Here is a 72,089-nt window from a genome sequence, read left to right as displayed (position 1 = left end):
TTAGTGAAGTGAAAAAAGAATATGATTTGAAAGACTTGATTGTTTTCAATAACGATGCATTGTATATTGCAAACTCATGGGCTTATAGAGAGAAAAATAGGGTTCTCGACTAAGGCGACTTTGAGAGAAATAACGTGACTAATATTTCTCTTGATAAAGTAGAGTCAGAACATATGTCACCTGTGATATAAATAGTTTGCAGCTTAAAGATCCTATTCTGGGTGATGGAAATTATTTTGGGCCATTTTTTGACAATATTCCCATTGATTTGTTTAAGTGGCTTTCTAATTTTTCTCTATAGTCATCAACATCATCAAATGGTACAGGATCGATCTGAGATGAGAATGCTGTAAAACTTGGTGATATTTTTTATAACAAACAACACTTGAAAGATGTTATGAATCAATTTACCCTAGAAAAAGGATTTCAATATAGGGTAAAGAACTCAGACATAGGGCGATGGAAAATTATGTGTGATGATGAAAAATGTCATTGGTATATATCTGCAACCAAAGTAAAAGTCAGTGAAGTCTTTTAAATCATTAAACTAAATCCAACCCACATATGTTCAGTTGATCAAATAATGCCACATCATCAACAAGTTGGGGCTTGAGCTTTAGTTCAATTAATAAGGTCAAAGTTTGTGTTGATTTATCAAATTTATCAACCTAAAGAAATAATTTTCAACATCATCGACCAATATAAAATTGATATTTCATATTCACAAGTTTGATGGACAAGAAATTGGGCTTTAAATTCACTGAGGGGCTCACCAGAAAACTCATTTATGCTCTTACTAAATTATTGCTTTAATTTATAGCATACTAATCTGAGAACCATGATCGCTATTGAAACAGATGATGATCATCGATTTAAGTATTTTTTTATGGCATTGGGATGTTTCATCCGTGCATTTAGACAATATCTTCGACTTGTTTTTTGTATTGACACCAATTTTTTTAAAAGTCAATATCTAGATCACTTATTCCTTACGGTGGGCCTTAATGGTAATAATTAGATATATCCCACTGGTTTCAGTGTCGATAAAAAAGAAGATCATGACACGTGGTATTGGTTTCTTAAGAAGGTTAAATAATGCATCCATGATATCCCCGAGTTGGTGATAATCTCGGATCAATATCATGCTATATACTCTGCAATGGCTAAAGTTTTTCGACATGTCTATCATGGGTGTTGTTGTTATCACCTTTTGTGTAACATATGAGCAAAGTACAAACGCGACTCAAAGATAGTGTGTTTAAATATATATATAATTTTTATTCTGTTTAACATTTCCTAAATTTTGATCATAAAGTTATCATATTATTTATTACCTTGCATGTTATAGGAGCATATTGGAAAACTGCAAAATCATATACAGAAGCAGATTTTGAGGCTATGATTCGATCTGTTAATGCGATGAATCTTCAAGCTAGGTTTTATCTATGTGAGGTCAGATTTCAACGATAAAGCAAGACACATTTTTCAGGGCATCGATACAACACAATGACAACTAATATTGTAGAGTCATTTAATGCCCTTATCAGACATGTACAAAGTCTGCCTATCACGATGTTCACTGAGTTCATTCGAGGCACATTATAACAATGGTTTTACGAGAGGAGAAACCATGCAAGTATATACTCAGTTATTAATAATTATCTATTTGAGCATGTCTTTCTTCCTTTTTGTTGGTTATTAACAAATATGTTGTTGCTTTTTCCAAATTACAGATGAATGCCCCAACTACATTACCTTATGGATAAAGGAGAAGATCAGTCGTCATGTGTCAAAGTTTGTACGCTTGGAACTTTGGCCAGTTACACCTTTTCGGTTTCAAGTTGTTGGTTTTAGTGGATACATGGGCATTATAAACTTCAATAAAATGTTTTGTATGTGTAGAAAGTTTCAGCGTTCACGTATTCCATGCAAACATGTTGTTATTATTGCAAGACACATAAGGCTCACAAATGTCAATGCATGAGTTCATCTATTCTTCCATACTGAGTACTATCGTGCAATATACGCAAAACTTGTCAACCCTCTCGAAAACCAATCAAAATGGTTATATACACCAAAAGAAAGAGTTATCTTGCCCCCTATTCTCGATCATCGTCGATCGGGTCCCCTTTCAACAAGAATTGATGTCCTTCACAAGGAAAAAATGTTACACCTAAGATTTGTAGTCATTGTAAGCAACCAAGGTATGCCCAAACCCAATGTAAAAGCCCAACACCGGTTCCAAGCTCTATCCCATAAGGTTCATTCGGAAAAGGTAAAAGATCGAGATCTTAACAAGTTTTAGTTTAGTTTTATTAATTATGTGATTTATGACTGTTGTTTAAATGATATGTAAACAATGTATTTTGATTAATGTTTCAGATGAGTAATTGTGATTATATGTGATGTAATAAATTTATTGTGAATATTTTCTTCATTTCATATTTGTTAGAATGAACATTATTATTGTAATTATTAGAATTAACTTTTTTTAATTTGATTAATGTATGTTTTACTCGTGTATGAAACTTAACTTATACAAATCAATAAATTATGTCATTGAACCTGAATTATATTCGAAAGATGACTTGTAGCATCATACATTAACTTACAAAATTCATGTAATTTATTAATTCAATATTATTCATAAACTAATAATACGATTAAGTCCATACAATTAATTAAAACTATCGTTCCAAACTGATATCTTGATTTATTAATTCTTTTGAAAATTCAAATGGAGTAATGCTATATCAATAATTTTTATATGTAATAATGATATTAATGTTGAAAATATTAATCTTGATTTAATGATAGATAATGTATATCATACACATAAGCATATATAATAAATATATACATAACAACTTGATGTGTGTATGAAATACACACAAATAGGGTTATAATAGTATAGTTTCAAAGTGAATTTTGGTCCATTTTGTCAAATTCTTTAAGTTTTATTTAATCTTGATGGCTTGATCTTATTTTGTTCTTTGAATTATATTTGTAGATGATTTGAAGTCATTCAAGCCCTTTTTAGAGTGAAAATGGAAGCTTAAAGAAGCAAATGAGAAGGGTTTACATCAAGAGGCAGAGAGTAATTATGGGCAGTCTTATGGTCATAATTGGTGCCCATAATTATTGGGCGTAAATAAAAAAAAAAACAGAAAATAGGGTTAAGTGACAGGTATAAAAAGAAAATTTCGTCTTCTTAAAAGAGGGAACCAAATATACAGCAGCTCAAAAGATTTTTAGAGAGAGAAAGCTTCAAGAAACAAGTAGAAGAAGGAAGATCCAAGCTTAAGGATAGAAGACCCAAGAGAATCAAGATTTGAAGACCTTAAAGTTTTTCTTATCTCTCTTATTATCTTCTTTTATTGATTCAAAATGTCTCTCTCTCCAATTTTATCTTGTAGTTTGAACTTTATAACCATGAACAACTAATTTCCTTTGCTAGGGTTTATGATGAATCTATAAATTCTCAAGGATTATGTAATGGGTTTTGATTTTAATTAATGATGATGAATGTTCGATTTAGCAATTGTGATTTTAACTTCTTACTTGGTGTTAGGGCCCAATACCATGCTTGTTTGTAGATTGGAGTGTGTTATTGAGAAATACATACCCATTTAGTTCATGCCTTTGCTAAACCTAGGGTTTTATTTAGAGATAAATATAAACTTTTTATGGGTAAATTGATTGTCATAGAAATTAATGAGTTTTGATTAACAACATACCACGAAAGTAGGTAAGCTTTTAATCTTAACACGCCTAATTAACCTTGAGAGAGGAATTGGGTAAAATAGGATAATCAACCATCAATAATTCATCTTATCATTGATTTTAATTGGATTCGTTACTGATTTTTGAGTAATTGATAGTGAAATCATAAACCCTAGGCTTCTCTATAATTGGTATTTCACTTTTAATTTGTTAGGTAATTATTTTCCTTTGATAATTTCGATTTAGTTAGTTGTTTTATTTTATTATTTTTAATTCAATCCCAATCCATAGCATTTTTGTTTCTTTAGCTAATTTAAACTATAAAACAAGCTTGTATTCAACAACCAATCTCTGTAGGACCGACATCTTTCTATATTACTTGATTGACTCGTATACTTGCAAGCCATTGGCAACAAGTTTTTGGCGCCGTTGCCGGGGATTGGTGCTTTGTTGATATTAGTATAATTTGTAGTTTGGCTAGACTAGAGTTTTATTTTATTTTATTTTATTCTTGTTCTATTTGATTTCTAGTTGTCTTTGTTCTTTCTTTGTAGGTACTCTATTGGTTTATGACCAGATCTCAAAATCCAAAATTATTGGATTTTGACCCAGAAATCGAAAGAACCTTTAGAAGACATAGAAAAGAAAGACAAGTAAGACAAAAAGTTGCCATGGAAGATAACATCAACAATCAGCGAGCTCTTCGTGATTATGTTGTACCTACTGCACATGATGGTTATTCTAGTATAGTGAGGCTCGCTGTGGGTGCTAACAATTTTGAGATTAAACCTTCTATTGTTTAGATGGTGCAATAAAACCACTTTGGAGGGTTAGAAAATGAAGATCCACATGTTCACCTGTCACGTTTCTCTCAGATATGTGACACCTTCAAAATGAATGGGGTTTCTGAAGATGCAATCAAATTAAGGCTATTTCCATTTTCTTTGAAGGATAGGGCAACATCTTGGTTGGATTCTAGGGCACCTGGTGCATTCACTACTTGGCAAGCACTTTCCGAAGCTTTCCTTGCAAAATATTTTCCACTTGGTAAAACGGTCAAATTAAGAAATGAGATTGCCACTTTTAGCCAAAGGGATGATGAGTCTTTATATAAAGCTTGGGAAAGGTTCAAAGATCTACAGAGACAATGTCCCCATCATGGTTTGCCTAACTGGCTAGTTGTTCAAACTTTCTATAATGGTCTTTCTCACTCGTTGAAAAGTATTTTGGATGCAGCTACTAATTGGTCATTAATGGGTAAAACATCCGACATGGCTTTGCACTTGATTGAAGAAATGGCTTCCAACAGTTGTCGATGGCCTAATGATAGAACTAGTCAAAGAAGACATTTGGGAGTACATGAAGTGGATGGAATTACTATGGTGAATGCTAAGTTGGATGCATTGACAAAGAAATTAGAGAGATTAGATATGAAGGTTGTAAGAACTTCTAGTTGTGAGAATTGTGGAGGAGATCATGCGAGCTTTGAATGCCAAATCGGTACCCACTATGCACATGAGCCTACAAATGAGCAAGTGAATTTTCTCAATTACAACCAAAGGGGACAGGGTAATCCTTACTCAAATACATATAACCCAAGTTGGAGGAACCACCCAAACTTTGCATGGTCAAACCAAGCCAATACTTCTAACCCAAACTAGAATTTTAAGCAGTCACCTCCAGGATTCCAAGCTAGAAACACTAACCCCCAACCTTTACACCATCCTCAGCCTCCTCAAGAGCAAAAATCAAATCTAGAATTGATGATGGAGAATTTCATTCTTGCCCAAAAATAAAAAGGTGATGCTCAAGATGAAACGATTAGGCAACTTACTACTAAGGTGGATCAATTGGCCACACATAATAAGATGCTTGAAGTACAATTGGGCCAACAAGCAAGTACTTCCAATTCTAGGGAAATGGGAAAGCTACCTAGCCAACCTCAAAATCCAAGGGAGCATTGTAAGGCAATTGTCACCAGGGTTGGTAAACAATTAGCTGAACCTATAGGCAAGGTTGAAAATGAGCTTGATGAGCAAAAGGATGTTGAAAAGTCTAGTGAAGAAGATACATTGAAGAAAAAGGTTGAGGTAAATATCCAAGAAGCCTTTGAAAAGCAAGTTCCATCCAAAACATATTCAACACCTTTGCCTTTCCCTCAAAGGTTCCAAAAGGCAAAGCTTAATAAACAATTTGGAAAGTTTTTGGATGTTTTCAAGCAGATACATCTCAATGTTCCTTTTATGGAAGCTATAACTCAAATGTCGGCGTATGCCAAGTTTCTCAAAGATATCCTCTCAAATAAAAGGAAACTTGAAGAATTTGAAACGGTGGCTCTCTCAGAGGAATGCAGTGCTATTTTACAAAATAAGCTGCCACCAAAGCTTAAGGATCCAGGGATTTTTTCTATTCCTTGTGTAGTTGGGAAAGAATCTTTTGAAAAAGCTTTATGTGATCTTGGTGCAAGTATAAGTCTAATGCCTTCATCTATTTGCAGGAGATTGGAGCTTGGAGAATTAAAACGTACAACAGTGACCTTGCAATTGGCAGATAAATCCATGAAGTATCCTACAGGGATAATGGAAAACGTATCAATTAAAGTTGAAAAAATTTATATCCCTGTAGACTTTGTGGTTTTGGAAATGGAAGAGGATATTCAAGTTCCTCTTATTCTGGGAAGACCATTCTTAGCCACAGCAGGAGCAATCATTGACGTTAAAAATGGAAAACTCACTTTTGAGATTAGAGACGAGATAGTAGAGTTCAATGTCTTTCGAATGTCAAAGCAGCCTAATATTGTGAATTCTTGTTGTAGGGTTGACATTATTGATGATTGCGTGAAAGAAGTTTTTATCAAGAAATACCCTGAGGATCCACTCGAGTCGTGCATTATTCATAGAGCTTCAGTCAAAGATGAAAATATAGAAATTGCTGTCTGTGCTCAGCTTATGGAAGCAAATCCTAAGGTTGCTCCCATTTTGAATTTCAAGTATGAAGAACTCGAGACAGGTAACCATTCTCTTCTTTCTCTTAAAGCGGAAGATGCACCTAAGGTAGATCTTAAACCACTTCCTGCTAATATGAGGTATGCTTTTCTTGGCCCTAATTCTACTTATCCTGTGATTATAAATGTTGAATTAAATGATGAACAAGAAGATAAGTTGCTTAGGGAACTTAGAGCATATAGAAAAATCATTGGTTATAACATTCATGATATCAAGGGAATAAGCCCTACCATTTGCATGCATCGCATCCATATGCTTGATGATTTCAAACCTACCATTGAACATCAAAGAAAATTGAATCCTATCATGAAAGAGGTAGTGAGAAATGAAGTCATTAAATTGTTGGATGCAAGGATTATCTATCCCATTTCTGATAGCTTATGGGTAAGTCCAGTACATGTGGTACCAAAGAAAGGGGGTATGACTGTTGTCAAGAATGAGAATAATGATTTAATACCAACTAGGACAGTCACAGGGTGGAGGATGTGTATTGATTATAGAAAGCTTAATAGTGCCACCCGTAAGGATCACTTTCCCCTTCCTTTCATTGATCAAGTTTTGGAGAGACTAGCAAACTATTCTTATTTTTGCTATCTAGATGGGTATTTGGGATTCTTTCAAATCCCCATTCACCCAGAAGACCAGGAAAAGACCACTTTCACATGCCCTTATGGCACATTTGCCTATAGGCGTATGTCTTTTGGTCTTTGCAATGCACCTACTACCTTTCAAAGATGTATGATGTTTATATTTTCTGATTTTGTTGAGCGAATTATGGAAGTGTTTATGCATGTTTTTTCTGTGTATGGAACATCCTTTGATGATTGTTTGCTTAACTTATCTAAGGTTTTCCAGAGGTGCGAAGAGGTCAATTTAGTGCTTAATTGGGAAAAATGCCATTTTATGGTGAAAGAAGGGATAGTTCTTGGGCGTAGAGTTTCACAAAAGGGGATTGAGGTAGATAAAGCAAAAGTAGAAGTAATTGAGAAGATGCCCCCGCCATCATTAGTAAAAGGACTTCGGAGTTTTCTTGGCCATGCTGGATTTTATAGGCGTTTCATTAAGGATTTTTTAAAAATTGCTAAACCTTTGTCAAATTTACTTGCTAAAGATGTTTCTTTCAACTTTGACCAACATTGTCTTGATTCTTTTTACAGGTTAAAGGATGCATTGATTTTAGCTCCCATTATGCAACCACTAGATTGGAGTTTACCTTTTGAAGTAATGTGTGATGCTAGTGACTTTGCTGTAGGGGCAGTTTTGGGGCAAAGGAAAGATAAAAAGGTTTATGCAATTTACTACGCTAGTCACACTTTGAATGAAGCACAAGTCAATTATGCCACCACTGAGAAAGAACTTTTTGCAGTTGTGTTTACTTTTGATAAGTTCAAGTCTTATTTAGTGGGGTCTAAGGTCATAGTCTACACAGATCATTCAGCCATTAAATATCTCCTAAATAAGAAGGATGCAAAATCGAGGTTGATTAGGTGGATATTGCTTCTTCAAGAGTTTGACTTAGAGATAAAGGATAAAAAGGGGACAGAAAATGTTGTTGCTAATCATTTGTCCCGTTTGAAGCAAGATAAGTGTGAAGGTTTTGACAAAAGTCTACCTATTGATGACTTTTTTCCAAATGAACAACTGTTAGAGATATCTCATTGGGTAGTACCATGGTATGCAGATTATGTGAATTATCTTATGTATGGTGTATTACCTCCGGAGATGAATAACCAACAAAAGAAAAAGTTCTTGTAGGAGGTGAAAAACTATTATTGGGAAGAGCCACTGCTTTACAAAAGATGTTTTGATAGGATTGTGCAACGATGCTTACCACAAGATGAGATAGAAAGTGTTCTAACCCATTGTCATTCTCTTGAATGTGGAGGTCATTTTAACGCCACCAAAACAGCAGCTAAGGTGCTCCAAAGTGGGTTCTATTGGCCAACCCTTTTTCAAGATGCGAGGAAATTTGTTTTAACATGTGATAGGTGCCAAAGAACTAGAAACATTTCAAGGAGGAATGAAATGCCTTTAAACAGTATACTTGAGATTGAAATTTTTGATGTGTGGGGCATTGACTTTATGGGGCCATTTCCTACGTCTTATAGGAATAAATATATCTTAGTTGTTGTAGATTATGTTTCTAAATGGGTTGAGGCACTAGCAAGTCCATCCAATGATGCTAAGGTTGTGGTGAGGTTCTTAAAGAAATATATCTTCGCAAGATTTGAGACTCCAAGAGCTATTATTAGTGATGGTGGTTCTCACTTTTGTAATCACCTATTTGGGAAATTATTAAAGAAATACGGAGTTACTCATAAGGTTGTAACTCCATACCACCCTCAAACTAGTGGGCAAGTTGAGATTTCTAATAAGGCAATCAAGAGCATACTTGAGAAAACCGTAAGTGCTTCAAGGAAATATTGGAGTTTGAGATTGGATGATACACTTTGGGCATACCGCACAACCTTTAAAGCTCCCATTGGTACATCCCCTTTCCGCCTTGTCTATGGTAAGTCTTGTCATCTTCCTGTGGAGCTAGAGCATCGAGCTTATTGGGCTACTAAGTTTCTAAACTTTGATTTAAAGAAAGCCGGTGAAAAACGTCTCCTCCAACTAGATGAGTTAGAAGAGTTTAGATTGGATGCTTATGAGAATGCCAAAATATACAAGGAAAGAACCAAAAGGTGGCATGATAAGCATATTCTAAAGAAAGACTTCAAAGAAAGTGATCAAGTGTTGCTTTTCAACTCAAGACTGAAGCTTTTCCCAGGAAAACTTAAGTCAAGGTGGTTCGGTCCTTTTAAAATCTTAAAGGTATTTCCTCATGGAGCCGTTGAGGTGTGGAGTGAAAATTCTGGAACATTTAAGGTCAATGGGCAGAGGCTGAAGCCGTATTTTGTTAGTGACCAAGTAAAAGTGGAGGCGTCTCAACCACTGTCCAATCCCCCAACTTAAGTCTCACAATCGGTCAAGCTAAGGACCATAAATTAGCGCTCTTGGGAGGCAACCCAAGTTTTTCTTCTCTTAAAGAATTTTCTTTTAGTTTATTGATAAATAATTTTCCCCACATTTAGTTTAAAATTGTTCTTTTTGTTTATTTCAGGTTGATTTTGGAATGTCTAGCAATTAAAGTACAAGTATGGACATGAAGAGTATTTTCAAGTTAAAAGGGGGGTACAATTAAATTTTGCTCAATTTGATGTTTTCATTGGTTGTGACTTGTTTGATTAATTGTGTTCTTACCATTGATTGCATTAATTGGATTTTGTTATTTCTTTGTGGTGTTGAATTGGTTGATGAATAGTGTGAAATTTGAATTTCCTCATAAATTCTATTTTGAGCTGAAGAGAGCAGTGTTTATAGGCAGCAAATATGGGCATAAGAGTACCCATAATTGGCCTCTGGAAAAAAGAATGAGGAAGAGTGTTTATAGGTAGCAAATATGGGCATAAGAGTGCCCATAATTGGCCTCTGGAAAAAATGAGGAAAAGTGTGTTTGATTGTTCATCTTTCATTTTTTTTACTTATTTATATTTTATTTTATTTTATTTTAGTTTTATTTTGCCTTTTACTTTATTTTATTATTATTATTATTTTCCTTCTATATATATATATATATATATATATATATATATATTTATTTTATTTTATTTTATTTTATTTTTTATTTCTGTATATATACATATATTTAAAACCCTAGTTTTTATTTTACTTCTCCCATTTCAACGTCGCACCTTTCTTCTCCGTTCTCCAGACCACAACCCTTTTCTGCTATCATTTTCTCTTCCAAATTTCAGCCACAAATTGACGCGTCAGCCCCTCCATTATTTATGAAGCAAAAATCGTCAGCCTTTCAGCTTCTTCCAATTTCGTTTCTCCTCTGTACAGCTGCTCAAGTGACGCGTCGGCCCTACCACACTGCAGAAACGGAATTCGCTCCAGCCCCTGAAAAAAAAAAAAAACGTAATTCATTTCTTCCTTGGCAGCCCCATTTTCTTTTCTATCTTCAATTCGTCAGCCCCACTAATTCCATACTGAAACGCGTCAGCCCCAATTTCTTTTCCATACTGCAGTTTCTTCTCAACGCGTCAGCCCTATCTTTCACTCTGCTGTTCTTCGCTCCAGCTTCAACAAAACTCGCACGTTTCTTCCTTGTCAGCCCTACCACTTTACCCATCTCAAGCACAAGCTGACGCGTCAGCCTGCTTTGCACAACACTGCACTTCCTCTTTGTTCCAGCTTCACAACGCCACTTATTTCTTCCCTGTACAGCCCCACAACTTCACACATTTCAACCACGTGCCAGCATCCGATTTTTGCTAAAATACAACTAGTCAGCCTTCTAATTTTCTTCTCCGCTTCAAGCACGACAGCCTCACATTTCCTCCCTTGCAGAATCGCGTCACTTGTTTCCTCAAATTTTCAATTTTACCTCTACAACCCAGTCACGCTAAGGCCACACATCAAATTCCAGTTTTTCACAATTGATTTTTCTTGATGTGGATCAAATTCCAGAATGGATGCATGTGAGCAATTTATGTTGATTTAATGTGATGCTTTCCTAATTTAATGATGATTTGGTGTTTAATTTGTTGGGTTGCATGTGGTTTATTAATGTGGAGATTTGCTGAAAATTTTGATATACAAGTTGTTATAATTGCAATGTCAAGCTTATTGGGAAAGTGTTGCTGATTTATTCATCATTTGATTTTTTTTTTTGGCTGATGGAGATTGTTGCATATGTGGATCCATAATTGTCCATAATGTTGTTACCTTTCTCTTTTCATTAGTTGGATGTGATTCTTTGGGACCTTTTTTACTAGATAGTGCAATTTTGTTCATAATTTACTCATTCTAATTTCAGGGACAATGTTTGCATTTTCATCCAATTTCATCACGAGCTTATACTGAGCCAGGGAGTTTTCATCTTTTTCTTCTTCTCTTATCCATGCTTAGTTATGTTTTCTTTATTATATTTTGAATAAACATTGAGGACAATGTTTGTCTTAAGTGTAGGGGGAAATCTTTAATGTTAATTTTGCAATTTTATTTTCAATTCTTAGATTAGGTTTATTTTATTTTGTTATGCAGTCTTTATTTTCAGTTTTAAATTAAGCCCATATTTGTTTATCCCTCTTTTGATTTTGGACTAAATTTTGCAAATTCACTTTTAGTACTTTAAAAGACACATTTGTGAAAATACTTTCAGGTGATATGAATGATTAGAGCACCTTTGACAATCGAACCCACTTTTTGTTCGTAAAAGACAAAGAGTGTTGAGACATTCATGATTGGTGATAGAGTTATGATTGTTGCATTTGTCATTCAGAGTTTGTTGTGCATGTGGTCGTCTTTTTCGAAATTGTTTTGCTTACTTAGAGAGGGCTTATCCATGCATAGACATATTTTCTAGTGTCTCACGAGTCCTAGAACTTGTCACTCAATCTTTCGAGGCGAAATAAAAGTTGCTTGCATTGATAAGGGATATGATATAGACATTTCTTTGATTCTTTGTATACCCCAAATTGCCTTATTCTCTTAGCTAACCTTTATAAATGTTTAATCTCTTGTTAGCCCTTTGAGCCATTTTCTTTTGTGTTTTATTTACAACCTTTTGCATTTTCTTTGTTTTAACCCTTAATCACCCACCTAGCTAATAAATATATTAAACCTACCATTTACATGAGTTATATTATTGATGAGATGAGTGGATTTGCATGTGTTTTTTTTTAGATCAATTGAAAAGGAAGAATGAAGAAAAATGAGAAAGTCATGGCATTATCATTCTATATGCCCCATGTATAAAGAAATGAGTTTAGGGGATTTTGAGAGAATTATATATATTCATACATGTAGCAAAAAAAAAACAAAAAAAAAAAAAAGAGAAAAAAATATGAAAAAAAAAAGGAAAAGAAAATAGAAAAAAAAAATCTCTTTACATATTATTAGTGCAATTTATATTCACATTTCTTCTCTATTCTTTATTTTGTAATCATGTAGATCTTTACTTCCTCATTAATAGTATACTCATGTTCATTTGTCAACTCATTTATCCTTTTATTCTTGAACCCATACCCCTAGCCACGTTACAACCTAAATAAAGACCTATTGATCCTTTTGAATTGCATTGCACCTTCATTAATGGAGATAGGTTGTTTGATTTTGCCTATGGGACTTAGTTGACTTTATTTAGAGATCATGAAGATTGCTAAGTACGTATATGCCTATCTGAAGTGCAACAGTTTTGGTGAGACTGATCACTACATACATTTTCAGTTTGATTTTTGTGACTCTTGTTTTCTTTGGACCCGAGATAGAGTGTCTCTTGCACTTAGGGCTTTTGAAGAGCAAGTTTTGGCTTTCGATTGCATTAAGGTCACTTTAAGAATTCAATTACCTAAACCTTATTGATCCTTTCAATTTTCCTTTTTGTTCTTTTTTGCTTAAGGACAAGCAAGTTCTTAAATTTGGGGGAGTTTGATGTGTGTATGAAATACACACAAATAGGGTTATAATAGTATAGTTTCAAAGTGAATTTTGGTCCATTTTGTCAAATTCTTTAAGTTTTATTTAATCTTGATGGCTTGATCTTATTTTGTTCTTTGAATTATATTTGTAGATGATTTGGAGTCATTTAAGCCCTTTTAAGAGTGAAAATGGAAACTTAAAGAAGCAAATAAGAAGGGTTTACATCAAGAGGCAGAAAGTAATTATGGGCAGTCTTATGGTCATAATTGGTGCCCATAATTACTGGGCGTGAATAAAAAAAAAAAGAAAAGAAAACAGAAAATAGGGTTAAGTGACAGGTATAAAAAGAAAATTTCGTCTTCTCAAAAGGGGGAACCAAATATACAACAACTCAAAAGATTTTTAGAGAGAGAAAGCTTCAAGAAACAAGTAGAAGAGGGAAGATCCAAGCTTAAGGATAGAAGACCCAAGAGAATCAAGATTTGAAGACCTTAAAGTTTTTCTGATCTCTCTTAGTATCTTCTTTCATTGATTCAAAATGTCTCTCTCTCCAACTTTATCTTGTAGTTTGAACTTTATAACCATGAATAGCTAATTTCCTTTGCTAGGGTTTATGATGAATCTATAAATTCTCAAGGATTATGTAATGGGTTTTGATTTTAATTAATGATGATGAATGTTCGATTTAGCAATTGTGATTTTAACTTCTTGCTTGGTGTTAGGGCCCATTACCATGCTTGTTTGTAGATTGGAGTGTGATATTGAGAAATACATACCCATTTAGTTCATGCCTTTGCTAAACCTAGGGTTTTATTTAGAGATAAATATAAACTTTTTGTGGGTAAATTGATTGTCATAGAAATTAATGAGTTTTGATTAATAACATACCACGAAAGTAGGTAAGCTTTTAATCTTAACACGCCTAATTAACCTTGAGAGAGGAATTGGGTAAAATAGAATAATCAACTATCAACAATTCATCTTATCATTGATTTTAATTGGATTCGTTACTGATTTTTGAGTAATTGATAGTGAAATCATAAACCCTAGGTTTCTCTATAATTGGTATTTCACTTTTAATTTGTTAGGTAATTATTTTCCTTTGATAATTTCGATTTAGTTAATTGCTTTATTTTATTATTTTTAATTCAATCCCAATCCATAGCATTTTTGTTTCTTTAGCTAATTTAAACTATAAAACAAGCTAGTATTCAACAACCAATCTCTGTGGGACTGACATCTTTCTATATTACTTGATTGACTCGTATACTTGCGAGCCATTGGCAACACAACTCCCATATCGGTAAAATAAACAATTATCAAACTAAATATATATCTGTGATTTATTCGATACAGTGAAAATACAACTATGAGGGTAAACGCTGGCGCATAGAGATAGACGACTCTTGGGGAAAATCCACGCTCCATGACAATGTCAAACACTCTATAAAATGTAGCATATAAACGTCACAGTCACTAGAACCCTTGCCTTGCTAGGGGATACCCTCCACTCGATGTAACATCAGGGGATCGCCTCATGGTATATGCCCAAAAGCTGTCCAAAAATTTGTCACCTCTAATAATGCCAATATGAATGTCATGTGTAACATCCTTCCCTAGAAGTACTACCCACTAAAGGAGAAATATTACGAATTAATATCCGGAGCATCTATTTTTTTTCTTTTAAAATAATTTAACATGAACGCATCCCTAAAAGTGTTTAGAAATTATTCTAAGAAAACTAAAAATCTAGAAGCGAACAAAAGATGTATATACTCATATAAAAACTCATTTGAAAGCATCTGAATATGTGGAGTAATCATATACAACTGTACCATCATTTCAAAAAGGTCAAAAGTCGACAAGAACATGCCACTGTATGCATGTAATATAAACTAGAGATAACCTGCTCTAGTTGGATCTACCTACGCTGACCTGACCCTACCTCGCAGCTACCTCGATCACTTGTACCTGTAATCATAAAAGAAAAAGAAGTGAGAGATAAAAACACTCAGTAAGGGAAAAAAATTAAGTAAGCTATATATCGTTGAAAAAAAGATTCAAAGAGATTTCTAAAAAGCTATAATAGCACTCATAATTCATTAGATAAGGCAGTCAAAACGTAGGATGAAATCAGTGGCAAAAACTGTCTTCACTGTTTATTTGGTAAAACAGTCCTTTTGGTTTATACAATATTTAACAGTCCAAATGACCTCTAATTCATACAAACTATATATCATTGGAAAGAGTATTCAAGGAGCTTTTCAACAAACTATAATAGCACTCATGATTCATCAGATAAAACAGTCAAAACGTGGGATGAAATCAGTGGCAAAAACTGTCTTCACTGTTTATTTGATAAAACAGTTTTTTTGTTCAAGCAATTTAACAGTCCAAACAGTCTCTAATTTATACAAGCTATATATAACTGAAAAGATGATTCAAAGAGCTTTCCAAAAAGCTATAATAGCACCCATGATTCATCAGATAAGACAGCCAAAACATGGGACGAAGTCAGTTCCAACTCTCTGCCATCAACAAAATCACACACATAGACACCCCAAATGGCAAAATAACATTTCTCAACTTCAAAATCATCATTTATAGCATAGATCCAAGGAACCAAAGCCTAAAACATGCAACATATCAAAGATGATACCCCTTACCTTGTTTCAAGCCAATCTTTGCAAGTTGGCTTCCTCTTCCTTGTCTTGCTTCCTTTATCACCAAAATCACCTTAAATCAATACAAAAACACACTAACATATTCATATAACATGTATCAAATATATATAAGCATAGGTAAAGGGAAAGGGAGAAGATCTTTTGGTTACCAAAAACTTCTAAAGTGCTTCTTTTTTTTTCTCTTCTTATTTTATCTTCCAAAATCCTTTCAATTCCTTCCTTTGGCTTCACAAAACAAAAGAAAACAACATGAAGGAGGTTGGCTGCTAGAGTTTTATGGGAGAAGATGATAGAAAACACTTGAAGCTTCCTTTTATTGTTTTTGTTTTTTCTCTTTTTTATTTACATTTTTATCTCTTTTTCTTTTTCTTTTTGTATTTATATATCTATATAGTTATTTATAAAAACACATATATACATGTCAAAATATATATATACTTAAAATGAAAAATATCTCAAAATAGGGTCAAAAGATATAATTGCCCCGGAAACATACCTGAGGGTATTACATCATGTACAGTCGTATCCGTCATACAAGACATTCTAAACTCCCTAAGTACGATGCCTCAGAGTCATATACCGTAATTGATCAATCACAAAAACTTATAACTCCGACTACCCAATGTGCGCAATCAAAGTTTATAGGAATGAAAACCTATAAACATTTCAAAATTAGAATGGATACATGTGTAGTATATAAATTAATTCAAAGTAAATTATAATAGAAATACTATTGTACTATACCATATCGAATTTCCCCCATGGTTTGTAAAACAAATCGGGGTATAATTTGCCTCAACCATCTTTGTGAACAACTCAAAAAATTGATACTCTTCTATCAGAGTAGTAAGCCAACTATCGAATGTCATCTTGATATGTCCTACAAAGAAGGTATGGGCTGTTGTCCAATGCTGTGAAATGATCGTTCAATGATCATCCTGGTATCGACGTAATATGGCCAAGAAAGAATCGACATGCTGAAATAGATATAAAAATTTGAATTGTGTTAGTTATTGACGAATGTATAAAACTTTTAACCAAATTATATAGTAAGCGTAACTTACATCGTTGGTCAGCCACTTGTGCAGCTCCATGACAATCCTTAGAAACTGTCTTTGGATTTTACGCCAATGAAATAAACTTCATGCTTGTAGGGTGTTGTAGCTTCGGTGTACCACACGAGGAAAGATTCTTCGTGCTCTGTAGTAGAGGATGAAATGGTACGAAATTATCATTTTGCCCTCGGTTTGATTAGATTTGTATATAAGGTATGGATAAGTAGACCCTTTCGGATGACCTGATCATGTGCAGTACGAACCAACTGAAAAAAACATACAACTATTAATTCATTATTTAATCTCAAGTAACAATTACGAATTAATCAATTAATGTTACCTTATTGATATATGTCGGAGGAGGTTTGACGAGAGAATCCTCTATCATAGTAAAGTCAAATGTCCATACCCCCTCGATGGACTACAAAAGTAATTTTATATTGTCAGTGGTCAATATATATAAATATATACTAATTATAATGGATATACCTCATCTTGGTTTCCATCAAAAACATCTTCCCGTAAGTCCTCCCTTTGTGAACTAATATTCATGGACTTTTTATTGGGGCTAGGGATATTAGCAAGTAACCACAACTGCTCATCCTAAAAAGGAGATAAAACATTTTAAATAAACATAATAATTTGAAAGATAAATTGATCAATGACATTTCATCAAAAAATATACTACCTCTATGGTTAGGGAAGGTGTACAGGGATAACTCTCGATCAAAAACGCCTCACGGCCAATACTTTATACAAATGAAAAGAACAAATTGCTTAATGATATTTCATATAAAATATAATAACTGCAATTATTTTCATACCTCAAGTGTGAGATTTGAAGCAACCAAAACACCCTCATGAGCAGGACCCTATACGAATATATAAAAGGAATTAATCAATGACAATTAATTAAAAAATATAGTAACAATGATAAATGACATACCTCATATTGGAGAGGTGATGTAATAGAAGAGCCAACCGAGACCCCCTCATAGCAATTACCCTGGGGGAATAGTAATAATAGCTTGATTAGTGACATTTTATATGAAATATAATAAAAATATAATAACAACATTTAACATTAAATATCTCTAAGAAATTAAATACGAACCTCATGTGGGTGACGAGATGGAATCGACTTATCAAAGGGGAGGTCATCTTAACACCATTGTGCATACCCAACACGAAGTTAATAAAAATGTTAGAGTAACAATGAAATACAACTTTTATAATGAATAAATGAGATATGACTTTATAACCGAATCGACTGGAGTTGAGCATGTACGTATGACGATTTCCTTTAAACGAATCAGATGATCCTCTAATGAGTTATCTGAGAAGACATGTCATCGTGTAATCGAGTCATCTGTGAAGGCAACTTGTCATGAAAATAGGTAATCTCACGTAAAATCATAGTGCCCTAGTGCGCCAATATAATAACTACTGTGGATAGAGTGGGTGATGCAAACAGGAGACACTCTTGTGTGATAGGATGGGTAGCATGGTCCTGAACTCTAAGAAAGTCTACGACCTCAGTGGCTGGGGTCTGAACAATCATGGGAAATGAAAATTGTTACGTAATAGGCTCTTCAAGTGTCCTATGGCTACTGATTAGTATATCTACTGATAACATGACCGGAGAAACTTTATTTCCTGTCGAGAGGGCATTAAAGACAATGAAGAGCAATACAAATCTAGCGTACCTGTGTATAGAAGAACGTCTGCATACCATGGTCTAGACTTCTCAATTGGAAACAGACGGAGCGAGAATGTGACATCATCTTATATTTATTAAGATATATAATTCAACATATTTGCAATATTCAAGGTATCAATTAACTCATTAATTAACGATTATATACTTGATCACTAGTGAAAATAGTGTCTATATGACTCAAAGTAAGAATATCACGCGTACACCACCAAAAAATTTGTAGAGACGCATGGATATCTACCATATCCACCTAATCATACAGGTACCCATTGCCTCATATATCCAATACTGCAATGACCCCATTAATGGTTAAGTTAAATTAATTTGTATTTTTGCCCATTAATATATATAATCAAGAAACATAAACTTACTTGGAAAGCAAAAGGAAATTTGTAAATGTCATGTTTACGCATTTCGAGCATTCGATCGAAATAGACTTTGTCACTTGCCTAGGACATCGACTCGTACGTCATTTGCCACACTAGAATGCCCTAAGGATAAGAATTAAATCCGTCCAGATGATTAACCAACTAAAGGTATTCGATAGATACCTTTTTTCGTCGATCATTCTCCAGCAACACCATATAGAGGCAATACAACAAAACTATCTTGACAGTGTCCATATCATCATCCTTCCATGGTCTAGCCAAAAAAACACGCTTGATATTATGATATTGCACTTTTTGACAACCTTGCAAATAGGTATCTCTTATCCTATGTCTAGATGTGTGAGGAAAATACGATGAAAGTGCAGTGAGCTGGCTGAATGATAGCCCTATCATCAAGAAAAACTCAAATAGGCTGAATCTCACATCAACCTCATTAACCCTAAACCATAACTTATCTTTGACTGAAGGTTGATGTAGTTGTCATAGGGGAAATGCATGCACCAACACTCCAAAGAACTTGATATCTGGTAGATGAAAGAGATACCCAAAACATGTCCTCTTGAACAGTCGAAGTTGCTTTGGGGTCAGTGTTAACCTAATCTTAGATAAGGCAGTGCATTGGATACAACATATCACTTTTGCTTGAAAGTTTCCTGACTCATTGGAGATTCGTAACTTGCCTTTGACATGTTTTCTTTTATGAGAAGTATCTTGCGAAAAATTTTGAGAGCTTGTATTATCAGAAGTATCTTGCAAAAAATTTTGAAAGCTTGTAAGAATTTCATCAAAAACAGATATATAAATTGATATAGAAATGACAAATAAAAAAACAAAACTAAAATGCGAAAACTCCATGTTGGAATAACATAGAAAGAAAAAAACTGGAAAAACGAAAAAACAGAATTGAAATTTAAAATCTATATGTTAAAATACCTTAGACTAGTAAAAACTAAAAAAATTGTTTGAAAATCTAAAAAATACAAATTGATATATCTTAAAATAGCAAAAATCGATAAAAACAGAGTTGAAATTCAAATTTTATACGTTGAAATACTCTAGAATATTAATAATAAAAAAATTACTTGAAAATTTGAAAAATACGAGTCGATATATCCTAAAATGGCAAAAATAAAAAAAGGGAACATAAATTCAAATTTTATATGTTGAAATACCCTAGAGTATCAATAATAAAAAAATTGTTTAGAAATATGAAAAGTATGAGTCGATACTTTTAAGAAATGACAAAAATCCAAAAAAACGGAACTGAAATTTGAATTTTATACATTGAAATACCCTAGAATGTCAATAATAAAAAAATCGTTCAAAAATCTAAAAAGTACGAGTGGATACTTTTTAGAAATGACAAAAATCTAAAAAACGAAATTAAAATTTGAATTTTATACATTGAAATACCCTAGAACGTCAATAATCGAAAAATCACTTAGAAATCTGAAAAATATAAGTTGATATATCCTAAAATAGTAAAAATAAAAAAAGAGAACAAAAATTCAAATTCTATATGTTGAAATACCGTAGAATGCTAACCATCAAAAAATCGCTCTAAAATTTGAAAAAAATATATCTGAATTTCAGAAACTACATAGTAAAACATGCCTAGAAAAGCACAAAAAATGAAAAAAGAGATGACAAATTTGAAAACTACATATCGAAAAACCTTAAAACAGGAAAAATGAATATGAAATTCGAAAATTACACGTCGAAAAACCCCAAGTGTGAAAAATATCAATTTACCTCCTTACAAAATTTATGTTCTCAAACAAGTCCAATATTTTTTCTTTGCCCCTTATCAATTTTCTGATCTCTTACAGGCCATACAATTTAAAAAAAGTTAATTTCCCCCTAACCCATAATTTTCACGAATCAACCCATGGTTTTCTGTAAAATTTCACACAGACCCTCGTGAATTTTCCCTTTATCTCCCTGGCCCTAATATTTTTAAAATTCTAAATTTCCCCCTATCCCATGGGCGGTCGTTCTTGCCCATGGGAGATTTCATTCTGTCCGTGGGATCCACTGTTCCCACAGACCCCATTGTTGACATTTCTAACCCATTTTTTGATTAAAAAAATCGCCATTTTAGTCTCAAATCTCAATACAAATCTTATAACACAAAACCCCTCAAGAATTTCAATCAAGAATCAAAACATTTTATGCATTGTTCAAAATCGGAACCCTAAAAATTTAAACCTCAAAATCTTCTTCAAATCTCAATAATCTTAACAATAAATTAATTTAAACAAGAGTAGGGATGATGTACTATTCTTCTTTGCCATTTTCGGTCATTGGAAAACACAAAAAGTCAACAAAAATTCTTCGCCTGTGAAAGACCCGTGGGAGATGCATTTTTCTTTGATTTCAACAGTGAATTAGTGGGAAATGTAAGGGGAATTATGTAAAATTTCATATTTTATATATAGGGGCAGTTTCATCATTTCACAAAAATAGGGTATTTTTGCTTAATCCTAATAGTTTTAGATAATTTCGCTTAACCTCTCTTAGTTTTAGGCATTTAATTTAATTTCCATATATATATATATATATATATATATATATATATATATATATATATATATACATACACACACACCGACGTACACGTATCTCTAATTCTTTATAAAAATATATTATCTTTTAATATTTTTATAAATATTCGTATTAGTTTAAAATATTTTTATATTAATCTTAATACTATTTGATTTAATTTTGAGTTATATTAAATTGTTCTAAAATAAATTTTATAAAAAAAAAACTCAATCTAAACCCTCTTTTTGTTTTTAACATCATATTATATCATTAACAAATTGTGTTAAAAATTGTGAGCTCTACTTTTATGTTTAAGATATGTAATGCAAGTGTCATTAAGCCTCCAATAAATTAGTCGCAGCCCTTCATGTTGTTGAATATATGCTACTAATTAACCGGAAATATATGATCAGACTCACATCAATAAATACAATGGAATCATTGGCAGTATATAGAAATTAAAATATATATATATAGAGAGAGAGAGAGAGGGATGTGTAAATATTATAATTTAAACTATAAAGATTATTATAGTATTTTAAAATATATGAAGTGAACAAGATCATTTTCAAAAAAGGTTACTATGGGTAAAGTTTTAAAAAAGTTTTATAGATTAATTTATAAGTTTTTAAACTTTATAAAGATTAAATTATCATATTTAATATATTTGGGCTTGATCGGTAAAGAAATTATTTTTTTAAATTAATTGATAATAAAATTATTATTTTGTTCTTTTATAATTAACTTTTCTTTTTAAATAAAGTTTGATTTTAGATGAGAAAATATTATATATACCAATTAGAGATGTAAGTGTTTTTAAGCCAAACCTTTCATGGGAAAATGTAATTTAATCATATAAAAATGAAAAATTGAATAAACATTGATGATCACAATATATCAAATAGATTCATATAAACTGAAAGATTTTCAAGGCAGTAGAGAGTTTAGCATATGGATTTTTGGTATATTTTAAAGGTACAGACACTATATACTTAATGCATATACAAAATATCGATATCAGGTTTGTAATCAACACCTGCTCTTCTCCTACCAAACACATGCACTTTGCCTACTAGCGGTTCAAAAACTATAAATGTTTCAATTTTTTAAATACTTTTTGGTGCATCTTGAAGTCCTCACCAAAAAAGAAAAAAGAGAGAGAGAGAGAAACTAAGCACGTGAAACCCTACGTAATTGTTTGATTAGTTAATAGCCCGATGTATAACCTCCCATGTTGTAAGAATTGGATTGTAATTTAGCCATCCCAATGTGTCCTTGCATCCCATCCCTTGCATAATGTTGCCACATTAGCTGTTCTTCCACCAGAAGCTTTTGCTTCTTTTCTAGATCTGACATTTGTACGTATGGTGGTGGTGCCACCGCATTTGACGCTGCAAATGGGTCTTCATTATTTATTGTACTTTGCGTTGTTGATGGAGGTGCGGGCAATGCCAACGTTGCTGGCCTTCCTATTGACCCAAGTGCAACACTACTTGAACTTCCTGTTGCTGGATTAGCAGCCATTGCGGCCGCAGCTGTACTTTGTTGGTACAATCCATCCAATAATAACATATCGAAGCCACCCCCAAGTGAGGCCTGTTGTTGCGAAAACATGCTTGCTGATTGAACCAAAGCTGTTTCCCAATCTGCTGTATCCTCTTTGAAGGCATTCCATCCTGGAGTTGGTGCAGGACCAACGGGTGCATTTCCATCAAATAACGCTAAAGCCAATTTATCACCGTGTTCTTCTGTTGTTACGGAATCGTCTGCTAAGTTCAACAGGTCAGCTTCTAATTGTGGTGTTTTTATCTCTTCTTTCACAGTCTCTTGTTCTTTTTCTTTTGGTTTTTCTGATTCATCTGGGAACTCACAGAAGAAACCCTCTGGTGGTGGTAGAGCTTTCATAGTATCCAGGCTTTCTTTTTCTTCTGTTGTTGTTTCGGCTTCCCTTTCATCTTCTTCTTCTGGTTCCTGTTTCTTCAATTCTGGACTTACTGGCTTTTTGTTTTGTGCCAATGCAGACTTGTCACGTATAAACTCATCCATTAGTTCAAGCTTTTTGGGTGTTATTTTCTCAACTTCAGGATACTCAGAAGTGCGTGCAATTCCAACACTTTTGCACCAGCTGTATAACATATCAAGCTCATCATACTGTTTTGAGATACGACAAAAGATCTCATGCACCTTAACGGAATCATTAACGTCTAGCTCCATGAAACGGTCTATCAGGATACCCAATATTTCTGTCATGTCGTAATATAACTGAAAACTTTCTTTCACCACGGGGTACAGAGCAACAATTACCACCCTGTTGCTCTTTGCTGAACCTGGATCACACCAAATAATAATAATAATAATAAGTGTTCTCCAAATAATAATAAACCAATAGAAATAATATACAAAGTATATAATACCTGTTGGGCGGCAAGCTAAAAAGCGTTCTAAGACTTGTTGCATATGATGAACCCTTGAAAATAGATTTTCAGTTTTCATGTCACGAACTGGTGTTGACTTTGCATAGGATGACCCAACTTCTTCTTCATCTTCATCAATTCCAAACTTGCTACGCTTCCCACGTCGACCTTGCATCCTGAACTCTAGTCGTTCATCGAGATACAAGGCATAAGTGCGAACAAATGCTGAGAAATCCCATGAATTAGAATGTGAGGTGTCTCTGAAATCTGACATGTTGAGAAGTCGAGTCCCACGCCTAGTTGAGAAGAAAATCTCTTGCTCATATGCAGGATCACCGTCAGCAAGTAGGCGTTGGATCAACATAAGTGTCTTTAATGCAACTGTCCAATTTTTCGTCTTGTTTAAGCGTTTGGAGATTAAGCTCACACATGCACTAATGTAAGCACGAGAATATGAAGTTAAGCTAAGTATTTCTCTTATGTATTTTTCCTCAGCCGGGCACTCTTCATGTCTTGTTGCCTTCACAATCGCCACTTCAAGGTCCGAAAGTGAGTTACTGTTGCCCACTTTCGCTAGCCCAATGCTTGTCCTGTCCTTCACTGCCCCAATGGCTTGCTTTAACTTGCTTGGAGCCATGTATTTATACACCACAGAATCTTATTTTAAGAAACCTGTTATATATATGAATACACACACACACATATATATTTCAATAGAAACTTATAGGGTTCTTTACATTTAATCCCATTTTAATATTACAAATGAGAATTACATAGATAATCTCCTTTCAAGAACATTATATTGAAATCAAGATTCACATAGACATGTAATTGAAGGGAAAGTAGGCGGTACCTGCTTAAGAGACGACCTAAGATGCAGCCTAATCTTCAAATGGATAGAAATAATAGAAAGCAAATTACATTTAACTTATGTAATTGACAGAAGAAGATAATTAAATTAATTTAATTTCCCCTAATGCAGGTGAAGAGAGGAAAGGAAAAGAAATCTCTTTTTTTTCTCTTCCCACTTGTTTCGTATCCCTTCCTCTCTTTTCTCTCTCGTTTTTTCTCTACCTCTAAAGCAACATCAAAGTACTACAAAATCCTCTCAATCTAACCATGCATCGGCCGCTATTGTTGCATTAAAATCAGGAAATTTAATGGATGCTAACCTGCCATGTACCCAAATAATTTGATAGGACCCTGGGAGAAATGTCTATATTTCTCTTTTTCTTGTTTTTAATTTGTTATTTAGGGTGGAAGTTAGTCACAGCTTAATTTGTAGAGTTTACCATACTTTGACCTTTTCAAAGGTAATAATAACGATGTTGTTAAGCCTGGAGGGTTAATGCGGATAGTGGTGCGATCGATTGAGCAAATATTCAAAGATCAGATTTTTAGTGTTTTTTGTTGAAAGAATGAAATTAGATTGCAAAGAAAACAAGACAATGTCATCTGAATAATAAGATAAGATAAGAGCCAAACAAAGAATCCAAAACGTATAGGCTATGCCATTGTTCCACCACTAATTTTGGTTAAGAGTTGGATAAAGAATTAATAAACATAGATCATGGGTGACGATGATGGTCATGTTTTTAAGGTATTAGTATATATTAATAACTAGAAAACTATGTTTTGAACATGATCATTAAATTATAGTCAATAACTTATCGTAAGATTATACTAGTGTATGAAGTAATTTTTTGATCTGAGAAATCACAGTCAAATTCGATACGGATATGTGTGATTCATCTTGTGTATATATATGGGGTTAACCACATCTCGTAAAACAAACCATACTAGTCATGTGTTATTTTTATATAAAGAAGAATTATGGTCAAGATAGGATCCTTTAACTTGGAAAGTATTGGATTTTGAATATCTACTGATTTTATCCATATCTAAGTTCTGAAGCAAATATTGATAAATATTGAAAATTAAATCTTTGACCAGAGTATAATGTAACTCATACGAAGGATGTTTATTATGACATGTTTTGAATATTTAACTCGATGATTCATAAAGAATTGAAATTAGGACTTTGACAATCCATGAGTCCAAAATTGATATGGATTAGACAACAGGAAGATATTACCTACATGAAACGTACGATTGGAGATTTTAGATTCGATAGAGTATTTCTTCATCACAGTTTAGGGGCTATGGCAGTATTTCTTCATCATGGTTTAAGGGCTATGACAGTATTTCTTCATCATAGTTTAGCGGTTATGACATATTGCTAGATGTTTATTATAGTCGTTGAGTTTTCAGATATACTTTCAGATTATCCGAAAAAGAACTTACAACTACGTCACGGTGAACCTAAAGGGTTACACCAATAAACCAAGCTTATGGGAAGAAGAATTAATTATCCAAGGTTGGTTAGCACCTTCCAAACTATAATAAAAATCATATAAAATATTATATGGATGTAAAAATAACATTTTAAAAGCTAAGGTGTTAATAAGTTGGAATTAATGTGGTTAAAATATATTAGATATATATGTGTATGACAAATTTTTTAACTAACATTTTTGTAGGCCAAAAGTAGAATTTTAGAAAACTAAAACCACCCACCATTATAAAATAATGAAGTTAGTTTATTCAAAGTGAGTTAATCCATTTAAACTAAAATTCTCTCACTAAAATTATAAAGCTCTCTCCCCTCTCTCTACCTCACAATAAGGGTGGTCTTTTGGTTTAGTGGCGGACTTTTTTTGGAGGTCTTGCAAATGGGAGACTCATTCCATTATCCTATATCCATATAGGAGGCAAAGAAGTAGGTAAAATTTTTATCTTTTCTCTCTTTTGCAAATACACGCTTTGATTCTTTCTCTCTTGACATGTATGTTTATTTTGCATCTATTCTTTTCAACCAATTTTTCAAAAGATCAAGAATCTCTACTGTCTTTCAACTTCATCAGCTCATCATCCCCTTCATTAAATTGGTGTTCTTCCATTTAGTACGACTTTTGTGAAGGTATTAAGTAAGATGCCAATGGCCTTGTTACTCACCTTTGGCCACCCTCTTCATTACATCATTAAATCATCTTGGAATTCTTGATTTGAGTTATAACTATCTTTTTGGTAAATTTGCATCATCTCTGTCATCCATTTCCATCGAGTTTCTTAACTATGCAACCATGGTTGTGGTGGGACAAACCAATTTTTGTACTTGGAGTTAGCTAATAATTTGATAAATTTCAGTATCAGCATTCAGCCAACATTTCTTTTTCCTCAAGGTCATATTCTTTCCTCTATATTTGGACTGATTCATTGTGCTTCGTCAGGCTCTTACATTTTACCTCCATTTGCTTAAATGGCTAGGCTCCTTCTGGACTTCTAGGGAGCTAATCCAAATCGCAAATTTCACGGGCAAGTAGTAATGACCTACCAAGCCTATTATACGTACAAAGTACCTGTCATATTTCTTGTTTGTTTGAGAATTCTTAAATAAATAGCATAAGGAGGCGTTTACTCAAGAACATGGATATAGAAAGATTTTTAAATAAGGAATGGAGTTCATAACAAAATTAATTCCTATAATGTAAAATTAACAAATCTCCAACTTCATAAAGAATGTAAGAAAAAATTTAAGGACAATCTGATTCATCCTTTTTAAGTAATTGCTGGAACTAATATGCAAACATCTTCGGATACCTCTTAGTAGGTGTTTGGTTCAACGTAACAAAAGATTATTTTGGTAATTCATATTTTATTATTACCACTTTCATCTTAGATATTAAAATATTACTAAAGTAATTTTTATTTTGTTATAATTTTATCCATACTTATTAATTATTAAGACAAACATGTTTGAATTTTCAATTAATATAATAAATAACATGAAAAATATTATAAAATAATTATTCTTAATAATCTTTAGAACATTTAAGTAAAACTATATGTTAGCATTCTTTTATTTCATCCAAGCAAATACAATAATTATTTATCAATAATACTATATATACAACTTTTATACATAAATAACAATATATCACTATATGATTTAGTGTTATTTTATCTTTAATTTTTAATTATTTAATCACAAGATGATACGTCATTGTTTGTGCATTACTCATTATTTATATCTACCAATCCAAACGCACTCATAAGCGCATTGTAGTCCACATAAACAATGCCAGATAAAGAAGTGTATCCCAACAACCATTTAAAATTAGGCCAAAAGACTTATTCCCACCCAAGGTTTAGTCTATTATTAAACTCTCATCCATTAAATTTCAAAAATTTAAATACCCACTTGTCATCCAACTTTTGTTAAAATTGTTGTTAGTTACAAGGATAAAAACGTTATTTAACTAATAATATTAAAAAAACTAAAATTTGATCTTATTTCCCCACTTACATTTTAAAAACTAACCATTTGCCTTCAACCTCATATTTTTCAGTTTTGAAAAGTGATTTTTTTATCTCAACCCTAGGGTTTTTTTCTTCCTTCTCCAGTGAACATCTTTATCTTTGGCCACTTCATCTTCCCACCCTAAACCTTCATCGGCTCTCTCTCTATTAGAACCCCAAGACGATGATGATTCGTCTTCGTCTCTTTGTTGACGGAGAGAGGCGAAGACTATTCGAGGTTGAATGAGATTCAACAAAGAGTGTTGGGTCAATTCAACTAACGATATTCAAGGCATGATCGATTCAATGAATGAGATTCAATCAATTTGATCGATTCTATTGGGCTATCTGTTTTGGGAGTGACAAAGAGCACCAGAGAAAAAAATCATCGGTCTGGGGCAGAGAAGACAACTAAAGCAAAGAAGGTCATTGAAAAACCCTAAACCTTTTTTAGTTAACTCTAATAGTAGAAAAATGTAACTTTTTAAAATTTAGGGTGGGGGATATTATGAGTTTTTAAACCTAAGGTGAAAAAAATGAGATAAAATTTTATTATTTTTTTAATATTATTAGTTAGATTATAGTTATACTCTTAAATTTAATAAATTTTGTTAACTTTAACCGCTGACGAATAAATATTAAAAGTTTTGAAACTTAACAAATAAAAGTTTAATGGTAAGCCAAATCTTGGGTAGAAATAAGTCTTTTGGCTTTTAAAATTATTTAACAACGACCAAGCAAAGTAGCCTTCGCCATCAGCTATATCATCAATAGCCTTCTTCATCGATGATAACTAGTCTTTCTAGTAATTAATCCATATGTTCTCATGTACTGCTTATGGGAATGTCGTCTTGCTTGGTTGGTCCATACCATTTTCTGAGAGAATCGTTGGATTTCCATAATGCTCTTTTACATTCGTCAAACGCTTCTCCATACTCCAAGGTACTATTTAGTATTTACAACCACCCAAAATATGCCTACAAAAGTACAACGTTTGTGAATTTATTTTCAAATAGGATGCATTAAAAACTAGCTTAATCAATCAAGAAGACTAGAAACCATTTTGGATGCCCCCTTCCCTTTCCCACCTTTTACCTCACATTCCCATTCATATTTGTCTTCATCTTCAATTAAACCGGCCACCATGAGCTCCATTTTTCAAATTTTTCAGAAGAACCACGCACTTCCATTCTCACAACTTGACTCCACCACCAACCAAAAGTCATATCTCCAACGTTGGTCATCTTCTCTCTCCCTAAAGATTTAGTCCTCTCCTTGCAAATAATTTCATGGGTGTCAAAGATCGAATCAATTTCCTATTAAAACACAGCAAAATTTCTAAAATTTGTAGGATTTTCATGTAATTTAATATAATTTTAGTTGGAAATTTCTACTTTGCTACAATTATTTTTTTTCAATTGGTAAAACTAATATTTTGAGTGTTTATCTAAATCACTATAATATTATCTTATAAAATTTTTTACTCAAAAAAGGTCAAAAGATTTATTACCACCTAAGTTTTGATTAAATCCTAAATTGGTATCTAGTGGGTAATTAAAATCCAAACTCTCACTAATAAACTATTAAAATTAATAGAATTAGTTAATTTCAAAGATAAATTTGTCATTTAATCAGTAATATTAAAATAAATGAAATTTTACTTCACTTCCCCGACCTTACTTCAAAAAATTAACAATTCTCCTCATTCAAAGTTTTGAAAACTACCTAATTCCCCTAGAGCTTTCTGAAAAAACTTTAGACAGACATTGGTTTCATCTACCTGACCTGTTCACCGGTCGACAACGCTATTGTTCCATCTGGCTATTGCCTATCTTTCTCTTTGGTTTCGCATCAATTTTTTAGAGGCTTGGTGGACGCCCCAGGTGGTTTGGAAGCAGGGGCTATGGTAGGCATGGTGGCTACCATGGCTGACCGGCTTGGAAGTGGTGGCTGGGATAGGCATTGAGGCTGCCATGGGCAAGCTTCACAAGCAAATCACCAAACACTTGGTGGGCAGAGTTCACAAGCAATGCAAAAAACATTAGGTGTGCATTCAAAGCCAAAATCAATCACCACTATGTCCAAAATTGTTGAAAATATATTGGATCTATAAGTGTGGAGATCAAAACCTATATTACACCAAGCCAATTGGCTTGTGTTAAAGTTCAATCTACATACTTATATATCACTCACTTAACTCAATTTTATTATATGTGAGACTCTTGTTTTTTTTTATTTGAGTCTTCAACATCCCTGCTCAGGTGTCAAACTCCTCTATATCAGCAAACAACTCCAAACCCGCAAATCAATCCAAGTAAACTTCAATCCACAACCAAACAAATAAAAAAAACCAAAGAAAGAGAGCTAGATAACTAGGCTTTACTGCGTGCAAATGGAGTAGTGAAAATGAAGACGACGTTGAAGAAGGGAGGTATGGTGGTCGGACAATAGAGACGTTGACCAAAGGAGTGCGACAATTGCAAAAGGTAGCCTGACAGAGATGCTGACAATTCATCTTTGTTGTTGGACTGGAGAAGATGGGTTTTCAGACACCGTCTGTGATAGACCGTCAGAGAAAAGGGTTCAAAATGAAACTATGAAACTATGAAACGGTGGGGAAAATATAAAAAATATAATTTTTAATATATTATGGTTACACAAATAAGTATATATTTAATGTGTTTTCTTATAATTAGATGATTTTAAATTATAAATAAAATAATATTTTATCACATAATAATATATATAAATATATACTTATTTATGTATTTAATATGTATGTGTATATATATTATTATTATTATTAAACAGGACAAACGAAAATTTTATGAGTATTGTTACAAGATGAAAACATTAAACTGTGAGAAAAAAAAAAGTCTTTGGAAAGTCAATTCTTGAAATACATTATGTTTGATTTTAAAAGTTGTTTATGAGAATAATTCACAAACTTTCTAAATTTTTTTGTAATATTATTATAATTGTAGATTTTTTTCATTATATTGGATTTAAGTACGTTGTTTGATTCTTGTAGTTTTTTGTTCCCTACATTGATAAAGCATTTCCACGCATAAATCTATTAGTATTATTATTATATTAATTTCTTGATATTATATTATTTTTTTTGTTAAGTTTGATATTACATTATTTCATTTAGTCAAAGTTCAAAAAAGTTTTTACTAATTGACAAAAAAAAAAAATTATTTGAGAATCACTGATAGTTTTCTTTTATTATTAAATTTGATGTTCGTGCTTCTTTAAAGGAATGGAATCGAAACCTATTTGAGAATCACTAATTCCACCACCTCTATGATTGGGACTGACCTTGTCAAGGTCAATTCTGAATAAAAACCAAAACTAAAATGCTATGAACCTGATGGGTTCAATTCCGAATGATTCTTTTGCACGCCTCTAACATAGCCACGTACGCACCCTCATGAAACACTCATAATCAAAATTAGGGCAACATAATGAGATACCATTTTGGTTATATCTTCATTCTTGTGTCCAGTTTTACATTCAATGGACTAATCATGTTAAATCAAAACTATATTAAATGACTGATCAAGTTTCACCATTCAAGACTCTGTAAACCCACGAGACAATGTCCTCTTAAACCTTTTGAAGTTTTGAATTTCGTATTTATATAGTAGTATTATTAGACCCACAAAATTACAATAATCCTAATCAATATAGGGTATTCACTTGTCAAAGAATAAAGTTTCATATTTTATTCTAATCAAATATCAGAATTTGTAAATTAAAAGTATACTATCCACTCAATATTAAGTATGTATATCAAAGTTGGTGAGATATGAAGTTTATACTTTCATTATAATATTTAGATATTATTTACATTATTTCAAAAACACACCATAGTCATAGAGCAAATCACTAGCATAGTTAAGGAAGGATTATGAGAATGTTAGATTTTTTTCGCTATTGAGACCATATATGGTCCACATTCATTGCTTATTTAACTCATTAATTTCTTTTTCTTTTAGATTCCCTGATATGATTTTACTACATTTATTAAAGGATATCCTCAGAGATGGTAACAAAGTAGGTAAATGTCAAATACTTTAATCTTTATCCTTATCTTTTTAGTTAAAATATTTCTCTATCCACAATACATGGATGATAAATAATTTTCATCATTTTCTTACAAAGAAAATTTCTCTCTCTTTCATTTTCCTACCCTTGTTGGGAAAATTCCACACACTTCTCCTTTCTCATCTCGATCCACTAAAAAATCAATAAAATATTTATTTAGTTTTAAAACATATTTATAATCATTCAAAACTTTCAAGGGATAATTTAATATATGAGAGTTTAGGAAATATGTAAGAAGAGAGGATGGGTCGAGGAGGGGACATGTCGAGAACCCCCTCTTTTGTCTTCAACTTTGAGAATTTTAACCATCCCTATCCCCATCCTCATCGTCATTCCTATCCACATTCTCATATTTATCGGGAAATTTTCTTTTGGTTCATGGAGGAGATATCCCTAAGATAATTATCATGGTGACCATAAGTAATATCAAATAGGGAATTATGATTTTTCCCTCATGGAATTTTGGGTACCACAAGCGGGTTTAAATTTGGCCAAATGCCTTTCCCACCTAAGGTTTTATGAAATGATTTTTCTTTTTTTAAGTTTCAAAAAACCAAATTTCCACCCGTCATCAACTTAGTGAATCTGTTTCGGTTTTTTGAAAATATCTATTTTGCCATTTTATTGAATTTACAAAAATGCTATTAATAATTAATATAAATATTAAATTATCATTATATTCTTACTAGTTTAAAAAAAAAAATATTTCACTTAAATTCCTAGAAAATATTAAAACTCAAATTAACTTTAAAATATTTTATTTTGATAAATTATTTGGAGGTGAGATTTTTTTATTTTAGCGAACCTTGGATGGAAAGTAGTTTTGTGGCTTTTAAATTTCTATGGAACTCTAAAATTTTCACCAGTAAATAAGGGAATGTGAATGGGTTTTTTTCATTCACTTTAAGCAAGAAAGAAAGATGCCCTCAAGGTATTAACATTTTTTCAAAGGGTGTTTAAGGACAAATGCAAAAGTTCATATCTAATTCACGGGTGGATTCAAGTCAGACCGAGTTTGAATGCCCCTTGACTTAAGTTTGATTTAAATAAAAAATTATCTGATTCAAGTTCAACAAGCCAAAATTATGTCCGACCCGAGTTCTATTCTGATGAAAAATGACTCAGCTCAATTCAGTTCAAGTTTGATTCGATTTTATAGCTCAAATCAATTATTCGAATTTATAACTCGGTTTGGCTCAAATTAATGGTTTGAATGTATGACTCATATTCGTAGTTTGAGTTTGTGATTTATTAACAAAACGACATCATTTTATTCAAATAATATTCAAAATTTTTAATTTGAACCAAATCGAGTCATGAATTCAGACTGTCAATTTGAAATATTGAATTCAAATTGATTCAAGTCATGAATTTGAGTCATAAATTTAAACTATTGATTTGAGTCCCAAATTGAGTCGGATTCAAGCTAAACCAAGCTGAACAGCCTTTGACTCAAGTTTGACTTGAGTTCGGCTTGAATTAAAAAAGAAGCTAAATCTTTTAGCTCGAGTTTTATTCGAATATGAATTAAACGAATTTGAGCTACGTTAAATTGAACTGAATTAACTTTTCAAACCAAGCCAATTCGGATCATATCCAGACCTCTAAATCAGTTTTAAAATTCTTTTTTTGCCTCTGACTACGTGTTGAAAGGAAACTAGTTACTATCAAAGGGTAGATTTTGACGCAAGCAGCCAACCTTAGCATTTATATGTACTTTCTGAAAACTTTAGGGTTGTAATTAAAAAGGATTTTTCCCCGTAGTCCAGTGTGGGATTTTGTAGTAGTTTCCAAAATCTTGTGGGCTTAACAAATTACGCAATCGTTTAGGGGTGAATTTGCAATCAAAAACATACGTGTTTTCTATGAAGTGCTAATGAAAGTCCGAGTGAAGTAATAATCAAATGGGGAGCAGCAATGGCCAAGGAGAAGAGTTAAGCAAAATGGCAAAACTTAGCAAAACTGTAAAAGAAGGAGAAAGAATATTGGCTCCTACTCGTAGACCTGACGGTACTCTTAGAAAACCCATTCGAATTTGGGCCGGTTATGTGTTACGAATTTGAACGAACGCAACCATCCAGGAAGGACTTAGATTGCAATGCAGTGTTTTGGCAAGATTAATGAAGTGCTGAGTTTAAGAGAATAAAAAAGACGATGTCGTTTTGCAAACTAAGTAAATAATGTAGAAGAAGAAGTTGAATCTGCTAACTTGGCAGAATTAGAATTTTGTATAAATACGTGTAATGAAATTTTAAAAGGCAATGAAGTTCTTAGTCATCTTCTCCCACACTCTCTGCATGTTTTCCCTCTCTCTCTAGATTATTCTCAATTTGAAATTCTTCTCATTCTGAAATTCTTCTTCTTCTAATTCTTGGCGACTGAACGCGTCAATTGGTATCAGAGCAATTCCTGGACATGGCAAATGGCACACGAAATCAAGAGCTCCATCGAAAAATGGCTCAGATGGTGCAAGAGGCGGAGTTACGACAACAACTTCTATTGAAAGAGTCTATCGACGAAATCAAGAGCTTGATTGGTGATCTCAGTATGTAGCAATCAGAAATTTTCACTAAACAAAAACTTGTGGATCTTACAGAGGAATGAAGAGCACCAGAATCAAATCATAATCTTCCCTAGGGTCGCTTAACAAAACTAGAATTTCCAAGGTTCAATGGTGAAAACCTGGACACTTGGCTCCTACGAGCAGAATATTTTTTTGAGGTGGATGGAACAACACCAGAAAATTGGGTTAAAGTAGTAGCTCTGCATTTAGAGGGAAGAGCCATACAATGGCATCAAAGTTTCATGAAATCCAAGGGAGGTTAGAACGTAATCTGGAAAGAGTATGTTCAGTGTCTGAATGCCAGGTTTGATGCTCATGCTTATGACGATCCTTTGTCTGATTTACGTAATTTACAACAGAATGGTTCACTCCAAGATTATTTGGATGCCTTTGATGAATTGTATCCAAGGGCTGGTATCCGTGAAGATCAGGCCCTTAGTTTCTTCCTTTTAGGACTAGTGGATGTCTTACAAATGCCAGTTCGGATGTTCCGACCAAAGACTCTTGCCAAAGCATATGCTTTAGCCAAGCTGCAGGAGATAACAGTAGTAACCATGAAGGATCAACCAAAGCCATTTTATAGGACACCTCAATTATGAGTAGCATCTAAACATTCCAATATTCCAACTATTGAAATAAGTGGCTCTTTATGTCCCACATCTATTAATTTAATCTTTTTGTATTTTACTAAAGGCTATAAATAGAGGCTTTAGTTATAGTTCAAAATCATCCCTAAGACAGTTGTAGTCAAATACAATTGTATTGAGAGAATCATATTATTAGGGATCTCTAATAGTTTATTTTTCTTTTGTAACTATTCTTTGAAGATAGTGAAAGTAGTCAGCGGCGCTGAGGACGTAGGTACATTTACCAAACCTCGTAAATTCTTGTGTTCTCTTTCTTTTATTTTTCTGTATTTTATTTTTTGTTTTAATTATTATTATATTCAATAGCATAGAAGTTGTGTTTTGTATTTTCGCTGAACAACAAGTGTTATCAGAGCCTAAGTTTAGGACAGTGAGTAGCTATTTATATGGTTATGTGCATGTCTAGAAAAATGCTGTCTAAGGAGATTGGTTTTTAAGGAGGCTTTGTCCCCACCAATTTTTCCTGGGTACTTTCCTAATGCATATATTATCATTTTTGGGCACTTACTACTATCCTGGGTTATAGTAATTGTGTTTTAGCTATTGAATATAAATTTGTGAAACTTGGTTATTTGAAAAACTATATACCAAGTAAATCGTAGTCAGCAGAAAATGGCATCGACATCAACAAAGACAATTGTGACAACCGCAAAAATTGATGTGGAAAAATTTGATGGCTGCAACAATTTTGGCTTGTGGCAATGTGAGGTGATGGATGCCCTGTGTCAAGAAAATCTTGATATAGCTCTGGAGGAAGAAAAACCAGAGAAGATGGGTGACAAAGAATAGGTGAGGATCAACCGTTAAGCTTGTGGTACAATTTGTACGTGTCTTTATAGAGAGCAGAAATATCCATTCATGAAAGAGACGTCTGCAACTAAAATGTGGAAGACATTAGAAAACAAGTATATGAAGAAGCAAGAAAGAAGGCGCAGATCTCATAAAAGACCTAGTAAAGATGAATGTGCTTTTTGCCGAGAGAAGGGACATTGGAAGAAAGATTGTCCGAAGTTACAAAGGAAAGATAAAGGGAAGACCAAAGTTGCTTCAGATGCATGTATAGTTGGAATTGAAGAAAATGAGTCAGATTTTGCTCTAGTAAGTCTACCAATGACATCTCAGTATGATGAATGGCTTTTAGATTTGGGTTGCACTTATCATATGTGTCCATACAAGGAATGGTTCTTCAATTATGAAAAACTAAATAGTGGAGTTGTTTTCATGGGTAATGATAGTCCTTACAAAACTGAGGGGATAGGTTCAATCCGTTTAAAGAATCATGATGGATCAATTAGAGTTCTGACAAATGTTCGACATGTACCACAGTTGAAGAAAAATCTCATTTCTTTGGGAGTTTTGGAATCCAAAGGCTTCAAGGTGTCAATACAAGATAGAGTTTTGAAAGTTATCTCTGGTGCCCTTGTAGTGATAAAAGGTACAAGAAGAAATAACTTGTATTATTATAATGGTGGTATAGTTTTTGGATTAACAGTTGCAGTATCTGGAAAAGATGTAGATGATGAAACAACCAGACTTTGGCATATGTGTTTAGGACATGCAGGGGAAAAAACCTTATTTAGTTTGGTGAAACAAAGCTTATTGAAAAGAGCAAAGACCTGCAAGTTAGATTTTTGTGAGCATTGTGTCTTGGGAAAACAAACAAAAGTAAGATTTGGTACTGCAATTCATAATACTGAAGGTATTTTGGATTATGTTCACTTTGATGTGTGGAGACCTACTAAGACAGCTTTTTTGGGAGGTAGACACTACTTTGTTACTTTTGTTGATGACTTTTCTAGAAGGACGTGGGTGTACACTTTAAAGAAGAAGAATGACGTATTAGGTGTTTTCCTGAAATGGAAAAAGATGGTTGAAACTCAGACTGGCAGAAAGATCAAGCGACTAAGAACTGATAATGGTGGTGAGTATACTAGTAATCCGTTTTTTTAAGTTTGTCAGGCTGAAGGTATTGTACATCATTTCTCAGTTAAAGGAACACCACAACAAAATGGGGTGGCTGAATGCATGAATCGAACCTTGCTGGAGAAGGTTAGATGTATGTTGTCCAATGCTGGGTTGGACAAACCATTTTGGGCTGAGGCTGTTACATATGCATATCATCTCATTAATCGTTTACCATCCACTGTAATTGAAGGGAAATCACCCCTTGAGGTATGGTCTGGAAAACCTGTTAATGACTATGATTCCTTACGTGTGTTTAGTTCAACTACCTATTATCATACAAGAGAGTCTAAATTAGATCCAAAAGCTAAGAAATCAATCTTTATGAGGATTAGTTCTGGAGTATCCTCTTTGGTGTCCAAAGTTGAAGAAAATTGTTCACAGTAAGGATGTTACCTTTGATGAATCTGCCATGTTAAAGAAGGTAACAAAGAAGACCGATGATACTCAACAGCAGGTGGAGTGTATTCCACAACAGATGGAGTTTGAGACAATCACAACAACAAACCCAATTAGAGTTGTTGAAAATGATAGTGATACTCCAGTGACAGAGGAGGAAAGTGAAGATGAAGAGGTTTCAACCCAAGAACCCCAACAACAACAAGAATCAATTGCATCACATAGGCTAAAACGAGAAAAACGTAAGCCTGCTTGATTTGCTGATATGGTGGCCTATGCATTTCCAATTGTAGATGATGATATTCCTTCCACTTATAAAGAAGCAGTCAAAAGTCTAAAAGCTAAAAAGTGGAAGAAAGTCATGGATGAGGAATTACAATCCCTTTAGAAGAATGAAACTTGGCAGTTAGTTCGATTGCCAAAGAACAAGAAGACAATTGGGTGCAAGTGGGTGTATGCAAGAAAAGATGGATTTCCTAACAAAGAAGATATTCACTACAAGGCAAGGTTGGTAGCAAAAGGCTATGCTCAAAAGGAAGGGATTGATGAGGTATTTTCTCCAGCTGTTAAGCATTCCTCTATTAGAATTTTGTTGGCCTTGGTAGCACAATTGAATCTTGAACTAGTTCAACTTGATGTGAAAACTACATTTCTACATGGTAATTTGGAAGCGAAAATCTATATGACTCAGCCTGAAGGATTTAAGATTGCTGATAAAGAAAATTGGGTTTGCAAATTGAAGAGATCGCTTTATAGACTGAAACAGTCTCCAAGACAGTGGTACAAGCGATTTGATCAATTTATGATGAAGCATAGCTACACAAGAAGTAAGTATGATAATTGTGTATATTTTCGCAGGCTACAAGATGAGTTTTTTATTTATCTATTATTGTATGTTGAGACTGCTAAAAACCCTATAGATATGATGACCAAGGTGGTAACAACGATCAAGTTCAATCAATGTTTGAACTTGATCAACATCCTGCCAGCTTAAATTACGTCGAAAGGGCGCATTTGAAGTGGTCGTTGAAGAAGAAAGTATAAAGGAAATTTGGTGGGACTCGCTAAATCGCCAAGGTAGAGATTATTGAAATAAGTGGCTCTTTATGTCCCACATCTATAAATTTAATCTTTTTGTATTTTACTAAAGGTTATAAATAGAGGCTTTAGTTATAGTTCAAAATCATCCCTAAGACAGTTGTAGTCAAATACAATTGTATTGAGAAAATCCTATTATTAGGGATCTCTAATATTTTATTTTTCCTTTGTAACTATTCTTTGAAGATAGTGAAAGTAGTCAGTGGCACCGAGGACATAAGTACATTTACCGAATCTCATAAATTCTTGTGTTCTCTTTCTTTTATTTTTCTGCATTTTATTTTCTGCTTTAATTATTATTATATTCAATAGCATAAAAGTTGTGTTTTGTATTTCCGCTGCACAACACCAACCATCAATTATCCACCTTCTCATGTTACTATAGGTACCATAACCAAACCTCAATCACAAGCAGACCTTTTACCTACTCCTAATATTCCCAAAGTTTAAGATACCTTCCCTTCTAAGTCTCACAGACCAATGACAAGTAGGGAAATATATGAAAAAAGGGCAAGAGGTTATGCTTTTTGTGTAATGATAAATACACCTTTGGCCATAAATGCAAGAAAAAATAGTTGTATAACTTACAGCTTTAGGTAGATGTAGGAGAAGAGGATGAACTTCCACTGGAGATTGAAGATGTGGAATATGGAGAAGGGCCAAGTTTACTACATTTGTCATTAAATGCCTTGAATAGTGCAGAGGGTCCTAGAGTTATGAGATTGAAAGGGCTGTATGGGAAGTGGTCCATTTTTATTTTAGTGGACTCGGGTAGTACTCATAATTTTCTAGCAAGAGAAACAACTATGAGATTGGGGTGTTTACTTAAACCTGTTGAAGGCACTAAGGTATCAGTGGCTAACGGTCAACAACTACTATGCAATTCGTAATACGAAAGGTTCCAATGGAAGACTCAAGGGCAGGTTGTCATAGTTGATGCTTACATCTTGCCTCTTGAAAACTATGACTTAATCTTGGGGGCTTAATGGTTGGCTACACTTGGAGACATAACTTGAAACTTTAAGGCTCTAAGGATGGCATTTACACAAGGTGGTCAACAGAGAGTTTTACAAGGACACAAAGGGAAAGGGTTATCAATTGTCAACCATAACAGGTTATACAAGTTATTAAAAAGGAACCAGCAATTGGCTTCCATCCAGGTATTAATGCAATCCAAGGAAATGGAGTTGGTGATGTTGCAAACGGTAGGAGAAATAAATGTAAAGGAATGGAAGGAGTTGGCCTCACTTTTAGAAGAGTTCCAAGATGTTTTTAAGGAGAAGTTAGAGTTGCCTCTTTCAAGGCCACAAGATCATCATCTCACTTTAAAAGAGAATGCGTAACCAATGAATTTGAGACCATACAGTTACAACTGTCTTCAGAAGGATGTAATTGAGGGAATGGTAGGAGAAATGCTTGATTCTGGAGTTATAAGGCCCAACACCAGTCCTTATTCAAGTCCCATTGTCTTGGTTAAGAAAAAAGATGGGTCATGGAGGTTGTGTGTAGACTATAGAAGCTTAAATTAGTCCACAGTCAAGAACAAATATCACATTCCTATTGTAAAAGACTTGTTGGATGAATTAGGACAAACCAAGGTATTTTTGAAAATCGACTTAAGGTCGAGATATTGGCAAATACGCATGCATACTGACTCCATTGAGAAGACAACGTTCAAAACCCATGAAGGTCACTATGACTTCGTTGTTATGCCTTTCGGTTTAGCCAATGCACCCTCCACCTTTCAAGATTTGATGAACTCCATATTCAAGGCTTACTTGAGGCGATTTGTGTTGGTATTTTTTGATGACATCCTCATTTATAGTAAGGACAAAATGGAGCATTTATCTCACCTAGAATCAGTGCTTAGACTGTTAAGGAATAACAAGTTGGTGGCTAAAAAGAATAAGTGCTCTTTTGGGTGTACTCAGATATCATATTTGGGTTACATTATTTCAGACCAAGGGGTTATGACTGATCCAGCCAAGGTTAAAGCAGTAGAGGAATGGCTGGTTCCGAAGTCTGTCAAGTAATTGAGAGGCTTTCTAGGCCTTACCAGGTATTATAGAAAGTTTGTTCGAAATTATGGTCATATAGCTAGACCATTGCTAGAACTACTCAAGGCAAACTCTTTTCATTGGAATAGTTCAACACATGAAGCATTTGACAAATTAAAAAGAGCCATGGTGATTGCCCTTGTTCTGGCTTTACCAAACTTCAACAAAAAATTTATGATTGAAACAGATGCATGTGGTGAAGGAATTGGTGTTATATTAATGCAAGATGGTCATCCGCTGGCATACATAAGTAAGTCTCTGTCTCCTAAAAATCAATTACTTTCAGTTTATGAGAAGGAGATGCTTGTTATTCTTTATGCCATCAAGAAATGGGAGCATTATTTGGTGGACCAACACTTCCTTATAAAAACGGATCATCAAAGCCTAAAGCATTTATTAGAGCAGAAGGTCACTGCTCCCTCACAGCAAGCCTGGGTTGCCAAATTGATACAGTATAGTTATGAAATAGTGTATAAGAAAGGAAAAGAAAATTTAACTACAGATGCCTTATCCCGATTACATGCTATGGAATCTAATTGTTTGATTATAAGTCTGCTACCATCTGAATTTTTGAAGAAAGTGGAAGAGTCATGGCTTAAGGATGACCATTTGCAAACCATTATTAATGCAAAGAAACAAGATCCAACAGCACATCCAGAATACACTTGGCAGTAGAACCAATTAAAGAGGCAGGGAAAATTTGTAGTGGGCAAAGATTTGCCTTTACAAAATGAGTTGATTGCTTTGTTTCATGCCTCAACCATGGGAGGGCATTCTGGTGTTAGTGTCACAACTAGAAGGATAAGCTCTATACTTTACTAGAGAGGCTTGTGGAAAGATGTTCAGAATTTCATTCGGACATGTGAAATTTGCCAAAGATTCAAACCAGAAAATATTGCCTCTCTAGGTCTATTACAGCCGCTGCCTATTCCGACGGGAGTCTTCACTGATGTTACTATAGACTTTATCGAGGGGTTACCGAAGTCGCAAGGAAGATCGGTAATCTTAGTAGTGGTTGACCGACCCACTAAGTTTAGCCATTTCATAGGGTTGAAACATCCTTTTTCTGTTGTAACAGTTGCACAAGTCTTTCTGGACAACATTTATAGATTACATGGTCTTCCCAATACCATTATTAGTGATCATGGACCTACCTTCATCAGTCAATTCTGGCAGGAAATGTTCAAACTGCTGGGAGTCGGCTTGCAATTTTCCATAGCCTATCATCCGCAAACAGACGGCCAAATAGAGGTTGTTAATCGGTGTCTAGAAAATTATCTTCGCTGCATGGTTGGAGATTTACCCCACACATGGTTTCGTTAGTTATCTTTAGCCGAGTTTTGGTATAATACTTCGTACCACTCGAGTATTCATATGTCCCCATTTGAAGCTCTATATGGCTATTCACCACCAATACATGTACTATATTTTCCTAATGATTCACGGATTGCGGCTGTTGATGCTTTTCTTCGATCTCGCGAAGACACTATCCTAGTGTTCTAACGAAACATGGCAAGGGCTCAACATAGGATGAAGATGTTCGCTGATAAAAAGAGGACAGAGAGGAGATTTGACATTGGTGATTGGGTTTACCTCAAGCTCCAACCTTATTGACAAACTTCTCTGCACCAGGGATGCCCAAAACTTCAAGCTCGCTATTATGGCCCTTTTCAAATTGTGGACAAGGTGGGAGCAGTAGCATATAAACTCCAGTTACCAGCTATGCTGAAATACATAATGTGTTTCACGTGTCCTTGCTCAAACCGGTGAATGCTTCCATTAAATCTTCAAGTATTCTGCCACCACGAGTGCCACTATTTGAACGCATTCCCCAGGCTGTGCTAGATCGATGGATGGTAAAACGTCAGAATACAACAGCAACTCAAGTTTTAATTCAATGGTAGGGATTTTCGCAGGTTGCATAACATGGGAGTTCGTTGATGAAATGCGTCAACGGTTTCCTCAGTTCTCCCTTAAGGACAAGGTTGCCAAAGGGGAGGAAATTGTTACGAATTTGAACGAATGCAACCATCCAGGAAGGACTTAGATTGCAATGCAGTGTTTTGGCAAGATTAATGAAGTGCTTAGTTTAAGAGAATAAAAGGGACGGTGTCGTTTTGCAAACTAAGTAAATAATGTAGAAGAAGAAGTTGAATCTGCTGACTTGGCGGAATTAGAATTTTGTATAAATACGTGTAATGCAATTTTAAAAGGCAATGAAGTTCTTAGTCATCTTCTCCCACACTCTCTGCATGTTTTCCCTCTCTCTCTAGATTTTTCTCAATTTGAAATTCTTCTCATTCTGAAATTCTTCTTCTTCTAACTCTTGGCGACTGAACGCGTCATTATGTCCCTCAAGATGAAGTCGTTGTCTATCAGTCCAAAGGTGCTCTGGTAAAGTTCTTTTGAATCTACCATATTTAATCTCTTACTTCAATTTATGTTAGAACATTTTCAATTTTGTTTCAGTTTTTATATCGTCATGGGATTCTTCAGAAGATCAAATATCTAGGGATTTTAAATTGAAATTTTGGTGTCAATTCATAATGTATTTAAATTAGCTTAATGAATGTGAGTGTGTCTGATATCTTGAAGAAATACAATTGATCTTATTATGAATTTGTACTGGCAAGTAGAGAAATCTCAATTTATGTTCTTTCGGAGGAAATATTACTTCTTTTATAAACAATGTCGGTTAATGCTTTAGGATTTAATTCTTTTTGTGGAAGTTTCACTGCAAATGGTAGAAAAATTGTAGTTTACTGTTTAGGCTGTTTTGTTGTGTTGATGGATCAGTGAGTAAAAGTTGATGCTGAAAACTGACTTTTTCTTATAAAAATTTTTTAGTCAGTTGAAAAAGGAGTTAATAGCATTGCAGGAGGTGCCTCCTGGTTATGATCCAGTTATTGATTCAAAACCAAAGACTAAGTCCGCTAAAAGAAATGAAAGAAAGAAAGAGAAGCGGCTACAGGTATGTTAAAGTTTATGGTATTTTATTTTTACTAATGGATGTTTCTTTTTAGCCTTATTCGATCTTTCAGCTTAACAAACCAAATTTTAAATTGATTTCTGTCCACTGTAAGGTTGTGTTGGCCACAACATGATGTGATTGATCATTGATGTTCAGCAATATATCCTTAATTCTAAGAAGTAGATTTAATTTTTTGTTTTCAAATCCATTAGTTGAAGGCCCATAATCTTTTCCATTTAGTGAACCTTTTCCATATGTTACCTCACTATTGTGAGTGAACTGACTTTTATGTCCTTCTTAGTTCTTACTCCTTTTTGTATTAGATTTCAGCTAGCAATTTTACGGAAAACTTTTTCAGAAACTTATTCAAAGGGTAAAAATTTGAAAATACACTTTAGGGACAAGTAATTGTTAAAGGCTGTTAGATTTATTAAATGATGAAGATAGACGTAATTTGAGGTTCTAATATTTGATATTTCTTTTAATTTTAAGGAATAATTTTATATAATCCTTGTGAGATCATTTAATTTGGAGCACACCAACACTTCTTTGAAACCATCAAAAACCACCATGATTGTCTAAAAGCCCCACTTAGATGAGAGTTCTAATAATCTTAGGGGACTTTTAATGATGATAGTTTTTTTATGGTTTTCGAAAAGTTTTGGTGAACCTCAAATTACATAGTCTCACTAGGGTTTTGAAAGCTACCTTAATTTTAGAAATCACTTATAATTAAAAAAAAAAAAAGAATTCAATGAACTAATAATGATTAAAGTATTAAAAAAATCAACAAGTGTCACTTGTTGACTATTTTACATTTTTTTAATTAAGGATTTTCTATTAGAGATGATAATTTCAATCCAATTTCAGGGGTCTTGACTGTCTCCAACCTTAATGGGGAGGAGATTTTCTAATAGAAATAGAGAAGGGAACATAGATGGGGATAAAAAAATTCTTGCAATAGGGGACGGGTCGGGGATGGGGATATATGTATTCTGTCCCTGTCTCCGTCTCAGTCGCCATCCCTTTATATTAATATATTTATTTAAAATACTAACAGATTTCTATAGTTTTAGATTATTTATATTTTTCAAATTTATTTATGTTTTTGTTGTGCATATTAAAGTAGTTAATATATTATATTATGATATTTGAAATAGTGGGTTGGTTTTAATTTTATTTAATTTTGTTATTTAATATATTTATATTATGTTTAGAGGGTATAAGGAGGAGATTTTTTCCTGCGGGGACGGAGAGAAGATTTTTTTTTTTTGCGGGAAAGGGATGGGGAATCATTTTCATCCTTGTAACGGGGATGGAGATTGAGATCCCTTTCCCACCTCTTCTCTTTGCCATCCCTATTTCCCATCAATATTAGTTTAGTGGCATATATGTCTTTTAAAATCATTTTAGTCATATTTAACTATAACCAGTGGTGTTTAGTTCCCTTTTAGTGTATTTGTAAACTTCTCTTCTTTCCTAATGAGTTTATGGAAAATTTGTCAGCAAATTCATAATAATCCATTAGCTTTGGTAAAGGAACGTAGTAGGATAACAAGATTAATTCTATACACCCCTTGTACAATCATTTCATTTTAGCATACTAAAGGTTTTCAAAAACCAACCTACCATTACCATGTTGTCTAGTTTTGTGTTTTGAAACCTAGACTAGATCTATTGGTCGACTTGATCTGACTAGGACATGATAGCTACTTTGGTTCAATTCAAACTAGTTTCAGTAATTGGCTTAGATTAACTTGTGGTCGAATTGGACAAATTGCAATGAGTTATAGCTCAAACGTCAAGTCAATTCAACAATATCCCAATAGCTTCTTAGTCTTCCTCAATTTGAAACACATCGTTTTGATACTTTGTCAACTCTGTTTCATCTCTTTGCATCGTCACAACCTTTATCCTCTTACACCCCTTTGGCATCAAAAATCTTATGATTCATCTTCAGTTTTCCCTTTCACAAACAGAACTATAGCATGGGAAAAAGATTTTGTGGACAGATAGATTTTTCAGGAGGCAAAGGGTGGTGGAGAGGAGGTTGGACTAGAGGGAGAGATCCCTTAGGGTTTACAGAGTGGACAAAGTTGAAGAATTGCAGTCTTATGTGTGACTTAAGTGTCATTAAGTCAATCTTTCAATGCTATTTTCTCTCTCTTTTTTTTTTAATATGAAATATGCTGAAATTTATATTCCAAGAAGGAAAAGAATAAAAAACACTTTTATAGAAAATTATCTGCAAAAATGCACTTTCTACGTAAACATTATAAAATTTATGTTGTTGGTCAAATTTTTTTTTTTTTACATTTGTATTTTACATATTACAATTCGATAATGAATATTAAAAATTCAAAGTTGATCCAATAATAATTTTATACTTTTGTATCATGATTTTCAAAAATGGTAATTCATAAGTCATTTTTCCTATATCAACTGTGAAGAATAAAGAGAAAAAGAAAAGTATTTAAATTGATTTAGTGAAGATATATGATATATATATTTGGAATTGTTGAGGATGAAGCAATTTAAACATGGAACTTCTTGCATGTGACTGGGCACAAATATCTCTGGGTTAGAAATAATTTTATTTAAAGTTGTCTAATAGATATATTTAATATATATATATATAAAATTTTATTTTATGTCGCTAATGTCACCAGTCATACCAGCTGATAAGATTGGTATTGACTTGGACCAACCCCTTGACTGATACAAGGCCTGGTCTGGGATTGAAAACATTGGTCTAGTTAGGTTGTCTAATGATAAGACATTAATGTCTTTGCAAAATTTTACTAAATATATTTTGGAAGCTTTGTCTTTTGTACATCAAAAACCCAAATTCTTAGATCAAAATTCATAACACCACATCTTTCTAACTTTATTAGAAATCTAAATCTATTTTCACAACTCAAAGCCAAAATCCATTTACATCCGTAACCCAACGAATATTTTGTGAGTTTTGAGAAGGTAATTGAGAGAGGAGTGATTAAGGGAGAGTACACAACTGGTTTTGGTGCTAAAGATAGGCTCACTGTGATGTGGTTGTTGGTGGCTCTTGTTATATGCAATCTGATGAGTAGAAACGAGGGCAGAGGGAATGAAGAGATGAAAAGAGGAGAAGAAGAGTGAGGGGGGATAAGAGGAAAAGCAGAGAAATCAAATAGTGGAAGTTTTTTTATTCTGTAAAGATCAAAATATATGTGATTAAATTTTACAAAATTTATATTATCAACAAGGGGTATTTTATAGTTTTTGAAAACTTGACTGTGTTTACATATCAATGATATAGGGGTACATGGAATTCTTTCTAGGATGATGTTTCTGAAAATTGTCATTGTGAACTATGTTCGATCTTCTTCCATGGTAAGAAATAGTATTTGTACCAATTATACCCAAATTGTGGGTTTTTACTGTTAACACCGCCTTTAAACATTTTTGTAGTGTTAGTTAAATACCACAAGATTGCAAGTGTTTGGAAGGTGTTACTTTGTTGTAATGAACTTAGACTTACAATTCTTTCCTTTTAAGGCGTAACAATACTACGACATGCTTATACTTCTTAAGTTAATACTTCCTCATGAACTATGCGATGCATGGATAATATTTTGTTCAATTCTTTTTTGGAAATTTTATTGCAGGGGTTATATTCCATGGGTTTTAGTGATTTGAAATGGTGTATGATATTCTTTGAATTTAATTACTTTTGTAATTATGTGTTAGGAGATTGGACTTTTTCTATTGATTCTGATTAAGTTAATCTTGAAAACTTAGAATTGTCTTACTGTTTACATAAATAACTTGTTATAATTGCATCTACAGTAGGCTTAATTGTTGATGTCGGAGATAGCATTTTGATGAATGAATATAATAGTTTGTTTCTTCTAATCTCTCTTGGATCCTTAATTGTTCTTCCCCCATTTTTCTCTGTCTTAACTCTTTTCTCTTAGTTTCCTTTCTCCTCTTTATTTGCATTTGTTAAAAACAAGGATAAGAGAAAATAAAATGCTGATAATATCATTCATAATATTTTCTCAAATACGGTTAAAAAATCTCATTCATTAAGCCTTAGAAAGTCATCGAAGCATTCAATAGTCCGAACAATATCACCAAAAATTCATTATGACTATCGTGAGTATGGGAACAGTCTTCTCTACATCTTCCTTTCTCATTTGGATTTGATGATAACACAATCTCAAGTCAAATTTGCTAAATACTACTGCCCTAAAAAGCTCATCCAACAATTTATCTATAGTAGCTATTGGAAATTTATCCGGTATGGTAATACAGTTCAATGCACAGTAATCAACACAAAATCTTCACCCTCTGTCTTTCTTCTTCGCTAACAACATCAGACTGGCAAATGGACTTAAACTGTGCGGATAATCCTGATTGCCATGATCTCCTTCACTATTCTCTCAATTTTGTTTTTTTGAAAGTGCGGGTAATGGTAAGGGCGTAGTTTAGGCGGTTGAACCGAAGGGATTAGTCTAATGGCATGGTCTTAAAGCCTTTTGGGAGATAGTTCAGTGGGTTCTCGGAACAAGGCTTTATACTCCTCAATCATTTCCCCCAGTCTCTCTTCTAACTTCGACACCCCCTCTTCCTCAGATTGCACCATTCCATAAAAATCCACCTAGAAGCCTTCACCCCCATGCCTTGTTGCGTGTACAATACCCTACAGTGATGACTCTAATTTGCTCAAGGAAGCATATCCTTGGATTAATGCCTTTTTCCCCCCTATTGAAACCTCATTGTCTGGAGCTTCCAAGTAACCTTCATCTCTTTTATTTTCCACAACCAGTCAACTCCCAGAATAACATCCATGTTACCCAAGTGAAGCGGAAGAGTTGCCGAGACCCCTTGAAATTTTTACTCCATTTTATCACATCTTCTGGCTCCTTTTACTTTCCTTTCATCCCCTAAAGTGACAACAAAAGTCGTCGGCATTATCGGAAGCTTCAATTCTTCAACTAGTTTACTAGAAATAAAGTTGTGGGTTGCCTTACTATCTAACAGAAGTACTACATTTCTGCCATTCACCGTGCCTCTAAGCTTCATAGTTTTAGGTGTGTGTATTTGGAGTATTGGATTGGGCTGAAGTGGTGGCTCGGTGGATGGTTGTTTCAGATGTTAAAACATTTTGGGCTTGGTAGGTCAGGGCAGGTAGGGACCCTTTAGGAGTATTTAGATATGTTTGATGAGCTTTACCCGAGAGCTGGGATAAGGGAGGACTAGGCTTTGAGCATCTTCCTTTCCAGATTAATTGACTTTCTTCAAATTCCTATACAAATGTTTAGGCCTAAGTCACTGGGAGAGGCATATTCTCTAATCAAATTGCAGGAAACGACAATTGCTGCTTTTAAAGAGCAGTTAAGACGTGCAGTAAAAACACCCCATATTGGAACCTCAAACACTTACAAAACTCCACGTAATTACCCTCCCAATGACCACCCTTTAACAACCAAGACACAGTCAAACACACAACTAAACAAACATCCACTCCATACAGGACTCCTGCCCACCCGTAACCTACCCAGAGTACCACACTTAGCCAATCCTAAGAATGGCATAACTTTATATAGTAAAGGATTGGATGAAAGAAGAGCCAAGGTACTCTATTTTTGGTGTGACGAGTGGTATGCATTTGGCCAGAAATGTAGGAAGAAACAAGTATATACATTATAACTCCAAGTGGATACTGGAGAGGAGGATTAAAATGAAGGAGGATTAGGGGAAGAGGAGTCCAGCTTAATGCAACTGTCCTTACATGCATTGAGTGGAGCTAACAGTCCTAGAGTAATGAGATTGAAGGGTATCTGTGGAAGCAAGCCATTGTTTATACTAATAGACTTAGGAAGTACTCATGATTTCACAACTAGATGAGGGTGTCTTGAAGGAGGTGGAAGGAACAAGGGTGAGAGTGGCTAACGGAGAGACATTGCAGTGCAAGAGGATGTGTGAAAACAGGGAGATATTCTGTGGAATTTTTAGGAGTTGAGAATCAATTATATTCAGGAGGGTAGGGGACATATTTTACAAGGGCAGAAGGGAAATGAATTGTCTGTTATTAGGTGGAATAGAATGCAGAAGCCGCTAGAAAGGAACTCTCAATTGTCATCCATCCAGCTCATATGACCTAACAAGGAGACTGGTTCCTTTATGTTACAAGCTAGTAAGGATTCACTAGCCTTTCCTTTAACAGAATTACGGTTACTACTCCAATAGTTTGAGGATGTTTTTCAGGAGCCTACAGGTCTACCCCATCCAGAGGGCACAACCACGGAATAATCCTTAAGGAAGGGGCACAACCAGTGAATTTAAGGCCCTATAGACACAACAGTATGCAGAAGGACATCATAGAGAAAATGGTGCTAGAAATGTTGGATACACCAGTTCTTACTCAAGTCTTATTTTACTAGTGAGGAAAAAAATGGCACATGGAGGTTTTGTGTACACTATAGGAGCCTCAACATGGTAATTATAAAGAACAAATACCCTATTCCTATCATTCAAGAATTGTTAGATGAACTTGGAGGAGTCACATTGTTTTAAAAAACTGATTTAAAATCTAGATATTGGCAAATAAAAATACACCCCTCCTCTATTGAAAAACAACCTTCAAAACTCATGAAGGCAATCATGAGTTTTTGGTTTTGCTCTTTGGGCTAACCGATGCTCTTTCAACCTTCCAAGATCTTATGAATTCTCTCTTTAGTAGCCATTTAAGGAAATTTATTCTTGGTTTTTTTATGACATACTTGTTTATAGTAAGACTAGAGATGAGCACATACATCACTTGGGAATGGTCTTACAAATCCTTAGGGACAATAAGCTATATGTTAAGAAGAGCAAGTGCTTTTTTGGGTGCATAGAAGTTTCCTATTTAGGCCATATAATTTCAGCCAAAGGGGTCACTATAGACTCTGGAAAAGTCCAAGCTATTACAAGGTGGCTAGTACTAAAAAGTTTAAAACAACTTAGGGGCGTTTGATTTAGAAAATGTTTTATTACTAAAATTAGAGAGTTACCTTAAAGATGGATTACCTTGAAGATTACTAAATATAAATTATCACTAAGTTTGATAAAATTTAATAAAATTAGATAGGTATAAATAATTATAGTATTTGGTTAAGGTAAATAAAATAATACTAGTATATTATTTTATTTAAATACTTTTAGGTATAATTATTCTGAAATATTTTTTTATGTTTGTTATATTAATTGAAAATAAGATTATTTTTGCCTTAAAAAAAATAATAAATAAAGATATAGTTATAATAAAATGAGGATTACCTTGATAATCTTTTAATACCTAAGGTGAAAGTGGTAATCAAAGTATCTCTTATATTACCTGTCATATCACTATTTATAATAGAACATTACCGAAATCTTTTATTACTTATAAATCAAACAAAATAATATAAGTAATAAAAAATAGATTACCAGAGTAATCTTTAATGCTTCTTAACCAAACGCCTCTTTAGGGGCTTCTTAGGTCTTACAAGCTACTATAGGAAATTTGTGAGAAACTATGGGCAGGTTGCAAGACCACTTATTGATTTATTGAAGAAGGAAGCATTCCAATGGAGCTTGGTAGCACATATGGCTTTTGAGGCACTTACAGCGGCTATGACTTCAACCCTAGTTTTGGCTTTGCTTGTAGGCTTGAATATGACCTGAGTCGGCTCGGTCTCGAAAATCGATTCGACTCAATTTAGTTGTGCTCAAATTTGTTTGATTTAAATTCGGACCGAACTCAAGCCAGAAGATTTGGTTTGTTTTTTAATTCAAGCCGAAGTCAAGCTAAAGGGTGTTTGGGTTGGTTCAGCTCGAATCTGACTTTAATTGGGGGCTCGAATCAGTAATTCGAATTCATGGTTTGATTCAGCTTGAATACATGACTCGAATCAGCTCGAATTCAGTAGTTTGAATTGACAATTTGAATTCATGACTCGATTGGGATCGAATCTGTGGCTTAAATAAAAATTTTTAATATTATTTGGGTAAAATGTTATTTTGTCAATGAACTACGAACTCGAGCCACGAATCCGAGTCATGCATTCGGACTGTCAATTTGACCCATTAATTCTAGTTGAACCGAGGTACAAATTCGAATAATTGATTCATTCTACGAAATTGATCTAAACTCAAACTGAACTGAGTTGAGCCATTTTTTATTCAAGCCAAACTCAATCGGATTTAATTTTGGCTTGACAAACTCGAGCTGAACTTGAGCCGAACTATTTTCTGCTCAAGCCGAACTCGAGCCAAGGGGTGTTTGGACTCGACCCGACTCGAATCCACCTACCCCTATTTGCTTGATTTTTCTAAGCCATTACTAATAGAGATTGATGCCAATGGAGAGGGAATAGGGGTTGTTCTAATGCAAGAAGGACATCCCATCGCTTATATAAGGAAAATATTATCCCCAAAAAACTAGCTCATCCATATATGAAAAGACAATATTGGTAATACTATGGGCCATTTAAAAATGGGAGGCCTGCCTCATGAATCATCACTTTGTGAATAAAATAATCATTAGAATTTCTAATACTTATTGGAGCAAAGGATAACTACCCCATTACAACAAGCTTGTATTGTAAAGTTGATGCAATATGACTATGAAATCCAGTATAGGAAAGGGAGAGAAAACACTGTGGTTGATGCCTTATCCAAGGTCTCAGAAATAGAGTTTAACAGCCTAACAACTACTCTACTGCTATTTGATTTACTTGATAGAATTGAACAATCTTGCAAGCCTAATACTCAGTTATAGAGCATCATATCTGCCAAGCACCAATTCCTAACTCCTATGACAATTATTCATGGGAACAAGGAATATTAAAGAGGAAGGGAAAATTTGTTTTGGGAAATGATTCGACCCTTAGACAGGACTTTATTTCATTCTTTCAAAACATAGCTTTGGGTGGCCATTATGGAGTTAATGTCATTGTTCGAAAGCTAACTTCTTTGGTTTACTAGAAAGGAATTTGGATGGATGTTAGGAACCATATTTGTAGCTGGTAGGTCTGCCAATAATACAAGTCATAGAATGTAGTTTCTCTAGGGCTCTTGTAGCCATTACTAGTACTAGCCAAGGTGTTTACTGACCTTACAATGGACTTCATTGGAGGGATGTCAAAGTCACATGGTAAGTCAGCCATTTTTGTAGTGGTGGATAGACTTACTAAGTACAACCATTTCATGGCATTAAGCCATCCATTTTCAATCTATGATAACACAAGCCTTCCTAGTTATTGTCTACAAATTACATGGCATTGCTCATACAATTACAACTGATTAGGGCACTATATTTATTAGGAGTTGTTTAAGTGTCAAGGGGTAAGAATTCAACTATCAACAACTTACCATCCACAAATAGATGGCCAAATAGAAGTTGTAAACAAATGTTTAAGAAATTATCTTCGTTGAATGGCAGGGGAGATGTGGTAGATTGGGCACAATGGTTGTCATTTATTTCCTCATATGACACTTTTCAAAGCACTCTATGACTATGCTCCTCCGTTGCATATCCCTTATTTCCCTTATGACTCCAATCTAGAGGATGTCGGCACATTCCTCAGGGCCAAAGAAGCTACCATTCAACTACTGCAGGACCACCTACAAAAAACACAGAATCGAATGAAGATGTTAGTTGACAAAAAGGGGATTGAAAGAGTTTTCCCCATTGGAGTTTGGGTTTATGTCGAGCTCTAACCTTACTGGTAACTCACCATGCACCTAGGGAACCCGAAATTGCAAATAGGATAATTTGGGCCTTTTCAGGTTGTCGACACAGTGGGTTCACTATAAATCTTTTGAAAATTTCTCTGAATTCTTGAATTAAAATTTCCATTCGCACCAATGGCATTCATTGAATTATTTTCCTTATAATCCTATGTTGCACTAGTTAAATATCCAATCTTTTTTGGCCCTCAACTTTTCAATGTGAGATCATCGTAGACCACCCTTTGAGATTTTTGAGTGTTTTAATAATAAACCTAAATTACCTCAGTGGAGATTCCAAACGTTTTGAACTCAACCAAAGAAATTGTTCACTAATGATGATGAAAAATAAAAGAATATGTCTTCTATATTTATGGTATAAACGAGTAGAATAAACAATGAATGCTTGCTGATTGATCAGATAATCAGTAGAAAAAAGGAATAATTTATTGTTATTTATGATTCTACCATATGCCTATTTTGATTTAGTAAAAAATCAGTTTTTTGGTATAGATGCTTATGGCCTCTCCTTCAATGCCTTTTGATAATGATTCCTCTGACATTTCGACCTTTACTTGATTGTCAATGGGTCCATTGTGTGTGCTTGGGGTAGAAGTTTTGTATTAATGTATTGTTATGCTATTAAGTATTTTGATTTAAGTTCTTTTTTTTTCTAAGAGGTGGAATAGAATAACCTAGTTGAAGTGTAATAATCATAAATCTGTAATGCATTGAAAGTCTCATATTAGGTCTCATTCTTCTATGCATTTTGAGGAGTTTATCAGTGTTTATAGCTATTATATTGACACCAAAGAAGAGCTTGACCTAATGCTTTATTTATGTCCTAGTTTATTCTGATTTGACATTAGAAGTATATTGAGAATCATTGAATACTTCTGTTAATGGGGAATAAAATTCTGATGTTCTCATTAATAATTATAAAATATTATATTACAAGCCTATATATAGAACTGTGTCTCAGTTTTTATTCAAGGAAAAAGTTATATGTAGATCCCAATCTCTGTAATATAGGAACTAATTATAATATTAAAAAAAATTCATTCTTCTGTGATCGCATAAAACTGGCCTACATGTATAGGAAACACCCCTTGTTCTATGTCATATTTTTTAATGCAAATTTTTTCTTCTTTTAACATATCCATGGCAGGCTGCTCTTGAAAAGGGCAAGAACTTGGAAGCCACAATAGATGGGGAGACAAATAAGGAAGAAGTGGAACTTGCTGAAAATATAAGTCATGGATTGGAATCTGCCAATTCATTGACATCTCAGATGAATCAACTGTGTGTTTCCACAAATGCAGTTTCAGTGTTCCCTCCATCAGACCCAAAGGATGCTGCGGATGCAGTAGCTGTGAGTCAAGATGTTGATAAAAGAATTCGTGCACTTAAAAAGAAGGTAATTTCATTGTGATTTTGGCCTTAGGTTTTGCATATACTAAAGGAAATTCATTGATTCATCCTTAATTTCTGTACTGTTTGAGGACGGAACATTTCTGCAATGGTAGGCTAGTAAGAGTATTAAAATTTACAGGTTTTGAAGTTCTTTGTGTTAAAGTAGGAAGAAAAGCAAGATATTTAAGCTGAGTAGCATTTAGTTGCTAAGTACCCTTTAACACACGCATTAATTCTTCAAGATTATTGTGGTAACCATTCTCCTATGAAAAGTTGGAGTCCTCTTATTTTATCGCAAGTAATTTATTGTGCTTATGAAATATAGTAATAATAATAATAATGATAATTGTAACTGTGATCATTGTGAGGCTGCAAGTGGCATTACACTTAAAGTAACACATAATCTATTAATGTGGTCGATGATTCTTGCGTTTGGATTTTCATACTTTGAAAATCTTTAGTGTATATAACAAATTGCTCACCAATTTTTCGGTTAAATGCTTAGTAGTTTTCCTTTATAGAAAGTCAATTTAATTTGCTAATTCAACAGAGCTTTGCTTTCTGCACACATTTCTCTCATTTAGTCTGCTGTATTTCTTGTATCCTTCTCTCTCTCTCTCTCTCTCTCTCTATATATATATATATATATTGTGTATATCAATTTAGAGTTATTTAAATCATCAAATGTGGAAAGACACAACAATCTAACAAAGGGTTGAGATGTGTGTATATGAAAAAATTTGAAAAAAAGAATGCTTTGATGGACAGCTTATTTTCCCTCGGAGAAATGTGTCAGCATGGTGTCCTAGATTCGATGTTGTGTTTTTTGTTCTTCCTAGATCAGATCTTGTTTGCTATTTTGGCTGCTGTGTAGATATGCCATAGGTGTTGTAACTTGAAGTTTAAAAAATTAGTGTATTTTATGTACATGGACTGCAGATCCGTCTTGCAGAAGCTCAACAACAAAAGACTGGACAGCAGGAAATGAATCCGGAGCAGCTAGAGAAGTTGTCGAAACTTGAAGGTTGGACGGAGGAGCTGAAGCTTTTGGAGGATAGAAAGGAGGTGGCATCATCATGATTACGGATTGTGTTCTTTAAATTTGTGTAGCCTTGGTTTATAGTTTGCTTGGTGATGTGAACTCTTTGATTGTGTGAATTGATGTTTCATCTATCAAGATTTGATTCAATGAGTTTGCATATGACCACATCTACATGGATAGAAAGTAAACATAACTCGTTCCAAAATTTTTAATTTATTTTACTCTAAAATCTTCACAGTGAAGAAACGGGATGAGGACTGGACGAGATATAATGATTTATTTTTCATTTTAATTGCTAACTAGACAATGAAATACTAATTTGTACGATTTTTTTTTTTTAAGTTTTGTTGAACGTTCGGGACAAGGTGAACATTCAAGTTTTTATTGACAGAATAAAAGAAATATTCCCTGCACAATTGCTCTGATTAGGAATAATATGGGGCGGGAACCGTTTCCACGTTTGTTTTTAATTATAAAATTTGTATACAAATAATGTATAATTATATAATTAGATAATTTTTAATTAAATATTATTTAATTATATAATAACATATTAAGTATCAACCCTCATGAACTTGTAGGATTATATATTGATGTTTGATTTAATGAATGATTTCATAACGTCTTCCATTGAGTTATGGGCTTGACTTTGCACATATTAGTAGGTTCATGTAAACTATCGAGAGGTAGATGTGAAATTAGTTAATGCATTAATTAAACTCGGATCTTGGATATTATATATAGATCAAGCCTTTGTAGAGTTATAGGAGTGACTTGACTTAGTGGGTTTGTATTTGAGAGACTATAATTCAATATTGATTATGTATTGTATCTGAAAGTATTGATACTATAATTTGAAAATTGTTTATGTATTGTGTTATGTTAGGTCTATTAGCCAATTAAATAATTTGATTTAAAATATTATACTAATTTTAACTAGAGATTCAATGAAAAACGCTAAAATTAGGATTGATGTTGTCATATTTTTTAAAGTTTATTATTAACGATATATTGTATCAAACCCGTATATACATATTTTATATTTTTCTAGTATCTGAATTTTATGACTGCTTTTTAACAAACATTTTTCCACTGTTCACTTTATCATACTTGTCTCATACTAATTTTTTTATTATTGTATTTACTAACTAATTTCTCACTTCACCAACTATCTCTAGTGATGATTCAACTTTTAAACGCACTTAAGTGCCAATATTTCCATTTTTAGCTTAATCGCTCAATTTTTTCCCTCCAAGATAGCAAATTGAAAATCAAAAATAAAAATAAAATGACAACAATCTCCCTCCAAAATGTGAATCGATCTCTCTTTCAATCTTTGTTACACTTCTCTGTCACACGATCTTGCCTTTCCCAGCAGCTTTGGCGTTGAGACTCAAATGCTAGTTAACTGTGATGGTGAGGTTTAATTATGGTTAAGGTTTTGGGGGTATAGATAAAAAGTTTTCAAACTTGTTAAAGAGTTAAAATGTCGTTTTTTAAACTTTTGGTTCTGATATATAAAAGAGTTTAATTTTTAATTTTTTTTTCAAAATTTATGAATGATAAAAATATTATTTTACCCTTATATAGTTATTTTATATATAGAGAAAGAGCTTGATTTTGAGTGGAAAAATGTTATTTATGTCAACTAAAGTAGAAAAGTGTTTTAGGCCAAACCTTGGGTGTGAATTTATTCTGCTTCAAATATTAATTGGTTTGAAACTAACCACTCAAACAAGTCTAGTATTAATCTTGGAGACGTTCTAATGAATCTTTCTTTGTTTTTAAAAAAAGATTTTAATTTATTTTAGTGGACAATAAAATTATATATACAAATAATGATGTGTCATCTTATGATTGAGTGTTGATTTATTTTTAATTTTTAACTATTCAAACACATAAGGATACATCATCGATTGTGTAAAAAATTATATATAAAAATTATACACATAATATTATTGTTTAGTGGGTCTATTTGCAATTTCAAAAGGTATCCTTAAATTAATTTAAAGGGGTTTTTTCGTCATTTCATCACTATTCAATGCTATATTTACCGCCCAATTATTTTGTTAGTATTAATTTTGTGTATGTACCCATATGCAGAAATTGTATACACCCGAGAGTGAAATCGGAGGAGCATTGCATGACTATATATATTTATATAAATATATATGCATTTGTGCACTTTTTATATATATAAAATAAAATATTTGAAAAAAATATACACTTGTTTAAGGAAGTGTTTATATATGGAAATATAAATCCTAATAGTTAATTCCCTGCCAACTTTGTGCAATGTGTTTTCTTCAAATTCAGCAGTTACTTCTAGCTAGATAATGCTTGCCTTATATCACTCCTCTAGAAGGCATTTTGGAGAGACACCGACTAGGGATGGCAATGGGGAGGGGATCTCAATCCCCGTCTCTGTAGGGGATATCAATCCCCGTCCCCGCTATGGGGATGAAAATGATTCTCCGTCCCCTCCCCACAAAGAAAAATCCTCTCCCCTTCCCTGCGAGAAAAAATCCCCTTCTCGTACCTGCAAAAAAAATATATTCTTTTTAACTTGTAAATACAATATAAATATATTAAATAACAAAATTAAGCAAAATTAAAATTAATCTACTATTTCAAATATCATAAATATAATATATTAATTCCTTTAATATATACAACAAAAACCTAAATAAATTTGAAAAATATAAATAATTTAAAACTATAAAAATATATTAGTATTTTAAATAAATATATTAATATAAAGGGACGAGGATAGGGGTGGGGAGGGGAAGGGTCGAGGCGGGGAGGGGACACATGTATCCTCATCCTCGGCCCGTTCCCGATTGCAGGGATTTTTTTCATCCCCGTCCCCGTCCCCTTCCCCGTTTCTATCGGGGAATCCCCTCCCCGTTAGAGTCGGGGAGGGTCGGGGCCCCTAAAGTCGGGTCCAAATTGTCATCCCTAACACCGACATAAAAAAGAGGAGGCAATTTCAGAAGCCTCTCTGCTAAATAATTTTCCTTCCTTCCTCTACACTAAAATTCCCTTTTCTCAAATATATATTGTAATATTCCTAGCATCCATTCGTGCAAAAAAGGAGAGAGTAGGGCTTTTGTTTGCCAACCAAGGAAGGAAGTTGTTGAAGAGACTGTTTCCTACACGAAGACCGATGTAATCGTCGGAGGAAAGGTACCATTAATTCATTCTTTTTGCACTGGAATTTGATGTCTAAACTCTTGAATGTTATGAATGTCTATTTTGAATTTCTTAGAAGTATGATTGTCATGGTGTGTTATGTATTTTGATGTGTGTGTGTGTATAGAGAGAGAGAGACTTTGCATGAAGCGTAGCATTCTGAAAATTTTAAAAGCCTTGGCGTCTTTATACACACACACACACTATGGTGTTTACATTGTACAATTCGGAGGTTTGGAAGTTGGAAGGTCATGGCCGAACCTTGGTTGTGCATATCGACAAGTGCTCTACTGTCGACATGTAGCGTGCACATCGGACGAGTACTAAACATGTTGGTTGTGCAGCTCGCATGCCAACCATGCGATATGTCTGCTTGTCATGGATGAAGTTGTCGTCGTCTTCTTTCTCTGGGAAGCCAACTCTATCACTGTTTGAAGAAGAAAGAAAAGAAAAGAACTCTGTTAATTGTTTGGAGAAAAGAGCAGAGAAAGGAAAAAATTGTGCATATGTTTATTTGCTTTTGAGAGTTGGGATATTATGCTTGCATCCACGCCTGTTACAATACACCTACATCATTTAAATAAATCTTAGCCACCAGTGATAGATCCTTGGGATTTCTAAGTGAATAAAATGGGTTATTGTATGGTTTTTGGGTGACTACATGCATAAATTGATAATTGCCTCGAATAGTAATTTTGTGGACATCCCTCGTATTTTAATAAAAAAATTGCATGGATTAATATAATCACATCAATGGTATAAATAGTAAGACTTGTAATTGGAGGCCAACAGATGAGATGTCCCGGTCTTTAGATTGTTCGAATCGATTGATGAGACATCTTGATTCCAAATAATGCGAATCTAGAGTTAACTTGATATGTGACGATAATGTAACCAAAATCTGTGACGGATGTTTGAAAATGAGGATTATAGAACTAAAAGGTATTTGAGACAAATGTCCTCCAACATGATGGCGTAGGAGGCATCTGAGATAGGTATCCAACTGGATGCGTCAGGGACGTGAGTGATAGTGAGACTTTGCTGAGAGTATCTATAAAGAATATCAAATTTATTGTAAAGACCTAGTAAGTTTTACAACTCATTATTTATTTTTAGGGTGTTACAAGTAGGAAAGACAATGGGGCATACAGGGAGGCGAGTGGATTAGCACATTGAGTTTTGCTTTGGGTTAGAGTTATTTTATTTCTTCACTGTTACAATAATTTACTTTATAAAATTTATGCATATCAGAATTATCAATATTACTTGTAGTTACTGACTTTATTTCTGGATATTTTGGCACGCTCATTGATTTCAAACAAATATTCCATGATGATTCTTCATAAATATTAAATTGCAATTTTCTATTATCATTCCTTTATATATATTTAAAAAAAAAAAAACTATCTCAGGTAGCATGCCACCTCGGGATAATTACCACTAAGGGTATGTTTTCGAAGTGGGATGTTACACTAATGAACTTAGAATTTAGACTAATTAGCAACATATCGTCTACATATATGAGGAAATAAATTACTATGGTATCTTGTTTGAAGATAAACAAATTAGAATCAACTATTGAGTTCTCCAAACCCCTGATTATTAAGGCCTACTTCAGCTTATCATGCCGAGTACTTTGGGCTTGTTTCAACCCAAACAAAGCCTTCAAATTCTTGTTCCATTAGCAAGTGCAGAAACAAACTTTAGTTCTGTAATTTGGGCTTCTATTGTAAAAGCTCTAGGTTGTGGAATATTGTTTGTCTTAAGCTTAGGTAGTAAAAACGTGAATAATTTATGTTCCTAATTAATTCATATTTTAAAAATATTATTTTAAATTTTTGAACCCAAAATGTATTAAACACATATTTTTTCCCTTTATTGTGCTTTTCGTTTTTTATAAATTATTTAAAATACGAAACTGTCCCTTGTATTTTCAATTAGTTATCATAATGTCATAATTATACAAAATAAAAAACCTAATTCTTTCATCATCCAAATCCTTAAGCTCTTTTGATAATTTTTGTTGATGATTAAATCTTGATTTTATATTATATTATGTTAAGTTTAATAGTTAATTAGATATTTTATATTTGAATTGTTAATCAGAAAATCTATAAAAAGTGTTAAAATTATTATTGATATTATCCTATTTTTGAAAATGTGTTATTGACAATATGTCATATCAAACTTGTATATACATGTTTCGTATCTTTTTCGTGTCCGAATTTTATGACTTTTTTTTATAAACTTATCTTCATCATTTATTATATTATACCCGTATAATTTTTATACTGCTTTTTTCTCGTTCTTTTATTTACTAATTAGGTTTTTAAGCCTAGTTGTCATGTGGTGAATGGAGCAATCTAGCGCCTTGACAGGAGCTAGACTACATGGATCCTTATCAACTTTATCATTGTGAAACTCAATACCTACTACACTAGAGAAATCAACTTACAAATTTATGGTAGTAAATTTGTTGGAAGAGTCGATGGTTGCTGGTATTTGTGGTGAATTAGATGTGTTAGAAGGTTAGGAAACTAGAGAAGCATCATTCAAACATGACGTTTTTGGATTAGACTCAAAGAAAGCTAAGTTTAGATTTGTATTGGATTGAACAATTTGGGTTCAAGTCTGTATTATACTTTGAATTGTGATTTTCATTAAATTTTTAAGTATGATCAAGAAAGGATTCTAGTACTGTAGGAGTTTTTAAATCAAAAGAGAAACTATCAATAATAGGTTGCTGAGTTGTGGTCGAAAAATCAGGTCCTTGTTCAATGCTTCCAAAATTCAAATAAGCAATTATATTAGATTGACTTGAAGAAATCTCAGGAATGAAAATGCTTAAAATTGGACTGACTTCAGGAGTAGAAAAGAATTGCTTCCTTAACATATTTTGACCCAAAATCTGGATTAGTTTTGAAGGGATACTTTGTTTCGTCAAACCTAACATTGGCTACTATATATACTCTCCCACTTGAGCTTAAGCACTTATATCCTCCGTGGCTAAGACTATACCCTACAAACACACACATTGTGTATGAAACTCTAGTTTGTGTTTATTATATGGCCTGAGGTAAAAGACAATAGGCAAAACCAAATGTCTTCAATAGTTTATAATTAGGTGGTTCACTGAACAATGTTTGAAAATGAGAGTTAAAGTGCAACACAGAGGATGGTTGTCTATCAATGAGAAAAGCTGCTGCTTGAAATGCATACCACCAAAATGATAGTGGCATGTAGGCTTGAGCTAATAAAATTAGACCTATCTTAACCAAATGCCTATGTTTCCTCTTAGCTCTCCCCTTATTTTGATAGGTACATGGACATGGATAACTAAACTCTATTCCTTGTGATCGTAAATACTTAGCCAGAGGTCTGAACTCTCCTCCCAATTAGACTAGACAACCTTTATTTTCCTATCAAATTGTTTTCCTACTGTTACATGAAACTGTAAAAATGTTTGATACACTTAAGCTTTGGTTTCTAAGGGATACAACCATGTAAACATAGAATAATTATCCAAAAAATGGACGTAATATTTAAACCTTTTTTGTGACATAATAGGGGTTGGTCCCCAAACATCAGTATGGATTAACTTCAAAGGTGCTTTGACCCTTGAATTTGAAGATGGAAAATTAAATTGATAGCTTTTTCCATATTTAAATTCAGTGGAGAAAAAATTTTTATTGTAAGAATTGAAAGAAGTAAACATGGTACTGAACATTCTATTTAAGACTTGCTTACATGGATGTCCTAGCGTCCTACGTCACACAACAAAATCTATTTTATTTGAATGAAAAACTACATTATTGATAATTCTAGAACTGTAAGACATGTCTTTTGAAGATGAAGATCATGATTGACCAGGAACTTGAACTGCTGAATGAAAGACCAGCGGATATAGCCCTTCTTTAATAACTCTAGGTACAAAAACTAGCTTGGTTACCCTATCCTTGACAAAACAAAACTCATCAGTGAATTCAACCCAAACAAAATACAAGTTTAGATATGTTAATGAGATTCTTGGTTTTTCTTGACACACAAAGAATATTTTGCAAAACTATGGATTTTTTTTTTTTTTAACACAAGAGAGGATAAAGTGATATAAGAGTTATAGGTAAACATTCACCACTGCTAACCTGGAGTTTTTGCTTTCTAGTGTAGACTGAGTTCACATTCATCTTGCTAAAAATAGAAACTAAATGGTCTGTCTCCCTTGAATCAAGGTACTAACTGGGCCATTTACTGAAAGTTTTTGTTGAAATGCTTGCATGCTTAGCTGTCATTTTGCTATCACCAGTTTTGTTCTCTCCATAACCATTCCAGTAAAACCAACTTCTTGTATCAAATGCTGAAATACTTGCATGCACACTACTCATTCCAGTAAAACCAGCTTGTTGTATCAAACTACTATTTTCTTGTTGCTAGTGTTCCTTTTGCACTCCTTAAGATGGAGCTGATACTTGTGACATAAAAAGTGCTATAGACTTTTGAATTTCATCCAATTCATCCTGCTTGCTATTATTATTCACACCTGAAGGTAGTCGAGAGTTTCCAATATAGGTCACATCGAACCTATGGTAACAGTTTAGAGCAATGTGCTCTTGCTTCCTATAAACTTGACACACAAGTCTAGCTCTCTGAAAATTACGTCCCTTGATCCTTTCACCATTAGCTACATTTACTGACATAGACTCTAGATTAGCCTAATTAACACTTCTTTAACTTCTCAACATTCCTCTCATTTTGGTTTTTCCATGAACTAGTATCATCAGAGTCAACAGATCGTTCCTATTCAGAAGTTGCTCAAACTTTTGCAAAATGAACTCAAGTTTAGCCAAATTAATACATTTATCAGAAATATCTAGTTTAAAGTACACATGTACTATCACAGAGTCAGATTCTGCACCTAAACCATCAACAATAAAGGAGATCAACTTTGCTTCAGTTATATACTGACCACTGGCGTTTAATGCATCAGTTGTCTCCTTCATTTTTTTTTTAAAGTAACTGTTGACACTTAGCATGCCTTATTTAAAAGTTTGTAAAACATTTTTAAAATGAACTACTTTGACTTTCTATTCAATCACAACATATGCCTCTAAGGCTCTCCAAACATCACTAGCCAAAGTACACTTTGCTACATGATCGAACATAGCCTTTGATCTTGAAGCTAGTAACCAACTCAACAACAGTTTATCACACCTCTTTTACATGAAATACTGAGGGTTAGACTGTTTCACAATGCTGGTTTCAAAATCATTCTTAGCAAAAATAAAAAGTGAAGGAAAATGGACAAGACGTGTCATGATCTTCTAGATCATGGGCTCCTACTATGACAAGAGCTTGAGCATGCCAGTAACAGTAGTTGTCCTCTGTTAACCTTGAATTCACGATCTGCAAACTTGAAGTAGAAAAATTTCCAAACTGTGGCATTGCAGGCAGTTGTGACACTCTGCAATTGTTATATTGGTTTCAGGAACCATTACTACATCAAATTCAACCATTGACATTAGTTAGTAGCTTTGAAACCATGATAGAAAATTATTTGCACTCATATTGCACATATGGCTTATGAACGAGAAAACCGAAAAATCTAAAAAAACATATCTGAATTTCGAAAACTACACGTTCAAATAGCTTATAAACGAGAAAACCGAAAAATCAATAAAAAATTTCATAATTACATCGTAAAACATGTCTAAAAAAGCATATTATAATTACAAATATCAAATTTGAAAATTATATATCAAAAAAGTCTAGCCCGGTCACAAATAAACTCAAAATCATAAAAACCGAAAATCCTAAATTTGATAAAATAAAAAAATTGCATAATACAAATTGAAACAGTTTTATTTTGGCCTCCAGATTTGGTGCAACCAGCAAAGCTGGTTGTCATTATAGAGCTCGAAACGAGCTTCGCGTTGATATATTACAGGCCCCGTAACTCCTCCCGGATCAAAAGTTATGGTCGTTCAAAATCTGTCTCATTTAAACCCTATAGTTTTAAAAAAGGTTAATTTCCCCCCAACCCACCGTATACACAGCAACATCCCACTGTCACGTGGCAAATTTAAAAAAAGCCCACAGTGGATTGAGGACACTCACACAGCTCCCTAATATTTTGAAAACACTATTAAGCCCCCTAACCCACTGTCAACAGTGGGAAACACTGTTCCTACTATCGACTGTCGATCGCTTCGGAACGAATTTTCGGCCAAAAATTCATCCTTTCGGCCTCCAATTTCAACACAAATCAAATCTACATAGGCTATAACACAAAACCCCTCAACCAATTCAACGAAAACAACCAAGAATCAAAACATTTCAAGCATTGCTCAAAATCGAAACCCTAAACCCTAAATCACAAAATCTCACTCAAATCTCAATAATATGAACAATAACTTGATTCAAACAAGATGACAGAAGATATTCTAACGTGCTGTGCCATTTTCGGTTGCCAAAAACCACGAAAATCGTGAAAAATCCAATCGATAGTGCGATAACAGTGGGACAGGCGAAAATTTCAAATTTTCCCCTATTTTTAAACAGTAATTTCACAGTGGGAACAGGGGAAATTTGCTGGGTTTATATATGGGCAGTTTCGACATTTCACAAAAGTTAGGCATTTTTGCTTTAATCTAAATTTTTTGGGCAATTTCGCTTAAACCCCCTTACTTTTGCCGATTTTTTATAATATCCCTTATATCAATTATATAAATAATGTATTAGGGGTAACAAAAATCTTCTCTGATGAAGTTGGGATCAAATTAAATAATTAAATATAATATAAATAGATTTATGGAAGGAAGCATTCTTTATTATAATAATGTTATTTGATTGTTGTAGCATTAAATTAATTAAATTAAAGTCAAAACTTTTTAGATGCGTCCTAATGTGTCTAAAACTACGTCTTTGAGATGAAGGAATTGACTTTGGCTTCTCAAAAGCACAATTAATATTAAGAGCAGCTTCTTCTTGTTCTTTCAATGGATCAACAAACAGATCAAGAAACTTCGTTAATGGATATTGATCTTTCTCTCAAAGTAGTTTCTGATCAACCAGAAAAAGAACAAAATAAAAAACAAGATAATAAAGATGTAAATATACAAGAATCTCAAGAAAATGAAGAAGAAGATTTATTAGCTGAATTAAGCTTGAAAGGGAACAATGACAATATGGAAAAGGTTTATTTAATTTTACTGTAAAATTATAACCTATTTCATAATATTGTGTATAATTTTGTTATAATTTGTTGACGTATATATTTCATATTTGTTCTCAGCTATGTGTATTACAAAAGGAGATGAATCGCATGAATGCAGAAAACAAAGTGTTTGATAGATCTTAACTTTAGATAATGTAATTGCTAAGAATGATTTCTCTTCAGGTGAGAAAATACTACAAATAAAATGCAAATTCTTCCTTCTCTTAACAGAGTCATTGGCTGCTTAAATAAGCCAAGCCATGAACAAATAAACCAACACAGAAAGTACATGTAAAACAGACACGTAAACAGAATTGCCTCCACTATTTCTCATAATTGCTTCCACTACGTCCCACCTCTCTGCTTGCATGATCTCATAACTGTTTCCACTATGTCCCACCTCCCTGCTTGCATGCCGCATGCAATTACGTCGTGCTTGTATCCTACCTCCTTGCTTGCATGTTGCATGCAATGGCTCCATGGATTACGTCGTGCTTGCATGCCGCATGCAGTGCCTCATTGGATTACGTCCAACGACGTTATCCATGTATTTAGGATTTGGCCTAAAGGCCCTTGCTGACCGACGTGGTTTATCAATACTCCCCTCCTCCAGTGGATGCTTGTCCCCAAGGTCCATAGACGGAAACTGCTCCAGCAACGAATGAGTTGTTTCCCAATTGGCCTTTTCTGGTGGTAGATGCTTCCATTGGACTAAATGTTCTTCTTCAAATTTATTCCCTCTTTTGACCCGGCGAGTGTCCAATATTTGTTGAGGTTCCAATATAAATGTGCCCTCATCGGTTACGGGTGGCAAGTCAGTAGATGGCACCGCCATGTCTCCTACAAATTCTTTTAACAAGGAAACGTGGAAAACAAGATGAATGCAAGTTCCTTCCGACAGTTGAAGTTTGTATGCAACCTTTCCAAGTTTTTAGAGCACTGGGTATGGACCATAAAATCGACTAGCAAGCTTTTGCTGGGCGTGTTTGAAAACGGAATGTTGCCAATAGGGGTGTAGCTTCAGTAACACTAGATCGCCTACTTCGAAAGTCACATCAATTCTCGTCTGATCCGTTGTCTGCTTCATGCGATTGATGGAAATCTCTAGATTAGCTTTAAGTTGGCGTAATATCTCTGCTCTAGATATGAGACTCTAATCTACATTATGCACAGAAGATAAGCCGCCATGGTAAATGGGAAGTGGGGGAGGCAAACGACCATACAATGCCTGGAATGGGGTCATTCCCGTAGAGGCATGGTACATCGTATTGTACCACAGCTCTGCCCACGGAATGTAGGAGCTCTATTTGTGTGGCCATTGATGAACAAAGCAGCGGAGATACTGCTCTACACCACTTCCGTCTGTTCGTTGGTTTGCGAATGGTAGGCAGAGCTGAGCTGAGCTTCAACTTAGTACCTGACATCTGGAAGAATTCTTGTAAAAAGCGGCTAAAAAAAATAGGATCTCGATCACTAATGATTGATCTGGGAAGACCATGTAATTTGACAACCCCTTCAACAAATTTTTTAGCCACGCCTTTAGCTGTAAAAGGATGTGTTAAAGTTAAGAAATAGGCAGATTTACTTAATATGTCGACAACTACCAAAATTGTATCCTTGTCGTGAGATGTTGGCAAGCCTTCAATGAAGTCGAGAGTGATATCGTCCCAAACTTGGCATGGAATAGGCAAAGGTTACAGAAGTTCGGTAGGGGAAAATGTCTTGGACTTCATTTTCTGACAAACTTCACATCGTTTGATGTATTTGTGGACTGCATGGTACATTTTAGGCCAATAAAATTGTTGAGCCAGCCGTTTGAACGTTCGTAACACTCTTGAGTGCCCCCCAATTTTGGTGTCGTGAGCCTCATGTATAGGTTTGGTTTGCAGCACCTCTTGGGAACGAGTAATCACTATTCTTTTGAACAAAAATAGTCATTGGCATTGTAAGTAGTGCCCCCCAGTTTGAGTTTTGGTCCTCTGCTCCACTGATTGTATATATGAGTCCTCTACGTAAGCTTCCTTACTTTCATCCCATATGGTAATAGAAGGCACATGCAGATAATGAAGAACTGGGCTGTGAGGCTTGCATGAAAGGGCATTGACAACTAAATTCTCACGACCTGGACGATAAGTAATTTCGTAGTCGTAGCCCATTAATTTGGCTACCCATTTCTGTTGCTTAGGTGTTGCCACACGTTGCTCTAAGAAATACTTTAGGCTACGTGGTCCGTTTAGATGAAAAATTTTCTTCCTAGTAAATAAGGACGCCATAGGCGTATGGCCTCTACAATGGCAAGCATTTCCTTGGCATAAGTTGACCAAGATTTTTTTGTAACTCCTAGTGCTCTACTCATAAATGCAATGGGCTTCCCCTGCTGCGATAATACTGTGCCAATCCCGTCTCCTGAGGCATCGATTTCAATGGTGAAGGAATCATTGAAATTAAGCATGGCCAAAATGGGAGTTGTGGTCATTGCTTGCTTGAGAGCCGAGAAAGCTGATTCGGCATCATCATTCCATCCAAACTGTCCCTTCTTGAGTAATTAGGTAAGAGGTCGTGCGATGATATCATAACTCTGAACGAACTTCCTATAATATCCTATCAATCCTAAAAAACCACGTAATTCAGAAATATTAGTAAGCCGAGGCCATGCAAGCATGGCTGCAATTTTTTTGTCATCAACCTTCACTCCTTGAGACATGATAATATGGCCCAGATATTCCAATTCTTGTTGGCCAAAAACACACTTGCTTGCCTTAGCAAAAAACTTATGTTGCCTCAAAATCTCTAAGGTTTGTTCAACATGTACCACATGTTGATCCCAAGTTGGACTATATACAAGTATATCATCAAAGAAAACCAAGATGAATTTTCTAAGGTAAGGTCGAAATATAGAGTTCATAATGGCCTGAAATGTAGAGGGTGCATTACAAAGGCCAAAAGGCATTACGAGATATTCATAATGACCATTATGAGTACGAAAAGCAGTTTTATAAATATCAGAGGATTTTACTCTTACTTGATGATATCCGACTCGTAGATCCAACTTTGTAAAATAAGAGGCACCATATAATTCATCGAGCATGTCGTCCACCGTTGGAATAGGGAAACGGTCTTTGATAGTGGCAGTATTAAGTGTGCGATAATCTGTGCAAAATCGCCAACTTCCATCTTTTTTCTTTACGAGCAAGACCAGTGAAGAAAATGGACTAGTGCTAGGACGAATGAGCCCAAAAGTCAGCATTTCTTGAACTTGCTTTTCGATCTCTTCCTTTTGAAAATGGGCACATCGGTAAGGTCGTACATTGATTGGCTCGGTGCCTTCTTTAAGTGTAATGCAATGTTCTACCTCTCGCACCGGTGGTACACACGAAGGTTCCTTGAACACATCCCTGTATTCTTGTAATACCCGTAACAAGTCTTGCTGTTTCACGTCGCGCGTCCCCCATTGTGATGTAGCTTCTATGGTCTGAGGAAAGCTTACGACAAATAACGCGTGGTCCTTTCGATATTCTTTTTTTTATTTCTTTCAATGTAGCCTCCCGAATGGCTTGCTCGCCTATCCCTTGTAGCTTTCAGACTTGATTATCCCAAATGAATTCCATAGTTGATTGCTTCCAGTTACAAACCACGAAACCCAACATCTCCAGCCATTAAATGCCAAGCACTAGATCAAGACCTGATAATAGCAGCGAGAAGAGGGTGAGATAAAATTCAGTTCCTTGTAAATGCACCCTTACCTTATCAAAACGTCCTTGGCACTTCAATCACTCGTCATTTGCAACATGAACCGTAAATGTTTCCGTTGGTACTACTGGTAATTGGAGTGTGTTTGCTAGACGATTACTAATAAAGTTATGTGTTGATCCACTGTCGATCAGTACCACTACTCTAAGAGAACCTATTGTTGTTATCACACACATTGTTTTCGGAGCAGTCCATCCCGTTGATGCATGTAAGGTGATTTCTGGTTCAAGTTCAAGTTCCTACACCTCTCTCGTATCTTCCTCTTGGACAAATTCCCCCGTTTGTTGATTAGTGACATCCTCACAGACCATATTACCAGTACCTGCGTAGCCTTCTAAGAGTAATAGCTGAGGTTTTTGACATTTGTGCTCAATTATAAACCGTTCATTGTAATTAAAATAGAGGCCTTGCGCTCTTTTCCTCTACATCTCCTCCTAGGATAAATGTCAGACTGGAACAGCTAGGGTAGTAGGGGTTACCCGACTGGGTTGTGGAAGAGCTAAAAGAGTTCTTGCAGGTGGTGGTCGCATTAACCTCCGCTACCGTGCAAGCTGTTTGTCCCTCATCCATGCTAAAGTAATGGCCTCCTTAAGGGATTGCGATTTAAACATCCAAATCCCATCAGAAATCTTAGCCTTTAAGTCGCCCATGAACGTACCCACTAATGCCTTCTACGTCCATCCACGTACCTTGTTGCCAAGCTTCTCGAACTCACATTGATAGTCTCTCAACATTCCCAACTGCCTAATTCTTGAGAGAGCTTCATCAAAGTCTTCACAGTCTGATGGTCCGAAGCGAGCCCATAATTCCTCTTGGAATCTTTCCCATGTAATCACTTGTCCCTCCTCCTGTAACGTCCTTCGTAGCCACTGCCACCACTAGTTGGCTTCTCTTTCAAGATGGTAAGCGGCCATGGGAACCTTTTTGTTTTCGGCTGTGCCTTGGTATTCAAAGACTTGCTCCACACGATTGAACCATTCGGTTGGGTCATCCCTTGAAAATCGTGGAAATTCCAGCTTAGACGTTTTGGAAGAGATGATCTGTCGGCCTCCATCGTTGCCTTCTCGGTGAGGATTGCCGTTGTTGGGATTCTCCTGATTTATAATCAACATACTCGAAATTCGATTGAGAGCTTCCTTCATCCGCTGTAGTCCTTCCTGAACGGTACCCAGTCCAAACTCCAAGTGCTCAATACGTTCTTTGTTAGTCCCCATTAGTATCCTGCTATGATACCAATGATAGATCTTAACTTTAGATAATGTAATTGCTAAGAAAGATTTCTCTTCGGGTGAGAAAATACCACAAATAAAATGCAAATTCTTCCTTCTCTTAACAGAGTCATTGGCTGCTTAAATAAGCCAAGCCATGAACAAATAAACCAACACAGAAAGTACACGTAAAACAGACACGTAAACAGAATTGCCTCCACTACTTCTCATAACTGCTTCCATTATGTCCCACCTCCTTGCTTGCACGTCGCCTGCAATTACGTCGTGCTTGCATCCCACCTCCCTGCTTGCATGCCGTATGCAATGGCTCCATGGATTACGTCGTGCTTGTAAGACGCATGCAGTGGCTC

The 72,089-nt window shown here is 34.2% G+C and overlaps 2 protein-coding genes, 1 long non-coding RNA gene, 1 other non-coding gene and 2 pseudogenes across 4 annotated transcripts; 4 read left to right on the top strand and 2 right to left on the bottom strand.

Annotated features, from left to right (window-relative positions):
* Window positions 1-4,616: 4,616 nt before the first annotated feature.
* LOC123193131 lies at window positions 4,617-9,686 on the top strand (annotated as a pseudogene).
* LOC123193789 lies at window positions 4,782-4,888 on the bottom strand. Its single transcript, XR_006497150.1, has one exon. It is a non-coding gene; the product is annotated as a small nucleolar RNA R71 (small nucleolar RNA).
* Window positions 9,687-10,443: 757 nt separating the features above from the next.
* LOC123192281 lies at window positions 10,444-13,492 on the top strand. Its single transcript, XR_006496846.1, has 2 exons — window positions 10,444-11,257; window positions 13,351-13,492. It is a non-coding gene; the product is annotated as an uncharacterized LOC123192281 (long non-coding RNA).
* A 9,003-nt stretch (window positions 13,493-22,495) lies between these two features.
* Window positions 22,496-24,654, bottom strand: LOC123193639 (putative clathrin assembly protein At1g03050). The gene is made up of 2 exons (XM_044606699.1): window positions 24,003-24,654; window positions 22,496-23,915 (listed from the first exon to the last, which is right to left on the bottom strand). Exons 1-2 carry the CDS (start codon window positions 24,637-24,639, stop codon window positions 22,795-22,797), a joined length of 1,758 nt encoding a protein of 585 aa, XP_044462634.1. The 5' UTR covers window positions 24,640-24,654; the 3' UTR covers window positions 22,496-22,794.
* Window positions 24,655-42,706: 18,052 nt separating this feature from the next.
* On the top strand, window positions 42,707-56,505 carry LOC123193129 (partner of Y14 and mago-like). Its single transcript, XM_044605913.1, has 5 exons — window positions 42,707-42,776; window positions 43,533-43,591; window positions 44,049-44,168; window positions 55,072-55,320; window positions 56,256-56,505. The coding sequence occupies exons 1-5, from the start codon at window positions 42,707-42,709 to the stop codon at window positions 56,394-56,396; spliced, it is 639 nt and encodes a 212-aa protein (XP_044461848.1). The 3' UTR covers window positions 56,397-56,505.
* Window positions 56,506-72,050: 15,545 nt separating this feature from the next.
* The window catches only part of LOC123193125, a 1,688-nt pseudogene continuing 1,649 nt past the window's right edge, over window positions 72,051-72,089 (top strand).

This window comes from Mangifera indica, chromosome 12, assembly GCF_011075055.1.
Source record: "Mangifera indica cultivar Alphonso chromosome 12, CATAS_Mindica_2.1, whole genome shotgun sequence".
NCBI lineage: Eukaryota > Viridiplantae > Streptophyta > Magnoliopsida > Sapindales > Anacardiaceae > Mangifera > Mangifera indica.
The sequence above is the reverse complement of the archived record's forward strand: the minus strand, read 5'-3'. Positions and strand labels throughout refer to the sequence as shown.

Excerpts from the sequence above, each read along its gene's own strand:
- LOC123193639 (XM_044606699.1), bottom strand. The coding sequence starts at position 24,639 with ATGGCTCCAAGCAAGTTAAAGCAAGCCATTGGGGCAGTGAAGGACAGG. Across the intron at positions 23,916-24,002 it reads TTTAGCTTGCCGCCCAACAG|GTTCAGCAAAGAGCAACAGG; the intron begins GTATTATATACT and ends GGTGTGATCCAG.
- LOC123193129 (XM_044605913.1), top strand. The coding sequence starts at position 42,707 with ATGGCAAGGGCTCAACATAGGATGAAGATGTTCGCTGATAAAAAGAGG. Across the intron at positions 43,592-44,048 it reads ATCAGTCCAAAGGTGCTCTG|TTGAAAAAGGAGTTAATAGC; the intron begins GTAAAGTTCTTT and ends TTTTTTAGTCAG. Across the intron at positions 44,169-55,071 it reads AGAAAGAGAAGCGGCTACAG|GCTGCTCTTGAAAAGGGCAA; the intron begins GTATGTTAAAGT and ends TATCCATGGCAG.